The sequence below is a fragment of the Pseudophryne corroboree genome, unplaced genomic scaffold (genome assembly GCF_028390025.1).
Source record: "Pseudophryne corroboree isolate aPseCor3 unplaced genomic scaffold, aPseCor3.hap2 scaffold_532, whole genome shotgun sequence".
NCBI classification, from domain to species: domain Eukaryota; kingdom Metazoa; phylum Chordata; class Amphibia; order Anura; family Myobatrachidae; genus Pseudophryne; species Pseudophryne corroboree.
Genome location: NW_026970133.1, coordinates 272,569 through 338,995, shown reverse-complemented (window position 1 = coordinate 338,995; position 66,427 = coordinate 272,569). Strand labels below are relative to the sequence as shown.

Genomic DNA, 66,427 nt, shown 5'->3' with positions numbered 1-66,427 from the left:
GAGTGCTGAGGGAGAAGCCCCGCCCCCTCGGCGGCGGGCTTCTGTCCCGCTTAAACTGTAAAATTGGTGGGGGCTCATACATATATACAGTGCCCAGCTGTATATATGTTATATTTTTGCCAAAAAGAGGTTTATATTGCTGCCCAGGGCGCCCCCCCTGCGCCCTGCACCCTTACAGTGACCGGAGTATGTGAGGTGTATGGGAGCAATGGCGCACAGCTGCAGTGCTGTGCGCTACCTCAGTGAAGATCATGAACTCTGTGGAGCCCGTCTATCCCCATGGTCCTTACGGAGTCCCCAGCATCCTCTAGGACGTTAGAGAAACTAGGATTTTAATACCTACCGGTAAATCCTTTTCTCTTAGTCTGTTGAGGATGCTGGGCACCCGTCCCAGTGTGTACTGTGTCTGCAGTTATTAAATGGCCCTTAACTCCAGAACATTTATGTGGAGACAACTTTCCTGACTTGACCATCTTCCTTGGACGTTTTCCCCCTGTGTGACTGCTCCCCAGCCTCGGAGGGTTGCATCTGTGGTCCCTAGGATCCAGTCCTGGATCCCGAACCATCGCCCCTCTAGGAGGTGAGAACTGTGCAGCCACCAATGGAGTGAGATTCTGGTCTTGGAAGACAGGATTATCCTCCGGTGCATGTGTAGGTGGGATCCGGACCAATTGTCCAACAGGTCCCACTGGAACACTCTGGCATGGAACCTGCCAAACTGAATGGCCTCGTAGGCCACAACCATCTTCCCCAGCAACTGAATGCATTGATGGATTAACACTCTTGCTGGTTTCAGAATTTGTTTGACCAGACTCTGGATCTCCATAGCCTTTCCACTGGAAGAAAACCTCTTCTGTGTCCAGTATGTGTTATGATTCCAGCACTCTGGTCAGAGAAGATCTTATGGCAAGGACCGGAGCACTGGAACGGAATGCTGGGGAAGGGAGCAGGACAGGAAAATAGCCCCTGGCGCCCTAACTCTGTTGTCTCACCCGTGTTGTCAGAAATCCCCTGCGAGACTATGGTTTCTTGAGCCCTTGGCAGCCGCGTTTGAAGGGCGGATTATGTCTGCCCAACTTCGATGCCCCCCGGTCTTAATGAGAGACAAAGGGAAACCCGAGACAGGGTGATAACAAGAGGCCCTCTAACTAAACAACCAGGCCAGGGGCTAAGCAAACTCAAAACTATAATATGTGCGGAGAAACCGCCAGGAAAAAGGACAACCAAAATATCCACTTGTCCAATTCTCCTACCCGGCACCGCCGAGTACCAGAGAGGACTTGTGGAAGCGGAACCCTCCGCAAATGCTCCAAACGCAAAATATAAAAGGTAAAGCGGCTGAGCCGCAACACACGGCAGAGCCGCAACTCACGAACACCACTGGATATAAAACGGTGATCAGTCAGGACTCCAGGGAACCAAACGACCTCTTGGGATGAGATGACAACTCCCGAATACCGGACTTCTGCGGACTGGAATGACCGGATACAGCAGGACTGGAAACAGACTCTCAGCAAACAAATCTACAAAGAAATATAACTGCATCAATTGTATTCTGACTAAAATGATCTTATTTGGATCTAGATTTAAGAGTTTTTTTGAAATACTTTAAGATTTAGAGATTATTTGGTATTAGGTTGGGTAATTTTACTGTCTATATTCATGGATTTCTACAGATCTGAATGGTCAATCTGGCATTAATATATGGTTAAAAGAGCTTCTTGGTTTTAAGGGTAATAAAAATTCCATGAGCATCATTCTCATAAGAGTAATAAAAATTAGGAGGTTTATGAAAGATTTATAAACATAATGATTGAGAGTATCGTTATTGTTTAATCGTGATTTAAAGTAACTTCTGGCTATGAGACATTGGTTTTTATATTATTGTTTTTTAATAGTTCATTTAAGTGTATTTTAAATAATTCGAGTCCACTCTCCTTTGTTTCTCTGCAAATGTGTTAATATATATATGTATAAGAAATTTTTTGACTGCCACTGCTTGAATAGGAGTCTGCAAGTCATTAATAGATTAAATTAAATGATGGCAGCTGAGCTCCTTCTGATTACAAGGGATTACCAACAGACAGGTGTATTGCCAATTAAGGAAGCAGAGGAGTATAAAGGAGACCAGGGGCTCTAGAGGCGGTACTTCTGAGGAAACAGCCCCAGGATTGAGGCTGAGAAACGCGTCAAGAAATCCGTCTGATTACATTGCCCGACATTCTGCATGGCATCCAGCTAACCATCACGAACAGAGACTGATTTCTGCAGCACGTCCCCGACAGCATCCGCCGCTCAGCGCCTTACCCAGCATCTGTTCGGCATTTGGCTCACCGCACCAAACGGAGATTCAGCTTATGACAACTAGCAGTATGCTCCAGGTGAAGCTTGATGGAAAGTGGTGAGAGAGCATTATAGTCTTTGAATTTTTATGCCGATCTGAATGAGACTGTGAGCATTTTATCTATTATTTCTCACAAGCCCTGCACATTCTATTGCAGTGTCCCAGAGCGGGCAGCCGGCGCCCTACGGACATAACACAATTGTTGCCCATTGCATAAGTTGGGTTAAGTATAATAACAGACTCCAAAATAGCGTCACATGCTTAATCTGTTATTGTGCAATTATAAGCTTCATAAGAAAAGCTGATCAATTCTGGACGGCATTATTGAGAAATAAGAGCTAAATAGGGATTTCACAAATAATGGAGCGGATGACATCAATGTGAATAATCCCTATATACATCACGGATGAACTTTTAAACCCTCTACCAATATATGGTTTCAAGTGTTTCAATCAGCCCACGCGTGGAGCTTACTCTAAGGAATTCCTGTTAATCACAAGAGTTACTATACATTATATAAAGGGTAGATTGATACATTGTTCCAAAGGAGACCTTAGTGAGGAATACAAATTGTTACATGTTTTGATGTGTTGCTGCTAAAAGATTTTTTAAAGTCACAGGATGTTTAGGTTTTCTCATAATTTTTATATATGAATAAGGTCATTTTTAATAAAATATATTAATACTTTAGTGACAGCGCTTCTCTCTGTGGTTCTCAGCAAACAAAGGCAGCATGCAGGAAGCTATTACCGGCATCTGTGAGAAGCCCTGGGAGTGTATTTAACAAGGAGTCCTCCAATCAGCTGCTAAAGGCTGATTAGAATAAATGCCGTGCAGCTGCCTTGCTGCACGGCCAGAGAGCAGGTGAATATCTTAATTTCCTAAAGCCTAGCAACGGGGAACGCGGTCCACCAGTGGCGTCCCCGTTGCTAGGGTCCGTGCGGCTCAGCGCGCCCGGCGTCTAGCGTTGCTAGGGAGCCGGCGGCTGTACGTGCACGGCATCTCTAGTTGCTAGGCGCCGGGCCGCGCAGACCATCAAGCGGACCCCGGCGCCTAACAGTACCCCCCCCTTGAGGAGGGGTCAAGGAACCCCTAAAGCCAGGTTTCTGAGGAAATTCCCGAAAAAATGCCCCCTTGAGCCTCGGGGCATGAAGATCCTTATCCAGGACCCAAGACCTTTCCTCCGGACCATAGCCTTTCCAGTGAACCAGAAAATACAGCCGATCCCGGGACAATTTGGAATCGAGAACCTTCTCTACCAAGAACTCCTGTTGTCCCTGTACATCCACTGGAGATCTACCCTGAGAGATCTTCCGAGGAAATCTACTGGAAGAAACGTATTGTTTCAACAGGGAACAATGAAACGTATTTCCAATCCTGAGAGATCTTGGTAAACGTAACCGAAAGGCAACTGGGTTGACTCTTTTAATAATAAGAAATGGCCCAATAAATTTGGGTCCCAGTCTAGCTGAGGATTGTCGAAGCCTGATGTTGCGAGTCGACAACCACACCCTATCTCCCACCTTAAAAGTGCAAGGACGTCGGAGCCTGTCAGAAAATTTCTTCTCTCGAAAGGCCGCTTTTCTGAGAGCAAGGTGCACCTTTTTCCAAATGGCTCTGAGATGGGAGGTTAAGGTAAGCGAGGAGACTGAGGAATGATGAAAAAAAGAATTAGCTCTGGGGTGAAAACCAAAAACTGAAAAGAATGGAGACTCTTTAGTGGAGGAATGACAAGAATTATTGTAAGCAAATTCAGCCAACGGAAGAAACTCGGACCAATCATTCTGGAGTTTGGCTGAATACAAGCGCAAATATTGTTTCAATGATTGGTTAACTCGTTCGGTTTGCCCGTTGGATTGTGGGTGGTAACCGGATGTTAACGACAATTTCATCTTCAATGAGGCACAAAAACATTTCCAGAATTGTGCGATGAATTGTGGACCCCGATCAGAAACAATATCAGTAGGCAACCCATGAAGCCTGAATACATGGCGGAGAAACAAAACTGCCAACCCTTGGGCAGAAGGCAATCGGGGAAGAGCAATAAAATGAGCCATTTTACTAAAACGGTCCACTACCACCAATATGACTCGGAATCCGGCTGAAAGGGGAAGGTCAACCACAAAATCCATGGAAATATGAGACCACGGCCTGAGAGGAACATTTAAGGGCATAAGTTGCCCGATGGGCAAGGAACGGGGAACCTTATGCTGTGCACAAACCTGACATGAATAAACAAATTCCTTGACGTCTTTAGAAAGACCAGGCCACCATACTGAGCGAGAGACTAACTCCAATGTCTTAGAGACTCCTGGATGCCCTGAAACTTTGTTATCATGGAATTCCGTTAAAACAGTAACTCTCAAAAACTCAGGGACGTAAAGACGACCAGCAGGAGTAATTCTAGGAGCTTGGTGTTGAAGCTGTTTTAACTGGGTAAATAAATCTTGTGTGAGGCCCGCCCAGATGACCGAAGATGGAAGTATGGGGGTAACAGGATTGTTATTGTGAACCGGAAGAAAGCTATGTGACAGGGCATCAGCCTTAGTATTCTTGGAACCAGGCCTGAAAGTGATTATAAATTTGAAACGCGTAAAAAATAATGCCCAACGTGCCTGCCGGGCATTAAGCCGCTTAGCCGATTCAATCTATTGCAGGTTCTTATGGTCAGTCAATACCGAAATAGTATGTTTTGCTCCCTCCAGCCAATGCCTCCACTCCTCGAAAGCCCATTTTACCGCCAGTAACTCCCGATTACCAACGTCATAGTTGGATTCAGCGGAGGAGAATTTCCTGGACATAAAGGCACAAGGATGTAACTCCAGAGACTCCGGATCCTTTTGAGAAAGGATAGCCCCCACTCCAACCTCCGAGGCATCAACCTCCACCACAAAGGGCAATTCCGGATTAGGAAGTCTGAGGACTGGAGCCGAGACAAAGGCTTGTTTCAAGGCCCGGAAGGACAACTCAGCTTCACGCGACCAGTTGGTAGGATCCGCTCCTTTCTTTGTCAGAGCTACAATGGGAGCAACCAGGTCAGAAAAAGAATGAATGAACCTCCTATAATAATTCGCAAACCCTAAAAAACGCTTAATTGCTTTTAAATTGGTGGGTTGCGCCCAACTAAGGATGGCCTGGAGTTTCTTTGGTTCCATGGAAAATCCCTGAGGGGAAATTATGTACCCTAAAAAAGATACTTCCGTGACATGAAACTCACACTTCTCCAGCTTGGCATATAAATGATTCTCACATAACTTTTGAAGAACCAGACGCACCTGGGTAACATGTTGTTCCATTGATTTAGAAAAAATCAGGATGTCGTCTAAGTAAACGACCACGAATTTCCCTAGGAAGTCACGGAGCACATCGTTAATGAGGTCTTGAAAAACTGCCGGAGCATTGGACAGGCCGAACGGCATCACCAGGTATTCGTAGTGACCCGACTGAGTACTGAAGGCCGTTTTCCACTCATCTCCAGATTTAATTCGGATGAGGTTGTACGCTCCTCTAAGGTCAATTTTAGAAAAAATCACAGCAGAACGTAACTGATCAAAGAGTACAGAAATCAACGGCAAAGGATAGGTGTTTTTAACTGAGATCTTATTCAGGGCTCTAAAATCAATGCAAGGTCTAAGCGAGCCATCCTTTTTCTCCACAAAGAAGAAGCCTGCACTTAAAGGAGATTTTGATGGTCTAATAAATCCTTTCTCAAGGCTCTCCTTTACATAATCATTCATAGCCGCAGTTTCTGGCCCGGATAATGCATATAATCTTCCCTTTGGCAATGCGGCACCAGGAATTAACTCAATAGCACAATCATAAGGCCGATGGGGAGGCAGAATGTCCGCATTGCCTTTGGAGAAAACATCAGCAAACTCCTGGTATTCCACCGGAATGAGTTCTGGAATGATAGCTGCTACTCTGACTGGAAACGTGATACATTCCTTATCACAAAAAGTACCCCAATGTGAAATCTCCCCCGACCGCCAATCAATGGTGGGATTATGAAAGGCCAGCCAAGGGTGACCCAGAACAACTGGAACTGCTGGGCAATGTGTAAGAAAGAACTCGATTTTCTCGGAATGTAGAGCTCCTACTGTAAGTAGTACAGGGGGTGTACGGAGAGAAATAATCCCATTAGACAGCGGACTCCCATCTAAGCCATGCATGGTGACACACCTACCCAAAGGTAACTGAGGAATGCCTAAGGCCTTAGCCCAAGTTAAATCCATAAAGTTTCCTGCAGCTCCACTGTCAACAAAAGCCGACACCAAAGAACTGAGGCTGCCAAAGGAAACTTTAACTGGGACTAAAAGGGAGTTATTCGAGGAGATAAGCTGCAGACCTAGGTGAACCCCCTCACAATTCACCTGGTCAAAGCGTTTCCCGACTTGTTCGGACAATTACGAGCAAAATGTCCCTTACCCCCACAGTACAGACAAAGACCAGAATTTTGCCTTCTGGCTCTTTCTTCAGGAGACAGCCGGGAGAGACCCATCTGCATGGTCTCCTCTACGTCTTCAGGAATGGAATATACACACGGACTTGACCTTACAGGTGCTCCTTTTTCAGCCCTCCGCTCTCTGAGACGACGATCAATCTTAATAGAAAGCTCCATGAGTTTATCGAGAGTCTCAGGAGCGGGGTACTGAAGGAGACTGTCTTTTATAGACTCTGATAAGCCGAGGTGAAACTGACTGCGCAGGGCTGGGTCATTCCAGCCACAGTCGTTCGACCAACGGCGAAACTCTGTACAATAAACCTCTGCAGGATTTCTACCCTGTCTGAGAGCGCGCAACTGACTTTCAGCGGACGCCTCTCTATCAGGGTCATCATACAAGAGCCCTAAAGACTCAAAAAAAGCGTCAATTGACAACAATGCCGGATCCTCTGCTCTTAAACCAAATGCCCAGGTCTGAGGATCCCCCTGGAGCAAAGAAATAATAAACCCGACCCGCTGAGATTCAGTACCCGAGGAAGTCGGTCTTAAACGAAAATAAAGTTTACAGGATTCTTTAAAATTAAAAAAACTCTTTTCTATCACCAGAAAAACGGTCAGGCAAATGCATCTTTGGTTCAGGGACTACCCTTGGGGAAGCTCGCAAAAGATCTTCCTGCGACTTCACCCGAAGAGAAAGATCCTGAACCATCTGAGTAAGTTCTTGAATCTGGCTGACTAAGAGCTGACCAGGATTTGGCCCTAAACCTGTTGGATTCATGAGGCCGATAAACTCTCACAAAACTGAATGAGCAAAAATTAAACCCCGTTTAATTTTAAGTTTTGGTATGGCCGGTAATAATGTTATGATTCCAGCACTCTGGTCAGAGAAGATCTTATGGCAAGGACTGGAGCACTGGAACGGAATGCTGGGGAAGGGAGCAGGACAGGAAAATAGCCCCTGGCGCCCTAACTCTGTTGTCTCACCCGTGTTGTCAGAAATCCCCTGCGAGACTATGGTTTCTTGAGCCCTTGGCAGCCGCGTTTGAAGGGCGGATTATGTCTGCCCAACTTCGATGCCCCCCGGTCTTAATGAGAGACAAAGGGAAACCTGAGACAGGGTGATAACAAGAGGCCCTCTAACTAAACAACCAGGCCAGGGGCTAAGCAAACTCAAAACTATAATATGTGCGGAGAAACCGCCAGGAAAAAGGACAACCAAAATATCCACTTGTCCAATTCTCCTACCCGGCACCGCCAAGTACCAGAGAGGACTTGTGGAAGCGGAACCCTCCGCAAATGCTCCAAACACAAAATATAAAAGGTAAAGCGGCTGAGCCGCAACACACGGCAGAGCCGCAACTCACGAACACCACTGGATATAAAACGGTGATCAGTCAGGACTCCAGGGAACCAAACGACCTCTTGGGATGAGATGACAACTCCCGAATACCGGACTTCTGCGGACTGGAATGACCGGATACAGCAGGACTGGAAACAGACTCTCAGCAAACAAAGGCAGCATGCAGGAAGCTATTACCGGCGTCTGTGAGAAGCCCTGGGAGTGTATTTAACAAGGAGTCCTCCAATCAGCTGCTAAAGGCTGATTAGAATAAATGCCGTGCAGCTGCCTTGCTGCACGGCCAGAGAGCAGGTGAATATCTTAATTTCCTAAAGCCTAGCAATGGGGAACGCGGTCCGCCAGTGGCGTCCCCGTTGCTAGGGTCCGTGCGGCTCAGCGCGCCCGGCGTCTAGCGTTGCTAGGGAGCCGGCGGCTGTACGTGCATGGCGTCTCAAGTTGCTAGGCGCCGGGCCGCGCAGACCATCAAGCGGACCCTGGCGCCTAACAGTATGACTCCCAAAAACAACAACCGCGTCATTGGGACCAACTGCGATTTTGGCAAGTTTAGGAGCCAACCATGTTGTTGAAGAACTGTCAGGGAGAGTGCAATGTTTTGCACCAACTGGTCCCTGGATCTCGCCTTTATCAGGAGATCATCCAAGTACGGGATAATTGTGACTCCTTGCTTGCGAAGGAGAACCATAATTTCCGCCATCACCCTGGTGAAAATCCTCGGAGCCGTGGACAGACCAAACGGCAATGTCTGAAATTGGTAATGACAATCCTGAATTGCAAACCTTAGGTAGCTTGAGGCAGTGGCTAAATGGGAACATGTAAGTAGGCATCCTTTATGTCTACCAAAACCATGAAATCTCCGTCCTCCGGACTGGAGATCACTGCCCTGAGAAATTCCATCTTGAAATTGAATTTCTTTAGGAAGAAATTGAGGGATTTCAGATTTAAGATTGGTCTGACTGAGCCGTCCGGCTTCGGGACCACGAAGAGGCTTGAATAAAAACCTTCTCCCTGCTGACTAAGGCCAATTTGAACAATCGGTGAGGGGGAACGTCTTGAAACCCCAGTTTGTACCCTTGGGACACTATTTGTAAAACCCACGAGTCCAGGTCCGAATGAATCCAGAACTGACTGAAGAGTTTTAGACGTGCCCCCACTGGTGTGGGCTCCTGCAAGAAAGCCCCAGTGTCATGCAGTGGATTTGGCAGAAGCAGAGGACAATCTCTGGTCCTGCGATCTTGAAGAGGCTACAGACCTCTTCCTTTTCCTTCCTCTACCTGCAAAGAAAGGGGAATCTAAACTTCTTGCATATCTATTGGGCCAAAATGACTGCGGTAGATAATGATGCGTCTTCATCCGTTGACAGGGAACATAGGGCAAGAAGGTTGACTTACCATTGAAATGAGGATGCATCTTGCTGCCTTTCCAATGAAGCAAGTTTAATTTAGTAATAGGTGAAAAACCATCCTTACAAAGGTGTTAATCAGAGACTTGGCTTTGTGGACACTTTTCAGAGAACAAATTTGTTAGCATAAAAATAAAGCCAGAAAATGAAGAGCTTTTTAATCACTCAATTGGATTTTTCTGCCAGCATATTTTTTTTCTCTGCAACCCACTGCTAAATTGTGCTTCCTAGCTGTTTTTATAAAATCACTGAATCAAATCTAACTCTGATTACATCAGAGAAGGCCAGGTACCCTACACCATAACATGGGGTTTGAAATTTTGACTTGTCTACTTAAAGTTCACCAAAATCTGATAACAAGGTCAATTAGGTCCCTGGGTGGGATTGAACCACCAACCTTATGGTTAATAGCCGTACATACTAACTGATTGCGCCACAGAGACACTTTGCGAAAGTCCATACTGACAAAGGCTAATAAGCATTCATCTAAAACGTTTCCTAGAAAAACTTTAAAAAGTCAATAATCTGGAGAGTTTTTGTAAGATGTTTCTTCCATCAACCAACGAAGAAACACATTGGTACTTTCCCATGATGAGTGAGTGCTTCAGGATCTCTTGCACTTACATGTACAGCAGAGTACTGCAATGGAAGCATGCTGGGCCCATAACCCAGAGGTAGGCAGATTGAAACTATCCTCTGCTATATGCATTTTTTTTTGTTAATTAAAGTAATCCAAAACTGGGATTGATATTTTGTCTCTTTTATTTTTACTTAAAGTACAATACCTTTTACCATTTTAATTTGTTTTAATAGTATATTGACAGTATTGTTTTCTTTCAAAAATCCACTTCATTTTCTTTACCCTATTATTAAAATGGTAATTGACAAAAACAAACTACATTGTCACCAGAAGAGCAATACAAAATGTACAAGTGATATATTAAAATCATCTTTCCAGCTTGAATTTCAATGATGCATTGGGTCAACAATTTTGTGAGAAACATCTTCACCCTTAAATAAAGATTTTCTTAATTCCTTACCTGTGTGCTAATTAGATATCACCTTGTTTTCACATTAAACAGACTTCCACATGAGAAAGCAGCAAGGATGCAGTGGCGTTAATGTTTCCTGGTGTCAACCTGTATTATTTCAGTAGACATTGAAATGAGGATGCATCTTGCTGCCTTTCCAATGAAGCAAGTTTAATTTAGTAATAGGTGAAAAACCATCCCTACAAAGGTGTTAATCAGAGACTTGGCTTTGTGGACACTTTTCAGAGAACAAATTTGTTAGCATAAAAATAAAGCCAGAAAATGAAGAGCTGTTTAATCACGCAATTTGATTTTTTTGCCAGCATATTTCTTTTTCTCTGCAACCCACTGCTAAATTGTGCTTCCTAGATGTTTTTATAAAATCACTGAATCAAATCTAACTCTGATTACATCAGAGAAGGCCAGGTACCCTACACCATAACAGGGGGTATGAAATTTGACTTGTCTACTTAAAGATCACCAAAATCTGATAACAAGGTCAATTAGGTCCCTGGGTGGGATTGAACCACCAACCTTTTGATTAATAGCCGTACATACTAACTGATTGCGCCACAGAGACACTTTGCAAAAGTTCATACTGACAAAGGCTAATAAGCATTCATCTAAAACGTTTCCTAGAAAAAGTTTAAAAAGTCAATAATCTGGAGAGTTTTTGTAAGATGTTTCTTCCATCAACCAACGAAGAAACACATTGGTACTTTCCCATGATGAGTGAGTGCTTCAGGATCTCTTGCACTTACATGTACAGCAGAGTACTGCAATGGAAGCATGCTGGGCCCATAACCCAGAGGTAGGCAGATTGAAACTATCCTCTGCTATATGCATTTTTTTTTGTTAATTAAAGTAATCCAAAACTGGGATTGATATTTTGTCTCTTTTATTTTTACTTAAAGTACAATACCTTTTACCATTTTAATTTGTTTTAATAGTATATTGACAGTATTGTTTTCTTTCAAAAATCCACTTCATTTTCTTTACCCTATTATTAAAATGGTAATTGACAAAAACAAACTACATTGTCACCAGAAGAGCAATACAAAATGTACAAGTGATATATTAAAATCATCTTTCCAGCTTGAATTTCAATGATGCATTGGGTCAACAATTTTGTGAGAAACATCTTCACCCTTAAATAAAGATTTTCTTAATTCCTTACCTGTGTGCTAATTAGATATCACCTTGTTTTCACATTAAACAGACTTCCACATGAGAAAGCAGCAAGGATGCAGTGGCGTTAATGTTTCCTGGTGTCAACCTGTATTATTTCAGTAGACATTGAAATGAGGATGCATCTTGCTGCCTTTCCAATGAAGCAAGTTTAATTTAGTAATAGGTGAAAAACCATCCCTACAAAGGTGTTAATCAGAGACTTGGCTTTGTGGACACTTTTCAGAGAACAAATTTGTTAGCATAAAAATAAAGCCAGAAAATGAAGAGCTGTTTAATCACGCAATTTGATTTTTTTGCCAGCATATTTCTTTTTCTCTGCAACCCACTGCTAAATTGTGCTTCCTAGATGTTTTTATAAAATCACTGAATCAAATCTAACTCTGATTACATCAGAGAAGGCCAGGTACCCTACACCATAACAGGGGGTATGAAATTTGACTTGTCTACTTAAAGATCACCAAAATCTGATAACAAGGTCAATTAGGTCCCTGGGTGGGATTGAACCACCAACCTTTTGGTTAATAGCCGTACATACTAACTGATTGCGCCACAGAGACACTTTGCAAAAGTTCATACTGACAAAGGCTAATAAGCATTCATCTAAAACGTTTCCTAGAAAAACTTTAAAAAGTCAATAATCTGGAGAGTTTTTGTAAGATGTTTCTTCCATCAACCAACGTAGAAACACATTGGTACTTTCCCATGATGAGTGAGTGCTTCAGGATCTCTTGCACTTACATGTGCAGCAGAGTACTGCAATGGAAGCATGCTGGGCCCATAACCCAGAGGTAGGCAGATTGAAACTATCCTCTGCTATATGCATTTTTTTTTGTTAATTAAAGTAATCCAAAACTGGGATTGATATTTTGTCTCTTTTATTTTTACTTAAAGTACAATAACTTTTACCATTTTAATTTGATTTAATAGTATATTGACAGTATTGTTTTCTTTCAAAAATCCACTTCATTTTCTTTACCCTATTATTAAAATGGTAATTGACAAAAACAAACTACATTGTCACCAGAAGAGCAATACAAAATGTACAAGTGATATATTAAAATCATCTTTCCAGCTTGAATTTCAATGATGCATTGGGGCAACGATTTTGTGAGAAACATCTTCACCCTTAAATAAAGATTTTCTTAATTCCTTACCTGTGTGCTAATTAGATATCACCTTGTTTTCATATTAAACAGACTTCCACATGAGAAAGCAGCAAGGATGCACTGGCGTTAATGTTTCCTGGTGTCAACCTGTATTATTTCAGTAGACATTGAAATGAGGATGCATCTTGCTGCCTTTCCAATGAAGCAAGTTTAATTTAGTAATAGGTGAAAAACCATCCTTACAAAGGTGTTAATCAGAGACTTGGCTTTGTGGACACTTTTCAGAGAACAAATTTGTTAGCATAAAAATAAATTCCAGAAAATGAAGAGCTGTTTAATCACTCAATTGGATTTTTCTGCCAGCATATTTTTTTTCTCTGCAACCCACTGCTAAATTGTGCTTCTTAGCTTTTTTTATAAAATCACTGAATCAAATCTAACTCTGATTACATCAGAGAAGGCCAAGTACCCTACACCATAACAGTGGGTTTGAAATTTTGACTTGTCTACTTAAAGATCACCAAAATCTGATAACAAGGTCAATTAGGTCCCTGGGTGGGATTGAACCACCAACCTTTTGGTTAATAGCCGTACATACTAACTGATTGCGCCACAGAGACACTTTGCAAAAGTTCATACTGACAAAGGCTAATAAGCATTCATCTAAAACGTTTCCTAGAAAAACTTTAAAAAGTCAATAATCTGGAGAGTTTTTGTAAGATGTTTCTTCCATCAACCAACAAAGAAACACATTGGTACTTTCCCATGATGAGTGAGTGCTTCAGGATCTCTTGCACTTACATGTGCAGCAGAGTACTGCAATGGAAGCATGCTGGGCCCATAACCCAGAGGTAGGCAGATTGAAACTATCCTCTGCTATATGCATTTTTTTTTTGTTAATTAAAGTAATCCAAAACTGGGATTGATATTTTGGCTCTTTTATTTTTACTTAAAGTACAATAACTTTTACCATTTTAATTTGTTTTAATAGTATATTGACAGTATTGTTTTCTTTCAAAAATCCACTTCATTTTCTTTACCCTATTATTAAAATGGTAATTGACAAAAACAAACTACATTGTCACCAGAAGAGCAATACAAAATGTACAAGTGATATATTAAAATCATCTTTCCAGCTTGAATTTCAATGATGCATTGGGGCAACAATTTTGTGAGAAACATCTTCACCCTTAAATAAAGATTTTCGTAATTCCTTACCTGTGTGCTAATTAGATATCACCTTGTTTTCACATTAAACAGACTTCCACATGAGAAAGCAGCAAGGATGCAGTGGCGTTAATGTTTCCTGGTGTCAACCTGTATTATTTCAGTAGACATTGAAATGAGGATGCATCTTGCTGCCTTTCCAATGAAGCAAGTTTAATTTAGTAATAGGTGAAAAACCATCCCTACAAAGGTGTTAATCAGAGACTTGGCTTTGTGGACACTTTTCAGAGAACAAATTTGTTAGCATAAAAATAAAGCCAGAAAATAAAGAGCTGTTTAATCACTCAATTGGATTTTTCTGCCAGCATATTTTTTTTCTCTGCAACCCACTGCTAAATTGTGCTGCCTAGCTGTTTTTATAAAATCACTGAATCAAATCTAACTCTGATTACATCAGAGAAGGCCAGGTACCCTACACCATAACAGGGGGTTTGAAATTTTGACTTGTCTACTTAAAGATCACCAAAATCTGATAACAAGGTCAATTAGGTCCCTGGGTGGGATTGAACCACCAACCTTTTGGTTAATAGCCGTACATACTAACTGATTGCGCCACAGAGACACTTTGCAAAAGTTCATACTGACAAAGCTAATAAGCATTCATCTAAAACGTTTCCTAGAAAAACTTTAAAAAGTCAATAATCTGGAGAGTTTTTGTAAGATGTTTCTTCCATCAACCAACGTAGAAACACATTGGTACTTTCCCATGATGAGTGAGTGCTTCAGGATCTCTTGCACTTACATGTGCAGCAGAGTACTGCAATGGAAGCATGCTGGGCCCATAACCCAGAGGTAGGTAGATTGAAACTATCCTCTGCTATATGCATTTTTTTTTGTTAATTAAAGTAATCCAAAACTGGGATTGATATTTTGTCTCTTTTATTTTTACTTAAAGTACAATAACTTTTACCATTTTAATTTGTTTTAATAGTATATTGACAGTATTGTTTTCTTTCAAAAATCCACTTCATTTTCTTTACCCTATTATTAAAATGGTAATTGACAAAAACAAACTACATTGTCACCAGAAGAGCAATACAAAATGTACAAGTGATATATTAAAATCATCTTTCCAGCTTGAATTTCAATGATGCATTGGGGCAACGATTTTGTGAGAAACATCTTCACCCTTAAATAAAGATTTTCTTAATTCCTTACCTGTGTGCTAATTAGATATCACCTTGTTTTCATATTAAACAGACTTCCACATGAGAAAGCAGCAAGGATGCAGTGGCGTTAATGTTTCCTGGTGTCAACCTGTATTATTTCAGTAGACATTAAAATGAGGATGCATCTTGCTGCCTTTCCAATGAAGCAAGTTTAATTTAGTAATAGGTGAAAAACCATCCTTACAAAGGTGTTAATCAGAGACTTGGCTTTGTGGACACTTTTCAGAGAACAAATTTGTTAGCATAAAAATAAAGCCAGAAAATAAAGAGCTGTTTAATCACTCAATTGGATTTTTCTGCCAGCATATTTTTTTTCTCTGCAACCCACTGCTAAATTGTGCTTCCTAGCTGTTTTTATAAAATCACTGAATCAAATCTAACTCTGATTACATCAGAGTAGGCCAGGTACCCTACACCATAACAGGGGGTTTGAAATTTTGACTTGTCTACTTAAAGATCACCAAAATCTGATAACAAGGTCAATTAGGTCCCTGGGTGGGATTGAACCACCAACCTTTTGGTTAATAGCCGTACATACTAACTGATTGCGCCACAGAGACACTTTGCAAAAGTCCATACTGACAAAGGCTAATAAGCATTCATCTAAAACGTTTCCTAGCAAAACTTTAAAAAGTCAATAATCTGGAGAGTTTTTGTAAGATGTTTCTTCCATCAACCAACGAAGAAACACATTGGTACTTTCCCATGATGAGTGAGTGCTTCAGGATCTCTTGCACTTACATGTGCAGCAGAGTACTGCAATGGAAGCATGCTGGACCCATAACCCAGAGGTAGGCAGATTGAAACTATCCTCTGCTGTATGCTTTTTTTTTTTTTTGTTAATTAAAGTAATCCAAAACTGGGATTGATATTTTGGCTCTTTTATTTTTACTTAAAGTACAATAACTTTTACCATTTTAATTTGTTTTAATAGTATATTGACAGTATTGTTTTCTTTCAAAAATCCACTTAATTTTCTTTACCCTATTATTAAAATGGTAATTGACAAAAACAAACTACATTGTCACCAGAAGAGCAATACAAAATGTACAAGTGATATATTAAAATCATCTTTCCAGCTTGAATTTCAATGATGCATTGGGGCAACGATTTTGTGAGAAACATCTTCACCCTTAAATAAAGATTTTCTTAATTCCTTACCTGTGTGCTAATTAGATATCACCTTGTTTTCACATTAAACAGACTTCCACATGAGAAAGCAGCAAGGATGCAGTGGCGTTAATGTTTCCTGGTGTCAACCTGTATTATTTCAGTAGACATTGAAATGAGGATGCATCTTGCTGCCTTTCCAATGAAGCAAGTTTAATTTAGTAATAGGTGAAAAACCATCCCTACAAAGGTGTTAATCAGAGACTTGGCTTTGTGGACACTTTTCAGAGAACAAATTTGTTAGCATAAAAATAAAGCCAGAAAATGAAGAGCTGTTTAATCACGCAATTTGATTTTTTTGCCAGCATATTTCTTTTTCTCTGCAACCCACTGCTAAATTGTGCTTCCTAGATGTTTTTATAAAATCACTGAATCAAAGCTAACTCTGATTACATCAGAGAAGGCCAGGTACCCTACACCATAACAGGGGGTATGAAATTTAACTTGTCTACTTAAAGATCACCAAAATCTGATAACAAGGTCAATTAGGTCCCTGGGTGGGATTGAACCACCAACCTTTTGGTTAATAGTCGTACACACTAACTGATTGCGCCACAGAGACACTTTGCGAAAGTTCATACTGACAAAGGCTAATAAGCATTCATCTAAAACGTTTCCTAGAAAAACTTTAAAAAGTCAATAATCTGGAGAGTTTTTGTAAGATGTTTCTTCTATCAACCAACGAAGAAACACATTGGTACTTTCCCATGATGAGTGAGTGCTTCAGGATCTCTTGCACTTACATGTACAGCAGAGTACAGCAATGGAAGCATGCTGGGCCCATAACCCAGAGGTAGGCAGATTGAAACTATCCTCTGCTATATGCATTTTTTTGTTTGTTAATTAAAGTAATCCAAAACTGGGATTGATATTTTGGCTCTTTTATTTTTACTTAAAGTACAATAACTTTTACCATTTTAATTTGTTTTAATAGTATATTGACAGTATTGTTTTCTTTCAAAAATCCACTTCATTTTCTTTACCCTATTATTAAAATGGTAATTGACAAAAACAAACTACATTGTCACCAGAAGAGCAATACAAAATGTACAAGTGATATATTAAAATCATCTTTCCAGCTTGAATTTCAATGATGCATTGGGTCAACAATTTTGTGAGAAACATCTTCACCCTTAAATAAAGATTTTCTTAATTCCTTACCTGTGTGCTAATTAGAATCACCTTGTTTTCACATTAAACAGACTTCCACATGAGAAAGCAGCAAGGATGCAGTGGCGTTAATGTTTCCTGGTGTCAACTTGTATTATTTCAGTAGACATTGAAATGAGGATGCATCTTGCTGCCTTTCCAATGAAGCAAGTTTAATTTAGTAATAGGTGAAAAACCATCCCTACAAAGGTGTTAATCAGAGACTTGGCTTTGTGGACACTTTTCAGAGAACAAATTTGTTAGCATAAAAATAAAGCCAGAAAATGAAGAGCTGTTTAATCACTCAATTGGATTTTTTTTGCCAGCATATTTTTTTTCTCTGCAACCCACTGCTAAATTGTGCTTCCTAGCTGTTTTTTATAAAATCACTGAATCAAATCTAACTCTGATTACATCAGAGAAGGCCATGTACCCTACACCATAAGAGGAGGTTTGAAATTTTGACTTGTCTACATAAATATCACCAAAATCTGATCACAAGGTTAATTACGTCCCTGGGTGGGATTGAACCACCAACCTTTTGGTTAATAGCCAAACACACTAACCGATTGCGCCACAGAGACACTTTGCAAAAAGTACATACTGACAAAGGCTAATAAGCATTCATCTAAAACGTTTCCTAGAAAAACTTTAAAAAGTCAATAATCTGGAGAGTTTTTGTAAGATGTTTCTTCCATCAACCAACGAAGAAACACATTGGTACTTTCCCATGATGAGTGAGTGCTTCAGGATCTCTTGCACTTACATGTGCAGCAGAGTACTGCAATGGAAGCATGCTGGGCCCATAACCCAGAGGTAGGCAGATTGAAACTATCCTTTGCTATATGCATTTTTTTTGTTAATTTAAGTAATCAAAACTGGGATTGATATTTTTGCTCTTTTATTTTTACTTAAAGTACAATAACTTTTACCATTTTAATTTGTTTTAATAGTATATTGACAGTATTGTTTTCTTTCAAAAATCCACTTCATTTTCTTTACCCTATTATTAAAATGGTAATTGACAAAAAAAACTACATTGTCACCAGAAGAGCAATACAAAATGTACAAGTGATATATTAAAATCATCTTTCCAGCTTGAATTTCAATGATGCATTGGGGCAACAATTTTGTGAGAAACATCTTCACCCTTAAATAAAGATTTTCGTAATTTCTTACCTGTGTGCTAATTAGATATCACCTTGTTTTCACATTAAACAGACTTCCACATGAGAAAGCAGCAAGGATGCAGTGGCGTTAATGTTTCCTGGTGTCAACCTGTATTATTTCAGTAGACATTGAAATGAGGATGCATCTTGCTGCCTTTCCAATGAAGCAAGTTTAATTTAGTAATAGGTGAAAAACCATCCCTACAAAGGTGTTAATCAGAGACTTGGCCTTGTGGACACTTTTCAGAGAACAAATTTGTTAGCATAAAAATAAAGCCAGAAAATGAAGAGCTGTTTAATCACGCAATTTGATTTTTTTGCCAGCATATTTCTTTTTCTCTGCAACCCACTGCTAAATTGTGCTTCCTAGATGTTTTTATAAAATTACTGAATCAAATCTAACTCTGATTACATCAGAGAAGGCCAGGTACCCTACACCATAACAGGGGGTTTGAAATTTTGACTTGTCTACTTTAAGATCACCAAAATCTGATAACAAGGTCAATTAGGTCCCTGGGTGGGATTGAACCACCAACCTTTTGGTTAATAGCCGTACATACTAACTGATTGCGCCACAGAGACCCTTTTACTTGCCTTACAGAGCAGCTCTGGAGCTGTTACAGTGCCCAGCTGCTGCAAGAAATCAGCTTGAATGCTTAAGGGGCTGGGGCATAGCCAACATGAGCCCCACACCGAAGGAGGGTGGAGGTGTTTAATGCGAACTAGGGGTCATCCAAGCGCCGCAAAAGGCCGCCATGCCCTGCACGCCCCTTTTCTCTTTTCATATGCAGACGAGGGTTGAAGCCAACTTTGACCCACTGCTTGGATGACATCACCATATGCAAATCCATCTGCTGCAGGCCTTCCCCCAAGAATGCTTGCACTAGTTGTTGCATTTGGTTTGTTGTTTGGGGGTGCTTCAGTATTAGGCAGCCTTCTGCCCTCCCATGTTCATCTGAAAATATGTGTTCTCCCTGCAGTTGTTGTCCCCAGATGAGAGTTCCCTTGTGCTGCCTCAGTTGAATCTCCTTTACTTGACAGAGATGTGCCTGAGCAGCGGCCCTCCCCAGCTCTATCCCAAATCATACTTATTTTGCATAGGAGATACCATGGTCATGAAGATTGTTCTCCCAGGGTGAGGTTCATTCATTGCATTCTGGGTATGCTGACCCCTATGATTTCCCCAAATGTGGGAAACTCGACTGCATTATTTGTGGTAGTGGGGGACTGTGTTTGTGCTTTCCTCTGGTCAGCTCTGGTAAAAGTCAGATTTCTTTGTCTCAGATCTTCCTCTAGCCTTGTTCTTTTTTCTAGAGTTCCCTTGCGCTGCCTCAGTTGGATCTCCTTCACTTGACAGGGGGGTACCCGAGCAGCAACCCTCCCCAGCTCTAGCCCAACTCCTACTTACCTGCCAGGTGAGATACTATGATCATGAAGGTGCTTCTCCCAGGGCAAGGCTCACCCATTGCACTCTGGGTGTGCTGCTCCTGCGATTTCCCCAAATGTGGGAAACTTGACTGCATAATTTGTGTTTCCCCTGGTCGGCTCTCGTATAATTCAGATCTCTTTGTCTCAGGTCTCTCTCCAGCCTAGTTTGCTGTCTGTTTCCACTTCTCTTTTCTTGAGCCGCTCCCTTCTATGCCCTTGCGCACTATCCTGACTTCTCCCGTCTGCTTACTTTGTGCTTTCCATTGCACAATGCAAACTACAGGTAGTACTGCAGGGCCCACACCCTTTTACTTGCCTTACAGAGCAGCTCTGGGGCTGTTACAGTGCCCAGCTGCTGCAAGAAATCAGCTTGAATGCTTCAGGGGCTGGGGCATAGCCAACATGAGCCCCACACCGAAGGAGGGTGGAGGTGTTTAATGCGAACTAGGGGTCATCCAAGCGCCGCAAAAGGCCGCCATGCCCTGCACGCCCCTTTTCTCTTTTCATATGCAGACGAGGGTTGAAGCCAACTTTGACCCACTGCTTGGATGGCATTACCATATGCAAATCAATCTGCTGCAGGCCTTCCCCCAGGAATGCTTGCACTAGTTGTTGCATTTGGTTTGTTGTTTGGGGGTGCTTCAGTATTAGGCAGCCTTCTGCCCTCCCATGTTCATCTGAAAATATGTGTTCTCCCTGCAGTTGTTGTCCCCAGATGAGAGTTCCCTTGTGCTGCCTCAGTTGAATCTCCTTTACTTGACAGAGATGTGCCTGAGCAGCGGCCCTCCCCAGCCCTATCTCAAATCATACTTATTTTGCATAGGAGATACCATGGTCATGAAGATTGTTCTCCCAGGGTGAGGTTCATTCATTGCATTCTGGGTATGCTGACCCCTGTGATTTCCCCAAATGTGGGAAACTCGACTGCATTATTTGTGGTAGTGGGGGACTGTGTTTGTGCTTTCCTCTGGTCAGCTCTGGTAAAAGTCAGATTTCTTTGTCTCAGATCTTCCTCTAGCCTTGTTCTTCTTTCGAGAGTTCCCTTGTGCTGCCTCAGTTGGATCTCCTTCACTTGACAGGGGGGTGCCCGAGCAGCGACCCTCCCCAGCTCTAGCCCAACTCCTACTTACCTGCCAGGTGAGATACTATGATCAGGAAGGTGCTTCTCCCAGGGCAAGGCTCACCCATTGCACTCTGGGTGTGCTGCTCCTGCGATTTCCCCAAATGTGGGACACTTGACTGCATAATTTGTGTTTCCTCTGGTCGGCTCTCGTATAATTCAGATCTCTTTGTCTCAGGTCTCTCTCCAGCCTAGTTTGCTGTCTGTTTCCACTTCTCTTTTCTTGAGCCGCTCCCTTCTATGCCCTTGCGCACTATCCTGACTTCTCCCGTCTGCTTACTTTGTGCCTTCCAACGCACAATGCGAACTACAGGTAGTGCTGCAGGGCCCACACTCTTTTACTTGCCTTACAGAGCAGCTCTGGAGCTGTTACAGTACCCAGCTGCTGCAAGAAATCAGCTTGAATGCTTCAGGGGCTGGGGCATAGCCAACATGAGCCCCACACCGAAGGAGGGTGGAGGTGTTTAATGCGAACTAGGGGTCATCCAAGCGCCGCAAAAGGCCGCCATTCCCTGCACGCCCCTTTTCTCTTTTCATATGCAGACGAGGGTTGAAGCCAACTTTGACCCACTGCTTGGATGACATCACCATATGCAAATCCATCTGCTGCAGGCCTTCCCCCAGGAATGCTTGCACTAGTTGTTGCATTTGGTTTGTTGTTTGGGGGTGCTTCAGTATTAGGCAGCCTTCTGCCCTCCCATGTTCATCTGAAAATATGTGTTCTCCCTGCAGTTGTTGTCCCCAGATGAGAGTTCCCTTGTGCTGCCTCAGTTGAATCTCCTTTACTTGACAGAGATGTGCCTGAGCAGCGGCCCTCCCCAGCCCTATCCCAAATCATACTTATTTTGCATAGGAGATACCATGGTCATGAAGATTGTTCTCCCAGGGTGAGGTTCATTCATTGCATTCTGGGTATGCTGACCCCTGTGATTTCCCCAAATGTGGGAAACTCGACTGCATTATTTGTGGTAGTGGGGGACTGTGTTTGTGCTTTCCTCTGGTCAGCTCTGGTAAAAGTCAGATTTCTTTGTCACAGATCTTCCTCTAGCCTTGTTCTTCTTTCGAGAGTTCCCTTGTGCTGCCTCAGTTGGATCTCCTTCACTTGACAGGGGGGTGCCCGAGCAGCGACCCTCCCCAGCTCTAGCCCAACTCCTACTTACCTGCCAGGTGAGATACTATGATCATGAAGGTGCTTCTCCCAGGGCAAGGCTCATCCATTGCACTCTGGGTGTGCTGCCCCTGTGATTTCCCCAAATGTGGGAAACTTGACTGCATAATTTGTGTTTCCACTGGTCGGCTTTCATATAATTCAGATCTCTTTGTCTAAGGTCTCTCTCCAGCCTAGTTTGCTGTCTGTTTCCACTTCTTTTTTTTTGAGCCCCTCCCTTCTATACCCTTGTGCACTATCCTGACTTCTACTCCTGTCTGCTTACTTTGTGCCTTCCAATGCACAATGCAAACTACAGGTAGTGCTGCAGGGCCCACAACCTTTTACTTGCCTTACAGAGCAGCTCTGGAGCTGTTACAGTGCCAAGCTGCTGCAAGAAATCAGCTTGAATGCTGGGGCATTGCCAATATGAGCCCCACACCGAAGGAGGGTGGGGGTGTTTAATGCGAACTAAGGGTCATCCAAGCACCGCAAAAGGCCGCCATGCCCTGCATACCCCTTTTCTCTTTTCATATGCAGATGAGGGTTCCAGCCAACTTTGGCCCACTGCTTGGATGACATCACTGTATGCAAATCCGTCTTCTGCAGACCTTCCCCCAGGAATGCTTGTACTAGTTGTTGCATTTGGTTTGTTGTTTGGGGGTGCTTCAGTATTAGGCAGCCTTCTGCCCTCCCATGTTCATTTGAAAATATGTGTTCTCCCTGCAGTTGTTGTCCCCAGATGAGAGTTCCCTTGTGCTGCCTCAGTTGAATCTCCTTTACTTGACAGAGATATGCCTGAGCAGCGGCCCTCCCCAGCCCTATCCCAAATCATACTTATTTTGCATAGGAGATACCATGGTCATGAAGATTGTTCTCCCAGGGAGAGGTTCATTCATTGCATTCTGGGTATGCTGACCCCTGTGATTTCCCCAAATGTGGGAAACTCGACTGCATTATTTGTGGTAGTGGGGGACTGTGTTTGTGCTTTCCTCTGGTCAGCTCTGGTAAAAGTCAGATTTCTTTGTCTCAGATCTTCCTCTAGCCTTGTTCTTCTTTCGAGAGTTCCCTTGTGCTGCCTCAGTTGGATCTCCTTCACTTGACAGGGGGGTGCCCGAGCAGCGACCCTCCCCAGCTCTAGCCCAACTCCTACTTACCTGCCAGGTGAGATACTATGATCAGGAAGGTGCTTCTCCCAGGGCAAGGCTCACCCATTGCACTCTGGGTGTGCTGCTCCTGCGATTTCCCCAAATGTGGGACACTTGATTGCATAATTTGTGTTTCCTCTGGTCGGCTCTCGTATAATTCAGATCTCTTTGTCTCAGGTCTCTCTCCAGCCTAGTTTGCTGTCTGTTTCCACTTCTCTTTTCTTGAGCTGCTCCCTTCTATGCCCTTGCGCACTATCCTGACTTCTCCCGTCTGCTTACTTTGTGCCTTCCAACGCACAATGCGAACTACAGGTAGTGCTGCAGGGCCCACACCCTTTTAGTTGCCTTACAGAGCAGCTCTGGAGCTGTTACAGTGCCCAGCTGCTGCAAGAAATCAGCTGGAATGCTTCAGGGGCTGGGGCATTGCCAACATGAGCCCCACACCGAAGGAGGGTGGGGGTGTTTAATGCGAACTAAGGGTCATCCAAGCGCCGCAAAAGGCCGCCATGCCCTGCATACCCCTTTTCTCTTTTCATATGCAGATGAGGGTTCCAGCCAACTTTGGCCCACTGCTTGGATGACATCACTGTATGCAAATCCGTCTTCTGCAGACCTTCCCCCAGGAATGCTTGTACTAGTTGTTGCATTTGGTTTGTTGTTTGGGGGTGCTTCAGTATTAGGCAGCCTTCTGCCCTCCCATGTTCATTTGAAAATATGTGATCTCCCTGCAGTTGTTGTCCCCAGATGAGAGTTCCCTTGTGCTGCCTCAGTTGAATCTCCTTTACTTGACAGATATATGCCTGAGCAGCGGCCCTCCCCAGCCCTATCCCAAATCATACTTATTTTGCATAGGAGATACCATGGTCATGAAGATTGTTCTCCCAGGGTGAGGTTCATTCATTGCATTCTGGGTATGCTGACCCCTGTGATTTCCCCAAATGTGGGAAACTCGACTGCATTATTTGTGGTAGTGGGGGACTGTGTTTGTGCTTTCCTCTGCTCAGCTCTGGTAAAAGTCAGATTTCTTTGTCTCAGATCTTCCTCTAGCCTTGTTCTTCTTTCGAGAGTTCCCTTGTGCTGCCTCAGTTGGATCTCCTTCACTTGACAGGGGGGTGCCCGAGCAGCGACCCTCCCCAGCTCTAGCCCAACTCCTACTTACCTGCCAGGTGAGATACTATGATCAGGAAGGTGCTTCTCCCAGGGCAAGGCTCACCCATTGCACTCTGGGTGTGCTGCTCCTGCGATTTCCCCAAATGTGGGACACTTGACTGCATAATTTGTGTTTTCTCTGGTCGGCTCTCGTATAATTCAGATCTCTTTGTCTCAGGTCTCTCTCCAGCCTAGTTTGCTGTCTGTTTCCACTTCTCTTTTCTTGAGCCGCTCCCTTCTATGCCCTTGCGCACTATCCTGACTTCTCCCGTCTGCTTACTTTGTGCCTTCCAACGCACAATGCGAACTACAGGTAGTGCTGCAGGGCCCACACCCTTTTACTTGCCTTACAGAGCAGCTCTGGAGCTGTTACAGTGCCCAGCTGCTGCAAGAAATCAGCTTGAATGCTTCAGGTGCTGGGGCATAGCCAACATGAGCCCCACACTGAAGGAGGGTGGAGGTGTTTAATGCGAATTAGAAGTCATCCAAGCGCCGCAAAAGGCCGCCATGCCCTGCACATCCCTTTTTTCTTTTCATATGCAGACGAGGGTTGAAGCCAACTTTGACCCACTGCTTGGATGACATCACCATATGCAAATCCATCTGCTGCAGGCCTTCCCCCAGGAATGCTTGCACTAGTTGTTGCATTTGGTTTGTTGTTTGGGGGTGCCTCAGTATTAGGCAGCCTTCTGCCCTCCCATGTTTATCTGAAAATATGTGTTCTCCCTGCAGTTGTTGTCCCCAGATGAGAGTTCCCTTGTGCTGCCTCAGTTGAATCGCCTTTACTTGACAGAGATGTGCCTGAGCAGCGGCCCTCCCCAGCCCTATCCCAAATCATACTTATTTTGCATAGGAGATATCATGGTCATGAAGATTGTTCTCCCAGGGTGAGGTTCATTCATTGCATTCTGGGTATGATGACCCCTGTGATTTCCCCAAATGTGGGAAACTCGACTGCATTATTTGTGGTAGTGGGGGACTGTGTTTGTGCTTTCCTCTGGTCAACTCTGGTAAAAGTCAGATTTCTTTGTCTCAGATCTTCCTCTAGCCTTGTTCTTCTTTCGAGAGTTCCCTTGTGCTGCCTCAGTTGGATCTCCTTCACTTGACAGGGGGGTGCCCGAGCAGCGACCCTCCCCAGCTCTAGCCCAACTCTTACTTACCTGCCAGGTGAGATACTATGATCATGTAGGTGCTTCTCCCAGGGCAAGGCTCACCCATTGCACTCTGGGTGTGCTGCTTCTTTGATTTCCCCAAATGTGGGAAACTTAACTGCATAATTTGTGTTTCCCCTGGTCGGCTCTCATATAATTCAGATCTCTTTGTCTCAGGTCTCTCTTCAGCCTAGTTTGCTGTCTGTTTCCCTTCTCTTTTCTTGCGCCGCTCCCTTCTATGCCCTTGCGCACTATCCTGACTTCTCCCATCTGCTTACTTTGTGCCTTCCAACGCACAATGCGAACTACAGGTAGTGCTGCAGGGCCCACACCCTTTTACTTGCCTTACAGAGCAGCTCTGGAGCTGTTACAGTGCCCAGCTGCTGCAAGAAATCAGCTTGAATGCTTCAGGGGCTGGGGCATAGCCAACATGAGCCCCACACCGAAGGAGGGTGGAGGTGTTTAATGCGAACTAGGGGTCATCCAAGCGCCGCAAAAGGCCGCCATGCCCTGCACGCCCCTTTTCTCTTTTCATATGCAGATGAGGGTTGAAGCCAACTTTGACCCACTGCTTGGATGACATCACCATATGCAAATCCATCTGCTGCAGGCCTTCCCCCAGGAATGCTTGTACTAGTAGTTGCATTTGGTTTGTTGTTTGGGGGTGCTTCAGTATTAGGCAGCCTTCTGCCCTCCCATGTTCATCTGAAAATATGTGTTCTCCCTGCAGTTGTTGTCCCCAGATGAGAGTTCCCTTGTGCTGCCTCAGTTGAATCTCCTTTACTTGACAGAGATGTGCCTGAGCAGCGGCCCTCCCCAGCCCTATCCCAAATCATACCTATTTTGCATAGGAGATACCATGGTCATGAAGATTGTTCTCCCAGGGTGAGGTTCATTCATTGCATTCTGGGTATGCTGACCCCTGTGATTTCCCCAAATGTGGGAAACTCGACTGCATTATTTGTGGTAGAGGGGGACTGTGTTTGTGCTTTCCTCTGGTCAGCTCTGGTAAAAGTCAGATTTCTTTGTCTCAGATCTTCCTCTAGCCTTGTTCCTCTTTCGAGAGTTCCCTTGTGCTGCCTCAGTTGGATCTCCTTCACTTGACAGGGGGGTGCCCGAGCAGCGACCCTCCCCAGCTCTAGCCCAACTCCTATTTACCTGCCAGGTGAGATACTATGATCATGAAGGTGCTTCTCCCAGGGCAAGGCTCACCCATTGCACTCTGGGTGTGCTGCTCCTGCAATTTCCCCAAATGTGGGACACTTGACTGCATAATTTGTGTTTCCCCTTGTCGGCTCTCGTATAATTCAGATCTCTTTGTCTCAGGTCTCTCTCCAGCCTAGTTTGCTGTCTGTTTCCACTTCTCTTTTCTTGAGCCGCTCCCTTCTATGCCCTTGCGCACTATCCTGACTTCTCCCGTCTGCTTACTTTGTGCCTTACAATGCACAATGCAAACTACAGGTAGTGCTGCAGGGCCCACACCCTTTTACTTGCCTTACAGAGCAGCTCTGGAGCTGTTACAGTGCCCAGCTGCTGCAAGAAATCAGCTTGAATGCTTCAGGGGCTGGGGCATAGCCAACATGAGCCCCACACCGAAGGAGGGTGGAGGTGTTTAATGCGAACTAAGGGTCATCCACGCGCCGCAAAAGGCCGCCATGCCCTGCACGCCCCTTTTCTCTTTTCATATGCAGACGAGGGTTGAAGCCAACTTTGACCCACTGCTTGGATGGCATTACCATATGCAAATCAATCTGCTGCAGGCCTTCCCCCAGGAATGCTTGCACTAGTTGTTGCATTTGGTTTGTTGTTTGGGGGTGCTTCAGTATTAGGCAGCCTTCTGCCCTCCCATGTTCATCTGAAAATATGTGTTCTCCCTGCAGTTGTTGTCCCCAGATGAGAGTTCCCTTGTGCTGCCTCAGTTGAATCTCCTTTACTTGACAGAGATGTGCCTGAGCAGCGGCCCTCCCCAGCCCTATCCCAAATCATACTTATTTTGCATAGGAGATACCATGGTCATGAAGATTGTTCTCCCAGGGTGAGGTTCATTCATTGCATTCTGGGTATGCTGACCCCTGTGATTTCCCCAAATGTGGGAAACTCGACTGCATTATTTGTGGTAGTGGGGGACTGTGTTTGTGCTTTCCTCTGGTCAGCTCTGGTAAAAGTCAGATTTCTTTGTCTCAGATCTTCCTCTAGCCTTGTTCTTCTTTCGAGAGTTCCCTTGTGCTGCCTCAGTTGGATCTCCTTCACTTGACAGGGGGGTGCACGAGCAGCGACCCTCCCCAGCTCTAGCCCAACTCCTATTTACCTGCCAGGTGAGATACTATGATCAGGAAGGTGCTTCTCCCAGGGCAAGGCTCACCCATTGCACTCTGGGTGTGCTGCTCCTGCGATTTCCCCAAATGTGGGACACTTGACTGCATAATTTGTGTTTCCTCTGGTCGGCTCTCATATAATTCAGATCTCTTTGTCTCAGGTCTTTCTCCAGCCTAGTTTGCTGTCTGTTTCCACTTCTCTTTTCTTAAGCCGCTCCCTTCTATGCAGTTGCGCACTATCCTGACCTCTCCCGTCTGCTTACTTTGTGCCTTCCAACGCACAATGCATACTACAGGTAGTGCTGCAGGGCCCACACCCTTTTACATGCTTTACAGAGCAACTCTGGAGCTGTTACAGTGCCCAGCTGCTGCAAGAAATCATCTTGAATGCTTCAGGGGCTGGGGCATAGCCAACATGAGCCCCACACCGAAGGAGGGGTCATCCAAGCGCCACAAAAGGACACCATGCCCTGCACATCCCTTTTTTCTTTTCATATGCAGACGAGGGTTGAAGCCAACTTTGACCCACTGCTTGGATGACATCACCATATGCAAATCCATCTGCTGCAGGCCTTCCCCCAGGAATGCTTGCACTAGTTGTTGCATTTGGTTTGTTGTTTGGGGGTGCTTCAGTATTAGGCAGCCTTCTGCCCACCCATGTTCATCTGAAAATATGTGTTCTCCCTGCAGTTGTTGTCCCCTAGATGAGAGTTCCCTTGTGCTGCCTCAGTTGAATCTTCTTTACTTGACAGAGATGTGCCTGAGCAGCGGCCCTCCCCAGCCCTATCCCAAATCATACTTATTTTGCATAGGAGATACCATGGTCATGAAGATTGTTCTCCCAGGGTGAGGTTCATTCATTGCATTCTGGGTATGCTGACCCCTATGATTTCCCCAAATGTGGGAAACTCGACAGCATTATTTGTGGTAGTGGGGGACTGTGTTTGTGCTTTCTTCTGGTCAACTCTGGTAAAAATCAGATTTCTTTGTCTCAGATCTTCCTCTAGCCTTGTTCCTCTTTCGAGAGTTCCCTTGTGCTGCCTCAGTTGGATCTCCTTCACTTGACAGGGGGGTACCCGAGCAGCGACCCTCCCCAGCTCTAGCCCAACTCCTACTTACCTGCCAGGTGAGATACTATGATCATGTAGGTGCTTCTCCCAGGGCAAGGCTCACCCATTGCACTCTGGGTGTGCTGCCCCTGTGATTTCCCCAAATGTGGGAAACTTGACTGCATAATTTGTGTTTACCCTGGTCGTCTCTCGTATAATTCAGATCTCTTTGTCTCAGGTCTCCCTCCAGCCTAGTTTGCTGTCTGTTTCCACTTCTCTTTTCTTGAGCCGCTCCCTTCTATGCCCTTGCGCACTATCCTGACTTCTCCCGTCTGCTTACTTTGTGCCTTCCAACACACAATGCAAACTACAGGTAGTGCTGCAGGGCCCACACCCTTTTACTTGCCTCACAGAGCAGCTCTGGAGCTGTTACAGTACCCAGCTGCTGCAAGAAATCAGCTTGAATGCTTCAGGGGCTGGGGCATTGCCAACATGAGCCCCACACCGAAGGAGGGTGGAGGTGTTTAATGCGAACTAAGGGTCACCCAAGCGCCGCAAAAGGCCGCCATGCCCTGCACGCCCATTTTCTCTTTTCATATGCAGACGAGGGTTGAAGCCAACTTTGACCCACTGCTTGGATGGCATTACCATATGCAAATCAATCTGCTGCAGGCCTTCCCCCAGGAATGCTTGCACTAGTTGTTGCATTTGGTTTGTTGTTTGGGGGTGCTTCGGTATTAGGCAGCCTTCTGCCCTCCCATGTTCATCTGAAAATATGTGTTCTCCCTGCAGTTGTTGTCCCCAGATGAGAGTTCCCTTGTGCTGCCTCAGTTGAATCTCCTTTACTTGACAGAGATGTGCCTGAGCAGCGGCCCTCCCCAGCCCTATCCCAAATCATACTTATTTTGCATAGGAGATACCATGGTCATGAAGATTGTTCTCCCAGGGTGAGGTTCATTCATTGCATTCTGGGTATGCTGACCCCTGTGATTTCCCCAAATGTGGGAAACTCGACTGCATTATTTGTGGCAGTGGGGGACTGTGTTTGTGCTTTCCTCTGCTCAGCTCTGGTAAAAGTCAGATTTCTTTGTCTCAGATCTTCCTCAAGCCTTGTTCTTCTTTCGAGAGTTCCCTTGTGCTGCCTCAGTTGGATCTCCTTCACTTGACAGGGGGGTGCCCGAGCAGCGACCCTCCCCAGCTCTAGCCCAACTCCTACTTACCTGCCAGGTGAGATACTATGATCAGGAAGGTGCTTCTCCCAGGGCAAGGCTCACCCATTGCACTCTGGGTGTGCTGCTAGTGCGATTTCCCCAAATGTGGGAAACTTGACTGCATAATTTGTGTTTCCTCTGGTCGGCTCTCGTATAATTCAGATCTCTTTGTCTCAGGTCTTTCTCCAGCCTAGTTTGCTGTCTGTTTCCACTTCTCTTTTCTTGAGCCGCTCCCTTCTATGCCCTTGCGCACTATCCTGACCTCTCCCGTCTGCTTACTTTGTGCCTTCCAACGCACAATGCATACTACAGGTAGTGCTGCAGGGCCCACACCCTTTTACATGCTTTACAGAACAGCTCTGGAGCTGTTACAGTGCCCAGCTGCTGCAAGAAATCATCTTGAATGCTTCAGGGGCTGGGGCATAGCCAACATGAGCCCCACACCGAAGGAGGGTGGAGATGTTTAATGCGAATTAAGGGTCATCCAAGCGCCACAAAAGGACGCCATGCCCTGCACATCCCTTTTTTCTTTTCATATGCAGACGAGGGTTGAAGCCAACTTTGACCCACTGCTAGGATGACATCACCATATGCAAATCCATCTGCTGCAGGCCTTCCCCCAGGAATGCTTACACTAGTTGTTGCATTTGGTTTGTTGTTTGGGGGTGCTTCAGTATTAGGCAGCCTTCTGCCCTCCCATGTTCATCTGAAAATATGTGTTCTCCCTGCAGTTGTTGTCCCCAGATGAGAGTTCCCTTGTGCTGCCTCAGTTGAATCGCCTTTACTTGACAGAGATGTGCCTGAGCAGCGGCCCTCCCCAGCCCTATCCCAAATCATACTTATTTTGCATAGGAGATATCATGGTCATGAAGATTGTTCTCCCAGGGTGAGGTTCATTCATTGCATTCTGGGTATGAGGACCCCTGTGATTTCCCCAAATGTGGGAAACTCGACTGCATTATTTGTGGTAGTGGGGGACTGTGTTTGTGCTTTCCTCTGGTCAGCTCTGGTAAAAGTCAGATTTCTTTGTCTCAGATCTTCCTCTAGCCTTGTTCTTCTTTCGAGAGTTCCCTTGTGCTGCCTCAGTTGGATCTCCTTCACTTGACAGGGGGGTGCCCGAGCAGCGACCCTCCCCAGCTCTAGCCCAACTCCTACTTACCTGCCAGGTGAGATACTATGATCAGGAAGGTGCTTCTCCCAGGGCAAGGCTCACCCATTGCACTCTGGGTGTGCTGCTCCTGCGATTTCCCCAAATGTGGGACACTTGACTGCATAATTTGTGTTTTCTCTGGTCGGCTCTCGTATAATTCAGATCTCTTTGTCTCAGGTCTCTCTCCAGCCTAGTTTGCTGTCTGTTTCCACTTCTCTTTTCTTGAGCCGCTCCCTTCTATGCCCTTGCGCACTATCCTGACTTCTCCCGTCTGCTTACTTTGTGCCTTCCAACGCACAATGCGAACTACAGGTAGTGCTGCAGGGCCCACACCCTTTTACTTGCCTTACAGAGCAGCTCTGGAGCTGTTACAGTGCCCAGCTGCTGCAAGAAATCAGCTTGAATGCTTCAGGTGCTGGGGCATAGCCAACATGAGCCCCACACCGAAGGAGGGTGGAGGTGTTTAATGCGAATTAGAAGTCATCCAAGCGCCGCAAAAGGCCGCCATGCCCTGCACATCCCTTTTTTCTTTTCATATGCAGACGAGGGTTGAAGCCAACTTTGACCCACTGCTTGGATGACATCACCATATGCAAATCCATCTGCTGCAGGCCTTCCCCCAGGAATGCTTGCACTAGTTGTTGCATTTGGTTTGTTGTTTGGGGGTGCCTCAGTATTAGGCAGCCTTCTGCCCTCCCATGTTTATCTGAAAATATGTGTTCTCCCTGCAGTTGTTGTCCCCAGATGAGAGTTCCCTTGTGCTGCCTCAGTTGAATCGCCTTTACTTGACAGAGATGTGCCTGAGCAGCGGCCCTCCCCAGCCCTATCCCAAATCATACTTATTTTGCATAGGAGATATCATGGTCATGAAGATTGTTCTCCCAGGGTGAGGTTCATTCATTGCATTCTGGGTATGATGACCCCTGTGATTTCCCCAAATGTGGGAAACTCGACTGCATTATTTGTGGTAGTGGGGGACTGTGTTTGTGCTTTCCTCTGGTCAGCTCTGGTAAAAGTCAGATTTCTTTGTCTCAGATCTTCCTCTAGCCTTGTTCTTCTTTCGAGAGTTCCCTTGTGCTGCCTCAGTTGGATCTCCTTCACTTGACAGGGGGGTGCCCGAGCAGCGACCCTCCCCAGCTCTAGCCCAACTCTTACTTACCTGCCAGGTGAGATACTATGATCATGTAGGTGCTTCTCCCAGGGCAAGGCTCACCCATTGCACTCTGGGTGTGCTGCTTCTTTGATTTCCCCAAATGTGGGAAACTTAACTGCATAATTTGTGTTTCCCCTGGTCGGCTCTCATATAATTCAGATCTCTTTGTCTCAGGTCTCTCTTCAGCCTAGTTTGCTGTCTGTTTCCCTTCTCTTTTCTTGCGCCGCTCCCTTCTATGCCCTTGCGCACTATCCTGACTTCTCCCATCTGCTTACTTTGTGCCTTCCAACGCACAATGCGAACTACAGGTAGTGCTGCAGGGCCCACACCCTTTTACTTGCCTTACAGAGCAGCTCTGGAGCTGTTACAGTGCCCAGCTGCTGCAAGAAATCAGCTTGAATGCTTCAGGGGCTGGGGCATAGCCAACATGAGCCCCACACCGAAGGAGGGTGGAGGTGTTTAATGCGAACTAGGGGTCATCCAAGCGCCGCAAAAGGCCGCCATGCCCTGCACGCCCCTTTTCTCTTTTCATATGCAGATGAGGGTTGAAGCCAACTTTGACCCACTGCTTGGATGACATCACCATATGCAAATCCATCTGCTGCAGGCCTTCCCCCAGGAATGCTTGTACTAGTAGTTGCATTTGGTTTGTTGTTTGGGGGTGCTTCAGTATTAGGCAGCCTTCTGCCCTCCCATGTTCATCTGAAAATATGTGTTCTCCCTGCAGTTGTTGTCCCCAGATGAGAGTTCCCTTGTGCTGCCTCAGTTGAATCTCCTTTACTTGACAGAGATGTGCCTGAGCAGCGGCCCTCCCCAGCCCTATCCCAAATCATACCTATTTTGCATAGGAGATACCATGGTCATGAAGATTGTTCTCCCAGGGTGAGGTTCATTCATTGCATTCTGGGTATGCTGACCCCTGTGATTTCCCCAAATGTGGGAAACTCGACTGCATTATTTGTGGTAGAGGGGGACTGTGTTTGTGCTTTCCTCTGGTCAGCTCTGGTAAAAGTCAGATTTCTTTGTCTCAGATCTTCCTCTAGCCTTGTTCCTCTTTCGAGAGTTCCCTTGTGCTGCCTCAGTTGGATCTCCTTCACTTGACAGGGGGGTGCCCGAGCAGCGACCCTCCCCAGCTCTAGCCCAACTCCTATTTACCTGCCAGGTGAGATACTATGATCATGAAGGTGCTTCTCCCAGGGCAAGGCTCACCCATTGCACTCTGGGTGTGCTGCTCCTGCAATTTCCCCAAATGTGGGACACTTGACTGCATAATTTGTGTTTCCCCTTGTCGGCTCTCGTATAATTCAGATCTCTTTGTCTCAGGTCTCTCTCCAGCCTAGTTTGCTGTCTGTTTCCACTTCTCTTTTCTTGAGCCGCTCCCTTCTATGCCCTTGCGCACTATCCTGACTTCTCCCGTCTGCTTACTTTGTGCCTTACAATGCACAATGCAAACTACAGGTAGTGCTGCAGGGCCCACACCCTTTTACTTGCCTTACAGAGCAGCTCTGGAGCTGTTACAGTGCACAGCTGCTGCAAGAAATCAGCTTGAATGCTTCAGGGGCTGGGGCATAGCCAACATGAGCCCCACACCGAAGGAGGGTGGAGGTGTTTAATGCGAACTAAGGGTCATCCACGCGCCGCAAAAGGCCGCCATGCCCTGCACGCCCCTTTTCTCTTTTCATATGCAGACGAGGGTTGAAGCCAACTTTGACCCACTGCTTGGATGGCATTACCATATGCAAATCAATCTGCTGCAGGCCTTCCCCCAGGAATGCTTGCACTAGTTGTTGCATTTGGTTTGTTGTTTGGGGGTGCTTCAGTATTAGGCAGCCTTCTGCCCTCCCATGTTCATCTGAAAATATGTGTTCTCCCTGCAGTTGTTGTCCCCAGATGAGAGTTCCCTTGTGCTGCCTCAGTTGAATCTCCTTTACTTGACAGAGATGTGCCTGAGCAGCGGCCCTCCCCAGCCCTATCCCAAATCATACTTATTTTGCATAGGAGATACCATGGTCATGAAGATTGTTCTCCCAGGGTGAGGTTCATTCATTGCATTCTGGGTATGCTGACCCCTGTGATTTCCCCAAATGTGGGAAACTCGACTGCATTATTTGTGGTAGTGGGGGACTGTGTTTGTGCTTTCCTCTGGTCAGCTCTGGTAAAAGTCAGATTTCTTTGTCTCAGATCTTCCTCTAGCCTTGTTCTTCTTTCGAGAGTTCCCTTGTGCTGCCTCAGTTGGATCTCCTTCACTTGACAGGGGGGTGCACGAGCAGCGACCCTCCCCAGCTCTAGCCCAACTCCTATTTACCTGCCAGGTGAGATACTATGATCAGGAAGGTGCTTCTCCCAGGGCAAGGCTCACCCATTGCACTCTGGGTGTGCTGCTCCTGCGATTTCCCCAAATGTGGGACACTTGACTGCATAATTTGTGTTTCCTCTGGTCGGCTCTCATATAATTCAGATCTCTTTGTCTCAGGTCTTTCTCCAGCCTAGTTTGCTGTCTGTTTCCACTTCTCTTTTCTTAAGCCGCTCCCTTCTATGCAGTTGCGCACTATCCTGACCTCTCCCGTCTGCTTACTTTGTGCCTTCCAACGCACAATGCATACTACAGGTAGTGCTGCAGGGCCCACACCCTTTTACATGCTTTACAGAGCAACTCTGGAGCTGTTACAGTGCCCAGCTGCTGCAAGAAATCATCTTGAATGCTTCAGGGGCTGGGGCATAGCCAACATGAGCCCCACACCGAAGGAGGGGTCATCCAAGCGCCACAAAAGGACACCATGCCCTGCACATCCCTTTTTTCTTTTCATATGCAGACGAGGGTTGAAGCCAACTTTGACCCACTGCTTGGATGACATCACCATATGCAAATCCATCTGCTGCAGGCCTTCCCCCAGGAATGCTTGCACTAGTTGTTGCATTTGGTTTGTTGTTTGGGGGTGCTTCAGTATTAGGCAGCCTTCTGCCCACCCATGTTCATCTGAAAATATGTGTTCTCCCTGCAGTTGTTGTCCCCTAGATGAGAGTTCCCTTGTGCTGCCTCAGTTGAATCTTCTTTACTTGACAGAGATGTGCCTGAGCAGCGGCCCTCCCCAGCCCTATCCCAAATCATACTTATTTTGCATAGGAGATACCATGGTCATGAAGATTGTTCTCCCAGGGTGAGGTTCATTCATTGCATTCTGGGTATGCTGACCCCTATGATTTCCCCAAATGTGGGAAACTCGACAGCATTATTTGTGGTAGTGGGGGACTGTGTTTGTGCTTTCTTCTGGTCAACTCTGGTAAAAATCAGATTTCTTTGTCTCAGATCTTCCTCTAGCCTTGTTCCTCTTTCGAGAGTTCCCTTGTGCTGCCTCAGTTGGATCTCCTTCACTTGACAGGGGGGTACCCGAGCAGCGACCCTCCCCAGCTCTAGCCCAACTCCTACTTACCTGCCAGGTGAGATACTATGATCATGTAGGTGCTTCTCCCAGGGCAAGGCTCACCCATTGCACTCTGGGTGTGCTGCCCCTGTGATTTCCCCAAATGTGGGAAACTTGACTGCATAATTTGTGTTTACCCTGGTCGTCTCTCGTATAATTCAGATCTCTTTGTCTCAGGTCTCCCTCCAGCCTAGTTTGCTGTCTGTTTCCACTTCTCTTTTCTTGAGCCGCTCCCTTCTATGCCCTTGCGCACTATCCTGACTTCTCCCGTCTGCTTACTTTGTGCCTTCCAACACACAATGCAAACTACAGGTAGTGCTGCAGGGCCCACACCCTTTTACTTGCCTCACAGAGCAGCTCTGGAGCTGTTACAGTACCCAGCTGCTGCAAGAAATCAGCTTGAATGCTTCAGGGGCTGGGGCATTGCCAACATGAGCCCCACACCGAAGGAGGGTGGAGGTGTTTAATGCGAACTAAGGGTCACCCAAGCGCCGCAAAAGGCCGCCATGCCCTGCACGCCCATTTTCTCTTTTCATATGCAGACGAGGGTTGAAGCCAACTTTGACCCACTGCTTGGATGGCATTACCATATGCAAATCAATCTGCTGCAGGCCTTCCCCCAGGAATGCTTGCACTAGTTGTTGCATTTGGTTTGTTGTTTGGGGGTGCTTCGGTATTAGGCAGCCTTCTGCCCTCCCATGTTCATCTGAAAATATGTGTTCTCCCTGCAGTTGTTGTCCCCAGATGAGAGTTCCCTTGTGCTGCCTCAGTTGAATCTCCTTTACTTGACAGAGATGTGCCTGAGCAGCGGCCCTCCCCAGCCCTATCCCAAATCATACTTATTTTGCATAGGAGATACCATGGTCATGAAGATTGTTCTCCCAGGGTGAGGTTCATTCATTGCATTCTGGGTATGCTGACCCCTGTGATTTCCCCAAATGTGGGAAACTCGACTGCATTATTTGTGGTAGTGGGGGACTGTGTTTGTGCTTTCCTCTGCTCAGCTCTGGTAAAAGTCAGATTTCTTTGTCTCAGATCTTCCTCAAGCCTTGTTCTTCTTTCGAGAGTTCCCTTGTGCTGCCTCAGTTGGATCTCCTTCACTTGACAGGGGGGTGCCCGAGCAGCGACCCTCCCCAGCTCTAGCCCAACTCCTACTTACCTGCCAGGTGAGATACTATGATCAGGAAGGTGCTTCTCCCAGGGCAAGGCTCACCCATTGCACTCTGGGTGTGCTGCTAGTGCGATTTCCCCAAATGTGGGAAACTTGACTGCATAATTTGTGTTTCCTCTGGTCGGCTCTCGTATAATTCAGATCTCTTTGTCTCAGGTCTTTCTCCAGCCTAGTTTGCTGTCTGTTTCCACTTCTCTTTTCTTGAGCCGCTCCCTTCTATGCCCTTGCGCACTATCCTGACCTCTCCCGTCTGCTTACTTTGTGCCTTCCAACGCACAATGCATACTACAGGTAGTGCTGCAGGGCCCACACCCTTTTACATGCTTTACAGAACAGCTCTGGAGCTGTTACAGTGCCCAGCTGCTGCAAGAAATCATCTTGAATGCTTCAGGGGCTGGGGCATAGCCAACATGAGCCCCACACCGAAGGAGGGTGGAGATGTTTAATGCGAATTAAGGGTCATCCAAGCGCCACAAAAGGACGCCATGCCCTGCACATCCCTTTTTTCTTTTCATATGCAGACGAGGGTTGAAGCCAACTTTGACCCACTGCTAGGATGACATCACCATATGCAAATCCATCTGCTGCAGGCCTTCCCCCAGGAATGCTTACACTAGTTGTTGCATTTGGTTTGTTGTTTGGGGGTGCTTCAGTATTAGGCAGCCTTCTGCCCTCCCATGTTCATCTGAAAATATGTGTTCTCCCTGCAGTTGTTGTCCCCAGATGAGAGTTCCCTTGTGCTGCCTCAGTTGAATCGCCTTTACTTGACAGAGATGTGCCTGAGCAGCGGCCCTCCCCAGCCCTATCCCAAATCATACTTATTTTGCATAGGAGATATCATGGTCATGAAGATTGTTCTCCCAGGGTGAGGTTCATTCATTGCATTCTGGGTATGAGGACCCCTGTGATTTCCCCAAATGTGGGAAACTCGACTGCATTATTTGTGGTAGTGGGGGACTGTGTTTGTGCTTTCCTCTGGTCAGCTCTGGTAAAAGTCAGATTTCTTTGTCTCAGATCTTCCTCTAGCCTTGTTCTTCTTTCGAGAGTTCCCTTGTGCTGCCTCAGTTGGATCTCCTTCACTTGACAGGGGGGTGCCCGAGCAGTGACCCTCCCCAGCTCTAGCCCAACTCCTACTTACCTGCCAGGTGAGATACTATGATCATGTAGGTGCTTCTCCCAGGGCAAGGCTCACCCATTGCACTCTGGGTGTGCTGCCCCTTTGATTTCCCCAAATGTGGGAAACTTGACTGCATAATTTGTGTTTCCCCTGGTCGGCTTTCATATAATTCAGATCTCTTTGTCTCAGGTCTCTCTCCAGCCTAGTTTGCTGTCTGTTTCCACTTCTCTTTTCTTGAGCCGCTCCCTTCTATGCCCTTGCGCACTATCCTGACTTCTCCCGTCTGCTTACTTTGTGCCTTCCAACGCACAATGCGAACTACAGGTAGTGCTGCAGGGCCCACACCCTTTTACTTGCCTTACAGAGCAGCTCTGGAGCTGTTACAGTGTCCAGCTGCTGCAAGAAATCAGCTTGAATGCTTCAGGGGCTGGGGCATAGCCAACATGAGCCCCACACCGAATGAGGGTGGAGGTGTTTAATGCGAACTAGGGGTCATCCAAGTGCCGCAAAAGGCCGCCATGCCCTGCACGCCCCTTTTCTCTTTTCATATGCAGATGAGGGTTGAAGCCAACTTTGACCCACTGCTTGGATGACATCACCATATGCAAATCCATCTGCTGCAGGCCTTCCCCCAGGAATGCTTGTACTAGTTGTTGCATTTGGTTTGTTGTTTGGGGGTGCTTCAGTATTAGGCAGCCTTCTGCCCTCCCATGTTCATCTGAAAATATGTGTTCTCCCTGCAGTTGTTGTCCCCAGATGAGAGTTCCCTTGTGCTGCCTCAGTTGAATCTCCTTTACTTGACAGAGATGTGCCTGAGCAGCGGCCCTCCCCAGCCCTATCCCAAATCATACTTATTTTGCATAGGAGATACCATGGTCATGAAGATTGTTCTCCCAGGGTGAGGTTCATTCATTGCATTCTGGGTATGCTGACCCCTGTGATTTCCCCAAATGTGGGAAACTCGACTGCATTATTTGTGGTAGAGGGGGACTGTGTTTGTGCTTTCCTCTGGTCAGCTCTGGTAAAAGTCAGATTTCTTTGTCTCAGATCTTCCTCTAGCCTTGTTCCTCTTTCAAGAGTTCCCTTGTGCTGCCTCAGTTGGATCTCCTTCACTTGACAGGGGGGTGCCCGAGCATCGACCCTCCCCAGCTCTAGCCCAACTCCTACTTACCTGCCAGGTGAGATACTATGATCATGAAGGTGCTTCTCCCAGGGCAAGGCTCACCCATTGCACTCTGGGTGTGCTACACCTGCAATTTCCCCAAATGTGGGACACTTGACTGCATAATTTGTGTTTCCCCTGGTCGGCTCTCGTATAATTCAGATCTCTTTGTCTCAGGTCTCTCTCCAGCCTAGTTTGCTGTCTGTTTCCCCTTCTCTTTTCTTGAGCCGCTCCCTTCTATGCCCTTGTGCACTATCCTGACTTCTCCCGTCTGCTTACTTTGTGCCTTCCAATGCACAATGCAAACTACAGGTAGTGCTGCAGGGCCCACACCCTTTTACTTGCCTTACAGAGCAGCTCTGGAGCTGTTACAGTGCCCAGCTGCTGCAAGAAATCAGCTTGAATGCTTCAGGGGCTGGGGCATAGCCAACATGAGCCCCACACCGAAGGAGGGTGGAGGTGTTTAATGCGAACTAAGGGTCATCCAAGCGCCGCAAAAGGCCGCCATGCCCTGCACGCCCCTTTTCTCTTTTTTGATATGCAGACGAGGGTTGAAGCCAACTTTGACCCACTGCTTGGATGGCATTACCATATGCAAATCAATCTGCTGCAGGCCTTCCCCCAGGAATGCTTGCACTAGTTGTTGCATTTGGTTTGTTGTTTGGGGGTGCTTCAGTATTAGGCAGCCTTCTGCCCTCCCATGTTCATCTGAAAATATGTGTTCTCCCTGCAGTTGTTGTCCCCAGATGAGAGTTCCCTTGTGCTGCCTCAGTTGAATCTCCTTTACTTGACAGAGATGTGCCTGAGCAGCGGCCCTCCCCAGCCCTATCCCAAATCATACTTATTTTGCATAGGAGATACCATGGTCATGAAGATTGTTCTCCCAGGGTGAGGTTCATTAATTGCATTCTGGGTATGCTGACCCCTGTGATTTCCCCAAATGTGGGAAACTCAACTGCATTATTTGAGGTAGTGGGGGACTGTGTTTGTGCTTTCCTGTGGTCAGCTCTGGTAAAAGTCAGATTTCTTTGTCTCAGATCTTCCTCTAGCCTTGTTCTTCTTTCGAGAGTTCCCTTGTGCTGCCTCAGTTGGATCTCCTTCACTTGACAGGGGGGTGCACGAGCAGCGACCCTCCCCAGCTCTAGCCCAACTCCTATTTACCTGCCAGGTGAGATACTATGATCAGGAAGGTGCTTCTCCCAGGGCAAGGCTCACCCATTGCACTTTGGGTGTGCTGCTCCTGCGATTTCCCCAAATGTGGGACACTTGACTGCATAATTTGTGTTTCCTCTGGTCGGCTCTCATATAATTCAGATCTCTTTGTCTCAGGTCTTTCTCCAGCCTAGTTTGCTGTCTGTTTCCACTTCTCTTTTCTTGAGCCGCTCCCTTCTATGCCCTTGCGCACTATCCTGACCTCTCCCGTCTGCTTACTTTGTGCCTTCCAACGCACAATGCATACTACAGGTAGTGCTGCAGGGCCCACACCCTTTTACATGCTTTACAGAGCAGCTCTGGAGCTGTTACAGTGCCCAGCTGCTGCAAGAAATCATCTTGAATGCTTCAGGGGCTGGGGCATAGCCAACATGAGCCCCACACCGAAGGAGGGTGGAGATGTTTAATGCGAATTAGGGGTCATCCAAGCGCCACAAAAGGACGCCATGCCCTGCACATCCCTTTTTTTTTTCCATATGCAGACGAGGGTTGAAGCCAACTTTGACCCACTGCTTGGATGACATCACCATATGCAAATCCATCTGCTGCAGGCCTTCCCCCAGGAATGCTTGCACTAGTTGTTGCATTTGGTTTGTTGTTTGGGGGTGCTTCAGTATTAGGCAGCCTTCTGCCCTCCCATGTTCATCTGAAAATATGTGTTCTCCCTGCAGTTGTTGTCCCCAGATGAGAGTTCCCTTGTGCTGCCTCAGTTGAATCTCCTTTACTTGACAGAGATGTGCCTGAGCAGCGGCCCTCCCCAGCCCTATCCCAAATCATACTTATTTTGCATAGGAGATACCATGGTCATGAAGATTGTTCTCCCAGGGTGAGGTTCATTCATTGCATTCTGGGTATGCTGACCCCTGTGATTTCCCCAAATGTGGGAAACTCAACTGCATTATTTGTGGTAGTGGGGGACTGTGTTTGTGCTTTCTTCTGGTCAACTCTGGTAAAAATCAGATTTCTTTGTCTCAGATCTTCCTCTAGCCTTGTTCCTCTTTCGAGAGTTCCCTTGTGCTGCCTCAGTTGGATCTCCTTCACTTGACAGGGGGGTACCCGAGCAGCGACCCTTCGCAGCTCTAGCCCAACTCCTACTTACCTGCCAGGTGAGATACTATGATCATGAAGGTGCTTCTCCCAGGGCAAGGCTCACCCATTGCACTCTGGGTGTGCTGCCCCTGTGATTTCCCCAAATGTGGGAAACTTGACTGCATAATTTGTGTTTCCCCTGGTCGGCTCTCGTATAATTCAGATCTCTTTGTCTCAGGTCTCTCTCCAGCCTAGTTTGCTGTCTGTTTCCACTTCTCTTTTCTTGAGCCGCTCCCTTCTATGCCCTTGCGCACTATCCTGACTTCTCCCGTCTGCTTACTTTGTGCCTTCCAACACACAATGCAAACTACAGGTAGTGCTGCAGGGCCCACACCCTTTTACTTGCCTCACAGAGCAGCTCTGGAGCTGTTACAGTGCCCAGCTGCTGCAAGAAATCAGCTTGAATGCTTCAGGGGCTGGGGCATTGCCAACATGAGCCCCACACCGAAGGAGGGTGGGGGTGTTTAATGCGAACTAAGGGTCACCCAAGCGCCGCAAAAGGCCGCCATGCCCTGCACACCCCTTTTCTCTTTTCATATGCAGACGAGGGTTGAAGCCAACTTTGACCCACTGCTTGGATGGCATTACCATATGCAAATCAATCTGCTGCAGGCCTTCCCCCAGGAATGCTTGCACTAGTTGTTGCATTTGGTTTGTTGTTTGGGGGTGCTTCAGTATTAGGCAGCCTTCTGCCCTCCCATGTTCATCTGAAAATATGTGTTCTCCCTGCAGTTGTTGTCCCCAGATGAGAGTTCCCTTGTGCTGCCTCAGTTGAATCTCCTTTACTTGACAGAGATGTGCCTGAGCAGCGGCCCTCCCCAGCCCTATCCCAAATCATACTTATTTTGCATAGGAGATACCATGGTCATGAAGATTGTTCTCCCAGGGTGAGGTTCATTAATTGCATTCTGGGTATGCTGACCCCTGTGATTTCCCCAAATGTGGGAAACTCGACTGCATTATTTGTGGTAGTGGGGGACTGTGTTTGTGCTTTCCTCTGCTCAGCTCTGGTAAAAGTCAGATTTCTTTGTCTCAGATCTTCCTCTAGCCTTGTTCTTCTTTCGAGAGTTCCCTTGTGCTGCCTCAGTTGGATCTCCTTCACTTGACAGGGGGGTGCCCGAGCAGCGACCCTCCCCAGCTCTAGCCCAACTCCTACTTACCTGCCAGGTGAGATACTATGATCAGGAAGGTGCTTCTCCCAGGGCAAGGCTCACCCATTGCACTCTGGGTGTGCTGCTCCTGCGATTTCCCCAAATGTGGGAAACTTGACTGCATAATTTGTGTTTCCTCTGGTCGGCTCTCGTATAATTCAGATCTCTTTGTCTCAGGTCTTTCTCCAGCCTAGTTTGCTGTCTGTTTCCACTTCTCTTTTCTTGAGCCGCTCCCTTCTATGCCCTTGCGCACTATCTTGACTTCTCCCATCTGCTTACTTTGTGCCTTCCAACGCACAATGCGAACTACAGGTAGTGCTGCAGGGCCCACACCCTTTTACTTGCCTTACAGAGCAGCTCTGGAGCTATTACAGTGCCCAGCTGCTGCAAGTAATCAGCTTGAATGCTTCAGGGGCTGGGGCATAGCCAACATGAGCCCCACACCGAAGTAGGGTGGAGGTGTTTAATGCGAACTAGGGGTCATCCAAGCGCCGCAAAAGGCCGCCATGCCCTGCACGCCCCTTTTCTCTTTTCATATGCAGACGAGGGTTGAAGCCAACTTTGACCCACTGCTTGGATGACATCACCATATGCAAATCCATCTGCTGCAGGCCTTCCCCCAGGAATGCTTGTACTAGTTGTTGCATTTGGTTTGTTGTTTGGGGGTGCTTCAGTATTAGGCAGCCTTCTGCCCTCCCATGTTCATCTGAAAATATGTGTTCTCCCTGCAGTTGTTGTCCCCAGATGAGAGTTCCCTTGTGCTGCCTCAGTTGAATCTCCTTTACTTGACAGAGATGTGCCTGAGCAGCGGCCCTCCCCAGCCCTATCCCAAATCATACTTATTTTGTATAGGAGATACCATGGTCATGAAGATTGTTCTCCCAGGGTGAGGTTCATTCATTGCATTCTGGGTATGCTGACCCCTGTGATTTCCCCAAATGTGGGAAACTCGACTGCATTATTTGTGGTAGTGGGGGACTGTGTTTGTGCTTTCCTCTGGTCAGCTCTGGTAAAAGCCAGATTTCTGTGTCTCAGATCTTCCTCTAGCCTTGTTCTTCTTTCGAGAGTTCTCTTGTGCTGCCTCAGTTGGATCTCCTTCACTTGACAGGGGGGTGCCCGAGCAGCGACCCTCCTCAGCTCTTGCCCAACTCCTACTTACCTGCCAGGTGAGATACTATGATCAGGAAGGTGCTTCTCCCAGGGCAAGGCTCACCCATTGCACTCTGTGTGCGCTGCTCCAGCGATTTCCCCAAATGTGGGAAACTCGACTGCATAATTTGTGTTTCCCCTGGTCGGCTCTCGTATAATTCAGATCTCTTTGTCTCAGGGCTCTCTCCAGCCTAATTTGCTGTCTGTTTCCACTTCTCTTTTCTTGAGCCGCTCCCTTCTATGCCCTTGCGCACTATCCTGACTTCTCCCGTCTGCTTACTTTGTGCCTTCCAACGCACAATGCGAACTTCAGGTAGTGCTGCAGGGCCCACACCCTTTTAGTTGCCTTACAGAGCAGCTCTGGAGCTGTTACAGTGCCCAGCTGCTGCAAGAAATCAGCTTGAATGTTCTTCGTTGATTGATGGAAGAAACATCTTACAAAAACTCTCCTGATTATTGACTTTTTAAAGTTTTTCTAGGAAACGTTCTAGATGAATGCTTATTAGCGTTTGTCAGAATGTACGTTTGCAAAGTGTCTCTGTGGCGCAATCAGTTAGCGTGTTCGGTTATTATCCAAAAGGTTGGTGGTTCAATCCCACCCAGGGACGTAATTTACCTTGTTATCAGATTTTGGTGATCTTTAAGTAGACAAGTCAAAATTTCAAACCCCCTCTTATTGTGTAGGGTACCTGGCCTTCTCTGATGTAATCAGAGTTAGATTTGATTAAGTGATTTTATAAAAAAAAAACAGCTAGGAAGCACAATTTAGCAGTGGGTTGCAGAGAAAAAGAAATATGCTGGCAAAAAAATCCAATTGAGTGATTAAACAGCTCTTCATTTTCTGGCTTTATTTTTATGCTAACAAATTTGTTCTCTGAAAAGTGTCCACAAAGCCAAGTATCTGATTAACACCTTTGTAGGGATGGGTTTTCACCTATTACTAAATTAAACTTGCTTCATTGGAAAGGCAGCAAGATGCATCGTCATTTCAATATCTACTGAAATAATACAGGTTGACACCAGGAAACATTAACGCCACTGCATCCTTGCTGCTTTCTCATGTGGAAGTCTGTTTAATGTGAAAACAAGGTGATATCTAATTAGCACACAGGTAAGGAATTAAGAAAATCTTTATTTAAGGGTGAAGATGTTTCTCACAAAATCGTTGCCCCAATGCATCATTGAAATTCAAGCTGGAAAGATGATTTTAATATATCACTTGTACATTTTGTATTGCTCTTCTGGTGACAATGTAGTTTGTTTTTGTCAATTACCATTTTAATAATAGGGTAAAGAAAATTAAGTGGATTTTTGAAAGAAAACAATAGTGTCAATATACTATTAAAACAAATTAAAATGGTAAAAGTTATTGTACTTTAAGTAAAAATAAAAGAGCAAAAATATCAATCCCAGTTTTGAATTACTTTAATTAGCAAAAAAAAATGCATATAGCAAAGGATAGTTTCAATCTGCCTACCTCTGGGTTATGAGCCCAGCATGCTTCCATTGCAGTACTCTGCTGCACATGTAAGTGCAAGAGATCCTGGAGCACTCACTCATCATGGGAAAGTACCAATGTGTTTCTTCGTTGGTTGATGGAAGAAACATCTTACAAAAACTCTCCAGATTATTGACTTTTTAAAGTTTTTCTAGGAAACGTTCTAGATGAATGCTTATTAGCCTTTGTCAGTATGTACTTTTGCAAAGTGTCTCTGTGGCGCAATTGGTTAGTGTGTAAGGCTATTAACCAAAATGTTGGTGGTTCAATCCCACCCAGGAACGTAATTGACCTTGTGATCAGATTTTGGTGATATTTAAGTAGACATGTCAAAATTTCAAACCCCATCTTATTGTGTAGGGTACCTGGCCTTCTCTGATGTTATCAGAGTTAGATTTGATTCAGTGATTTTATAAAAAACAGCTAGGAAGCACAATTTAGCAGTGGGTTGCAGAGAAAAAAAATATGCTGGCAAAAAAATCCAATTGAGTGATTAAACAGCTCTTCATTTTCTGGTTTATTTTTATGCTAACAAATTTGTTCTCTGAAAAGTGTCCACAAAGCCAAGTCTCTGATTAACACCTTTGTAGGGATGGTTTTTCACCTATTACTAAATTAAACTTGCTTCATTGTAAAGGCAGCAAGATGCATCCTCATTTCAATGTCTACTGAAATAATACAAGTTGACACCAGGAAACATTAACGCCACTGCATCCTTGCTGCTTTCTCATGTGGAAGTCTGTTTAATGCGAAAACAAGGTGATATCTAATTAGCACACAGGTAAGGAATTAAGAAAATCTTTATTTAAGGGTGAAGATGTTTCTCACAAAATCGTTGCCCCAATGCATCATTGAAATTCAAGCTGGAAAGATGATTTTAATATATCACTTGTACATTTTGTATTGCTCTTCTGGTGACAATGTAGTTTGTTTTTGTCAATTACCATTTTAATAATAGGGTAAAGAAAATGAAGTGGATTTTTGAAAGAAAACAATACTGTCAATATACTATTAAAACAAATTAAAATGGTAAAAGTTATTGTACTTTAAGTAAAAATAAAAGAGCCAAAATATCAATCCCAGTTTTGGATTACTTTAATTAACAAAAAAAATGCATATAGCAAAGGATAGTTTCAATCTGCCTACCTCTGGGTTATGGGCCCAGCATGCTTCCATTGCAGTACTCTGCTGCACATGTAAGTGCAAGAGATCCTGAAGCACTCACTCATCATGGGAAAGTACCAATGTGTTTCTTCATTGGTTGATGGAAGAAACATCTTACAAAAACTCTCCAGATTATTGACTTTTTAAAGTTTTTCTAGGAAACGTTCTTGATGAATGCTTATTAGCCTTTGTCAGTATTTACTTTTTGCAAAGTGTCTCTGTGGTGCAATTGGTTAGTGTGTAAGGCTATTAACCAAAAGGTTTGTGGTTCAATCCCACCCAGGAACGTAATTGACCTTGTGATCAGATTTTGGTGATATTTAAGTAGACAAGTCAAAATTTCAAACCCCATCTTATTGTGTAGGGTACCTGGCCTTCTCTGATGTAATCAGAGTTAGATTTGATTCAGTGATTTTATAAAAAACATCTAGGAAGCACAATTTAGCAGTGGGTTGCAGAGAAAAAAAATATGCTGGCAAAAAAAATCCAATTGAGTGATTAAACAGCTCTTCATTTTCTGGCTTTATTTTTATGCTAACAAATTTGTTCTCTGAAAAGTGTCCACAAAGCCAAGTCTCTGATTAACACCTTTGTAGGGATGGTTTTTCACCTATTACTAAATTAAACTTGCTTCATTGGAAAGGCAGCAAGATGCATCCTCATTTCAATGTCTACTGAAATAATACAAGTTGACACCAGGAAACATTAACGCCACTGCATCCTTGCTGCTTTCTCATGTGGAAGTCTGTTTAATGCGAAAACAAGGTGATATCTAATTAGCACACAGGTAAGGAATTAAGAAAATCTTTATTTAAGGGTGAAGATGTTTCTCACAAAATCGTTGCCCCAATGCATCATTGAAATCCAAGCTGGAAAGATGATTTTAATATATCACTTGTACATTTTGTATTGCTCTTCTGGTGACAATGTAGTTTGTTTTTGTCAATTACCATTTTAATAATAGGGTAAAGAAAATTAAGTGGATTTTTGAAAGAAAACAATACTGTCAATATACTATTAAACAAATTAAAATGGTAAAAGTTATTGTACTTTAAGTAAAAATAAAAGAGCCAAAATATCAATCCCAGTTTTGGATTACTTTAATTAAAAAAAAAAAGCATACAGCAGAGGATAGTTTCAATCTGCCTACCTCTGGGTTATGAGCCCAGCATGCTTCCATTGCTGTACTCTGCTGCACATGTAAGTGCAAGAGATCCTGAAGCACTCACTCATCATGGGAAAGTACCAATGTGTTTCTTCGTTGGTTGATAGAAGAAACATCTTACAAAAACTCTCCAGATTATTGACTTTTTAAAGTTTTTCTAGGAAACGTTTTAGATGAATGTTTATTAGCCTTTGTCAGTATGCGTTTTCGCAAAGTTTCTCTGTGGCGCAATCAGTTAGTGTGTACGGCTATTAACTAAAAGGTTGGTGGTTCAATTCCACCCAGGGATGTAATTGATCTTGTTATCAGATTTTGGTGATCTTTAAGTAGACAAGTCAAAATTTCAAACCCCCTCTTATGGTGTAGGGTACCTGGCCTTCTCTGATGTAATCAGAGTTAGATTTGATTCAGTGATTTTATAAAAAACAGCTAGGAAGCACAATTTAGCAGTTGGTTGCAGAGAAAAAAAATATGCTGGCAAAAAAAATCCAATTGAGTGATTAAACAGCTCTTCATTTTCTGGCTTTATTTTTATGCTAACAAATTTGTTCTCTGAAAAGTGTCCACAAAGCCAAGTCTCTGATTAACACCTTTGTAGGGATGGTTTTTCACCTATTACTAAATTAAACTTGCTTCATTGGAAAGGCAGCAAGATGCATCCTCATTTCAATGTCTACTGAAATAATACAAGTTGACACCAGGAAACATTAACGCCACTGCATCCTTGCTGCTTTCTCATGTGGAAGTCTGTTTAATGCGAAAACAAGGTGATATCTAATTAGCACACAGGTAAGGAATTAAGAAAATCTTTATTTAAGGGTGAAGATGTTTCTCACAAAATCGTTGCCCCAATGCATCATTGAAATTCAAGCTGGAAAGATGATTTTAATATATCACTTGTACATTTTGTATTGCTCTTCTGGTGACAATGTAGTTTGTTTTTGTCAATTACCATTTTAATAATAGGGTAAAGAAAATGAAGTGGATTTTTGAAAGAAAACAATACTGTCAATATACTATTAAAACAAATTAAAATGGTAAAAGTTATTGTACTTTAAGTAAAAATAAAAGAGCCAAAATATCAATCCCAGTTTTGGATTACTTTAATTAACAAAAAAAAATGCATATAGCAGAGGATAGTTTCAATCTGCCTACCTCTGGGTTATGGGCCCAGCATGCTTCCATTGCTGTACTCTGCTGCACATGTAAGTGCAAGAGATCCTGAAGCACTCACTCATCATGGGAAAGTACCAATGTGTTTCTTCGTTGGTTGATAGAAGAAACATCTTACAAAAACTCTCCAGATTATTGACTTTTTTAAGTTTTTCTAGGAAACGTTTTAGATGAATGCTTATTAGCATTTGTCAGTATGTACTTTTGCAAAGTGTCTCTGTGGCGCAATCAGTTAGTGTGTACGGCTATTAACCAAAAGGTTGGTGGTTCAATCCCACCCAGGGACGTAATTGACCTTGTTATCAGATTTTGGTGATCTTTAAGTAGACAAGTCAAATTTCATACCCCCTGTTATTGTGTAGGGTACCTGGCCTTCTCAGATGTAATCAGAGTTATATTTGATTCAGTGATTTTATAAAAACATCTAGGAAGCACAATTTAGCAGTGGGTTGCAGAGAAAAAGAAATATGCTGGCAAAAAAATCAAATTGCGTGATTAAACAGCTCTTCATTTTCTGGCTTTATTTTTATGCTAACAAATTTGTTCTCTGAAAAGTGTCCACAAAGCCAAGTCTCTGATTAACACCTTTGTAGGGATGTTTTTTCACCTATTACTAAATTAAACTTGCTTCATTGGAAAGGCAGCAAGATGCATCCTCATTTCAATGTCTACTGAAATAATACAGGTTGAAACCAGGAAACATTAACGCCACTGCATCCTTGCTGCTTTCTCATGTGGAAGTCTGTTTAATGTGAAAACAAGGTGATATCTAATTAGCACACAGGTAAGGAATTACGAAAATCTTTATTTAAGGGTGAAGATGTTTCTCACAAAATTGTTGCCCCAATGCATCATTGAAATTCAAGCTGGAAAGATGATTTTAATATATCACTTGTACATTTTGTATTGCTCTTCTGGTGACAATGTAGTTTTTTTTGTCAATTACCATTTTAATAATAGGGTAAAGAAAATTAAGTGGATTTTTGAAAGAAAACTATACTGTCAATATACTATTAAAACAAATTAAAATGGTAAAAGTTATTGTACTTTAAGTAAAAATAAAAGAGCAAAAATATCAATCCCAGTTTTGATTACTTAAATTAACAAAAAAAATGCATATAGCAAAGGATAGTTTCAATCTGCCTACCTCTGGGTTATGGGTCCAGCATGCTTCCATTGCAGTACTCTGCTGCACATGTAAGTGCAAGAGATCCTGAAGCACTCACTCATCATGGGAAAGTACCAATGTGTTTATTCGTTGGTTGATAGAAGAAACATCTTACAAAAACTCTCCAGATTATTGATTTTTAATGTTTTTCTAGGAAACGTTCTAGATGTATGCTTATTAGCCTTTGTCAGTATGTACTTTTTGCAAAGTGTCTCTGTGGCGCAATCGGTTAGTGTGTTCGGCTATTAACCAAAAGGTTGGTGGTTCAATCCCACCCAGGGACGTAATTGACCTTGTGATCAGATTTTGGTGATATTTAAGTAGACAAGTCAAAATTTCAAACCCCCTCTTATTGTGTAGGGTACCTGGCCTTCTCTGATGTAATCAGAGTTAGATTTGATTCAGTGATTTTATAAAAAACTGCTAGGAAGCACAATTTAGCAGTGGGTTGCAGAGAAAAAAAATATGCTGGCAGAAAAATCCAATTGAGTGATTAAACAGCTCTTCATTTTCTGGCTTTATTTTTATGCTAACAAATTTGTTCTCTGAAAAGTGTCCACAAAGCCAAGTCTCTGATTAACACCTTTGTAGGGATGGTTTTTCACCTATTACTAAATTAAACTTGCTTCATTGGAAAGGCAGCAAGATGCATCCTCATTTCAATGTCTACTGAAATAATACAGGTTGACACCAGGAAACATTAACGCCACTGCATCCTTGCTGCTTTCTCATGTGGAAGTCTGTTTAATGTGAAAACAAGGTGATATCTAATTAGCACACAGGTAAGGAATTAAGAAAATCTTTATTTAAGGGTGAAGATGTTTCTCACAAAATCGTTGCCCCAATGCATCATTGAAATTCAAGCTGGAAAGATGATTTTAATATATCACTTGTACATTTTGTATTGCTCTTCTGGTGACAATGTAGTTTGTTTTTGTCAATTACAATTTTAATAATAGGGTAAAGAAAATTAAGTGGATTTTTGAAAGAAAACAATACTGTCAATATACTATCAAAACAAATTAAAATGGTAAAAGTTATTGTACTTTAAGTAAAAATAAAAGAGCCAAAATATCAATCCCAGTTTTGGATTACTTTAATTAACAAAAAAAATGCATATAGCAAAGGATAGTTTCAATCTGCCTACCTCTGGGTTATGGGCCCAGCATGCTTCCATTGCAGTACTCTGCTGCACATGTAAGTGCAAGAGATCCTGAAGCACTCACTCATCATGGGAAAGTACCAATGTGTTTCTTCGTTGGTTGATGGAAGAAACATCTTACAAAAACTCTCCAGATTATTGACTTTTTAAAGTTTTTCTAGGAAACGTTTTAGATGAATGCTTATTAGCCTTTGTCAGTATGCACTTTCGCAAAGTGTCTCTGTGGCGCAATCAGTTAGTGTGTACGGCTATTAACTAAAAGGTTGGTGGTTCAATCCCACCCAGGAATGTAATTGATCTTGTTATCAGATTTTGGTGATCTTTAAGTAGACAAGTCAAAATTTCAAACCCCCTCTTATGGTGTAGGGTACCTGGCCTTCTCTGATGTAATCAGAGTTAGATTTGATTCATTGATTTTATAAAAACAGCGAGGAAGCACAATTTAGCAGTGGTTTGCAGAGAAAAAAAATATGCTGGCAGAAAAATCCAATTGAGTGATTAAACAGCTCTTCATTTTCTGGCTTTATTTTTATGCTAACAAATTTGTTCTCTGAAAAGTGTCCACAAAGCCAAGTCTCTGATTAACACCTTTGTAAGGATGGTTTTTCACCTATTACTAAATTAAACTTGCTTCATTGGAAAGGCAGCAAGATGCATCCTCATTTCAATGTCTACTGAAATAATACAAGTTGACACCAGGAAACATTAACGCCACTGCATCCTTGCTGCTTTCTCATGTGGAAGTCTGTTTAATGCAAAAACAAGGTGATATCTAATTATCACACAGGTAAGGAATTAAGAAAATCTTTATTTAAGGGTGAAGATGTTTCTCACAAAATCGTTGCCCCCAATGCATCATTGAAATTCAAGCTGGAAAGATGATTTTAATATATCACTTGTACATTTTGTATTGCTCTTCTGGTGACAATGTAGTTTGTTTTTGTCAATTACAATTTTAATAATAGGGTAAAGAAAATTAAGTGGATTTTTGAAAGAAAACAATACTGTCAATATACTATCAAAACAAATTAAAATGGTAAAAGTTATTGTACTTTAAGTAAAAATAAAAGAGCCAAAATATCAATCCCAGTTTTGGATTACTTTAATTAACAAAAAAAATGCATATAGCAAAGGATAGTTTCAATCTGCCTACCTCTGGGTTATGGGCCCAGCATGCTTCCATTGCAGTACTCTGCTGCACATGTAAGTGCAAGAGATCCTGAAGCACTCACTCATCATGGGAAAGTACCAATGTGTTTCTTCGTTGGTTGATGGAAGAAACATCTTACAAAAACTCTCCAGATTATTGACTTTTTAAAGTTTTTTCTAGGAAACGTTTTAGATGAATGCTTATTAGCCCTTGTCAGTATATACTTTTGCAATGTGTCTCTGTGGCGCAATCAGTTAGTGTGTACGGCTATTAACCAAAAGGTTGGTGGTTCAATCCCACCCAGGTACGTAATTGACCTTGTTATCAGATTTTGGTGATCTTTAAGTAGACAAGTCAAAATTTCAAACCCCCTGTTATGGTGTAGGGTACCTGGCCTTCTCTGATGTAATCAGAGTTAGATTTGATTCAGTGATTTATAAAAACAGCTAGGAAGCACAATTTAGCAGTGGGTTGTAGAGAAAAAGAAATATGCTGGCAGAAAAATCCAATTGAGTGATTAAACAGCTCTTCATTTTCTGGCTTTATTTTTATGCTAACAAATTTGTTCTCTGAAAAGTGTCCACAAAGCAAAGTCTCTGATTACACCTTTGTAGGGATGGTTTTTCACCTATTACTAAATTAAACTTGCTTCATTGGAAAGGCAGCAAGATGCATCCTCATTTCAATGTCTACTGAAATAATACAGGTTGACACCAGGAAACATTAACGCCACTGCATCCTTGCTGCTTTCTCATGTGGAAGTCTGTTTAATGTGAAAACAAGGTGATATCTAATTAGCACACAGGTAAGGAATTAAGAAAATCTTTATTTAAGGGTGAAGATGTTTCTCACAAAATCGTTGCCCCAATGCATCATTGAAATTCAAGCTGGAAAGATGATTTTAATATATCACTTGTACATTTTGTATTGCTCTTCTGGTGACAATGTAGTTTGTTTTTGTCAATTACCATTTTAATAATAGGGTAAAGAAAATGAAGTGGATTTTTGAAAGAAAACAATACTGTCAATATACTATTAAAACAAATTAAAATGGTAAAAGTTATTGTACTTTAAGTAAAAATAAAAGAGCCAAAATATCAATCCCAGTTTTGGATTACTTTAATTAACAAAAAAAAATGCATATAGCAGAGGATAGTTTCAATCTGCCTACCTCTGGGTTATGGGCCCAGCATGCTTCCATTGCTGTACTCTGCTGCACATGTAAGTGCAAGAGATCCTGAAGCACTCACTCATCATGGGAAAGTACCAATGTGTTTCTTCGTTGGTTGATAGAAGAAACATCTTACAAAAACTCTCCAGATTATTGACTTTTTTAATTTTTTCTAGGAAACGTTTTAGATGAATGCTTATTAGCATTTGTCAGTATGTACTTTTGCAAAGTGTCTCTGTGGCGCAATCAGTTAGTGTGTACGGCTATTAACCAAAAGGTTGGTGGTTCAATCCCACCCAGGGACGTAATTGACCTTGTTATCAGATTTTGGTGATCTTTAAGTAGACAAGTCAAATTTCATACCCCCTGTTATTGTGTAGGGTACCTGGCCTTCTCAGATGTAATCAGAGTTAGATTTGATTCAGTGATTTTATAAAAAACTGCTAGGAAGCACAATTTAGCAGTGGGTTGCAGAGAAAAAAAATATGCTGGCAGAAAAATCCAATTGAGTGATTAAACAGCTCTTCATTTTCTGACTTTATTTTTATGCTAACAAATTTGTTCTCTGAAAAGTGTCCACAAAGCCAAGTATCTGATTAACACCTTTGTAGGGATGGTTTTTCACCTATTACTAAATTAAACTTGCTTCATTGGAAAGGCAGCAAGATGCATCGTCATTTCAATATCTACTGAAATAATACAGGTTGACACCAGGAAACATTAACGCCACTGCATCCTTGCTGCTTTCTCATGTGGAAGTCTGTTTAATGTGAAAACAAGGTGATATCTAATTAGCACACAGGTAAGGAATTAAGAAAATCTTTATTTAAGGGTGAAGATGTTTCTCACAAAATCGTTGCCCCAATGCATCATTGAAATTCAAGCTGGAAAGATGATTTTAATATATCACTTGTACATTTTGTATTGCTCTTCTGGTGACAATGTAGTTTGTTTTTGTCAATTACCATTTTAATAATAGGGTAAAGAAAATTAAGTGGATTTTTGAAAGAAAACAATAGTGTCAATATACTATTAAAACAAATTAAAATGGTAAAAGTTATTGTACTTTAAGTAAAAATAAAAGAGCAAAAATATCAATCCCAGTTTTGAATTACTTTAATTAGCAAAAAAAAATGCATATAGCAAAGGATAGTTTCAATCTGCCTACCTCTGGGTTATGAGCCCAGCATGCTTCCATTGCAGTACTCTGCTGCACATGTAAGTGCAAGAGATCCTGGAGCACTCACTCATCATGGGAAAGTACCAATGTGTTTCTTCGTTGGTTGATGGAAGAAACATCTTACAAAAACTCTCCAGATTATTGACTTTTTAAAGTTTTTCTAGGAAACGTTCTAGATGAATGCTTATTAGCCTTTGTCAGTATGTACTTTTGCAAAGTGTCTCTGTGGCGCAATTGGTTAGTGTGTAAGGCTATTAACCAAAATGTTGGTGGTTCAATCCCACCCAGGAACGTAATTGACCTTGTGATCAGATTTTGGTGATATTTAAGTAGACATGTCAAAATTTCAAACCCCATCTTATTGTGTAGGGTACCTGGCCTTCTCTGATGTTATCAGAGTTAGATTTGATTCAGTGATTTTATAAAAAACAGCTAGGAAGCACAATTTAGCAGTGGGTTGCAGAGAAAAAAAATATGCTGGCAAAAAAATCCAATTGAGTGATTAAACAGCTCTTCATTTTCTGGTTTATTTTTATGCTAACAAATTTGTTCTCTGAAAAGTGTCCACAAAGCCAAGTCTCTGATTAACACCTTTGTAGGGATGGTTTTTCACCTATTACTAAATTAAACTTGCTTCATTGTAAAGGCAGCAAGATGCATCCTCATTTCAATGTCTACTGAAATAATACAAGTTGACACCAGGAAACATTAACGCCACTGCATCCTTGCTGCTTTCTCATGTGGAAGTCTGTTTAATGCGAAAACAAGGTGATATCTAATTAGCACACAGGTAAGGAATTAAGAAAATCTTTATTTAAGGGTGAAGATGTTTCTCACAAAATCGTTGCCCCAATGCATCATTGAAATTCAAGCTGGAAAGATGATTTTAATATATCACTTGTACATTTTGTATTGCTCTTCTGGTGACAATGTAGTTTGTTTTTGTCAATTACCATTTTAATAATAGGGTAAAGAAAATGAAGTGGATTTTTGAAAGAAAACAATACTGTCAATATACTATTAAAACAAATTAAAATGGTAAAAGTTATTGTACTTTAAGTAAAAATAAAAGAGCCAAAATATCAATCCCAGTTTTGGATTACTTTAATTAACAAAAAAAATGCATATAGCAAAGGATAGTTTCAATCTGCCTACCTCTGGGTTATGGGCCCAGCATGCTTCCATTGCAGTACTCTGCTGCACATGTAAGTGCAAGAGATCCTGAAGCACTCACTCATCATGGGAAAGTACCAATGTGTTTCTTCATTGGTTGATGGAAGAAACATCTTACAAAAACTCTCCAGATTATTGACTTTTTAAAGTTTTTCTAGGAAACGTTCTTGATGAATGCTTATTAGCCTTTGTCAGTATTTACTTTTTGCAAAGTGTCTCTGTGGTGCAATTGGTTAGTGTGTAAGGCTATTAACCAAAAGGTTTGTGGTTCAATCCCACCCAGGAACGTAATTGACCTTGTGATCAGATTTTGGTGATATTTAAGTAGACAAGTCAAAATTTCAAACCCCATCTTATTGTGTAGGGTACCTGGCCTTCTCTGATGTAATCAGAGTTAGATTTGATTCAGTGATTTTATAAAAAACATCTAGGAAGCACAATTTAGCAGTGGGTTGCAGAGAAAAAAAATATGCTGGCAAAAAAAATCCAATTGAGTGATTAAACAGCTCTTCATTTTCTGGCTTTATTTTTATGCTAACAAATTTGTTCTCTGAAAAGTGTCCACAAAGCCAAGTCTCTGATTAACACCTTTGTAGGGATGGTTTTTCACCTATTACTAAATTAAACTTGCTTCATTGGAAAGGCAGCAAGATGCATCCTCATTTCAATGTCTACTGAAATAATACAAGTTGACACCAGGAAACATTAACGCCACTGCATCCTTGCTGCTTTCTCATGTGGAAGTCTGTTTAATGCGAAAACAAGGTGATATCTAATTAGCACACAGGTAAGGAATTAAGAAAATCTTTATTTAAGGGTGAAGATGTTTCTCACAAAATCGTTGCCCCAATGCATCATTGAAATCCAAGCTGGAAAGATGATTTTAATATATCACTTGTACATTTTGTATTGCTCTTCTGGTGACAATGTAGTTTGTTTTTGTCAATTACCATTTTAATAATAGGGTAAAGAAAATTAAGTGGATTTTTGAAAGAAAACAATACTGTCAATATACTATTAAACAAATTAAAATGGTAAAAGTTATTGTACTTTAAGTAAAAATAAAAGAGCCAAAATATCAATCCCAGTTTTGGATTACTTTAATTAAAAAAAAAAAGCATACAGCAGAGGATAGTTTCAATCTGCCTACCTCTGGGTTATGAGCCCAGCATGCTTCCATTGCTGTACTCTGCTGCACATGTAAGTGCAAGAGATCCTGAAGCACTCACTCATCATGGGAAAGTACCAATGTGTTTCTTCGTTGGTTGATAGAAGAAACATCTTACAAAAACTCTCCAGATTATTGACTTTTTAAAGTTTTTCTAGGAAACGTTTTAGATGAATGTTTATTAGCCTTTGTCAGTATGCATTTTCGCAAAGTGTCTCTGTGGCGCAATCAGTTAGTGTGTACGGCTATTAACTAAAAGGTTGGTGGTTCAATTCCACCCAGGGATGTAATTGATCTTGTTATCAGATTTTAGTGATCTTTAAGTAGACAAGTCAAAATTTCAAACCCCCTCTTATGGTGTAGGGTACCTGGCCTTCTCTGATGTAATCAGAGTTAGATTTGATTCAGTGATTTTATAAAAAACAGCTAGGAAGCACAATTTAGCAGTTGGTTGCAGAGAAAAAAAATATGCTGGCAAAAAAAATCCAATTGAGTGATTAAACAGCTCTTCATTTTCTGGCTTTATTTTTATGCTAACAAATTTGTTCTCTGAAAAGTGTCCACAAAGCCAAGTCTCTGATTAACACCTTTGTAGGGATGGTTTTTCACCTATTACTAAATTAAACTTGCTTCATTGGAAAGGCAGCAAGATGCATCCTCATTTCAATGTCTACTGAAATAATACAAGTTGACACCAGGAAACATTAACGCCACTGCATCCTTGCTGCTTTCTCATGTGGAAGTCTGTTTAATGCGAAAACAAGGTGATATCTAATTAGCACACAGGTAAGGAATTAAGAAAATCTTTATTTAAGGGTGAAGATGTTTCTCACAAAATCGTTGCCCCAATGCATCATTGAAATTCAAGCTGGAAAGATGATTTTAATATATCACTTGTACATTTTGTATTGCTCTTCTGGTGACAATGTAGTTTGTTTTTGTCAATTACCATTTTAATAATAGGGTAAAGAAAATGAAGTGGATTTTTGAAAGAAAACAATACTGTCAATATACTATTAAAACAAATTAAAATGGTAAAAGTTATTGTACTTTAAGTAAAAATAAAAGAGCCAAAATATCAATCCCAGTTTTGGATTACTTTAATTAACAAAAAAAAATGCATATAGCAGAGGATAGTTTCAATCTGCCTACCTCTGGGTTATGGGCCCAGCATGCTTCCATTGCTGTACTCTGCTGCACATGTAAGTGCAAGAGATCCTGAAGCACTCACTCATCATGGGAAAGTACCAATGTGTTTCTTCGTTGGTTGATAGAAGAAACATCTTACAAAAACTCTCCAGATTATTGACTTTTTTAAGTTTTTCTAGGAAACGTTTTAGATGAATGCTTATTAGCATTTGTCAGTATGTACTTTTGCAAAGTGTCTCTGTGGCGCAATCAGTTAGTGTGTACGGCTATTAACCAAAAGGTTGGTGGTTCAATCCCACCCAGGGATGTAATTGACCTTGTTATCAGATTTTGGTGATCTTTAAGTAGACAAGTCAAATTTCATACCCCCTGTTATTGTGTAGGGTACCTGGCCTTCTCAGATGTAATCAGAGTTATATTTGATTCAGTGATTTTATAAAAACATCTAGGAAGCACAATTTAGCAGTGGGTTGCAGAGAAAAAGAAATATGCTGGCAAAAAAATCAAATTGCGTGATTAAACAGCTCTTCATTTTCTGGCTTTATTTTTATGCTAACAAATTTGTTCTCTGAAAAGTGTCCACAAAGCCAAGTCTCTGATTAACACCTTTGTAGGGATGTTTTTTCACCTATTACTAAATTAAACTTGCTTCATTGGAAAGGCAGCAAGATGCATCCTCATTTCAATGTCTACTGAAATAATACAGGTTGAAACCAGGAAACATTAACGCCACTGCATCCTTGCTGCTTTCTCATGTGGAAGTCTGTTTAATGTGAAAACAAGGTGATATCTAATTAGCACACAGGTAAGGAATTACGAAAATCTTTATTTAAGGGTGAAGATGTTTCTCACAAAATTGTTGCCCCAATGCATCATTGAAATTCAAGCTGGAAAGATGATTTTAATATATCACTTGTACATTTTGTATTGCTCTTCTGGTGACAATGTAGTTTTTTTTGTCAATTACCATTTTAATAATAGGGTAAAGAAAATTAAGTGGATTTTTGAAAGAAAACTATACTGTCAATATACTATTAAAACAAATTAAAATGGTAAAAGTTATTGTACTTTAAGTAAAAATAAAAGAGCAAAAATATCAATCCCAGTTTTGATTACTTAAATTAACAAAAAAAATGCATATAGCAAAGGATAGTTTCAATCTGCCTACCTCTGGGTTATGGGTCCAGCATGCTTCCATTGCAGTACTCTGCTGCACATGTAAGTGCAAGAGATCCTGAAGCACTCACTCATCATGGGAAAGTACCAATGTGTTTATTCGTTGGTTGATAGAAGAAACATCTTACAAAAACTCTCCAGATTATTGATTTTTAATGTTTTTCTAGGAAACGTTCTAGATGTATGCTTATTAGCCTTTGTCAGTATGTACTTTTTGCAAAGTGTCTCTGTGGCGCAATCGGTTAGTGTGTTCGGCTATTAACCAAAAGGTTGGTGGTTCAATCCCACCCAGGGACGTAATTGACCTTGTGATCAGATTTTGGTGATATTTAAGTAGACAAGTCAAAATTTCAAACCCCCTCTTATTGTGTAGGGTACCTGGCCTTCTCTGATGTAATCAGAGTTAGATTTGATTCAGTGATTTTATAAAAAACTGCTAGGAAGCACAATTTAGCAGTGGGTTGCAGAGAAAAAAAATATGCTGGCAGAAAAATCCAATTGAGTGATTAAACAGCTCTTCATTTTCTCGCTTTATTTTTATGCTAACAAATTTGTTCTCTGAAAAGTGTCCACAAAGCCAAGTCTCTGATTAACACCTTTGTAGGGATGGTTTTTCACCTATTACTAAATTAAACTTGCTTCATTGGAAAGGCAGCAAGATGCATCCTCATTTCAATGTCTACTGAAATAATACAGGTTGACACCAGGAAACATTAACGCCACTGCATCCTTGCTGCTTTCTCATGTGGAAGTCTGTTTAATGTGAAAACAAGGTGATATCTAATTAGCACACAGGTAAGGAATTAAGAAAATCTTTATTTAAGGGTGAAGATGTTTCTCACAAAATCGTTGCCCCAATGCATCATTGAAATTCAAGCTGGAAAGATGATTTTAATATATCACTTGTACATTTTGTATTGCTCTTCTGGTGACAATGTAGTTTGTTTTTGTCAATTACAATTTTAATAATAGGGTAAAGAAAATTAAGTGGATTTTTGAAAGAAAACAATACTGTCAATATACTATCAAAACAAATTAAAATGGTAAAAGTTATTGTACTTTAAGTAAAAATAAAAGAGCCAAAATATCAATCCCAGTTTTGGATTACTTTAATTAACAAAAAAAATGCATATAGCAAAGGATAGTTTCAATCTGCCTACCTCTGGGTTATGGGCCCAGCATGCTTCCATTGCAGTACTCTGCTGCACATGTAAGTGCAAGAGATCCTGAAGCACTCACTCATCATGGGAAAGTACCAATGTGTTTCTTCGTTGGTTGATGGAAGAAACATCTTACAAAAACTCTCCAGATTATTGACTTTTTAAAGTTTTTCTAGGAAACGTTTTAGATGAATGCTTATTAGCCCTTGTCAGTATATACTTTTGCAATGTGTCTCTGTGGCGCAATCAGTTAGTGTGTACGGCTATTAACCAAAAGGTTGGTGGTTCAATCCCACCCAGGTACGTAATTGACCTTGTTATCAGATTTTGGTGATCTTTAAGTAGACAAGTCAAAATTTCAAACCCCCTGTTATGGTGTAGGGTACCTGGCCTTCTCTGATGTAATCAGAGTTAGATTTGATTCAGTGATTTATAAAAACAGCTAGGAAGCACAATTTAGCAGTGGGTTGTAGAGAAAAAGAAATATGCTGGCAGAAAAATCCAATTGAGTGATTAAACAGCTCTTCATTTTCTGGCTTTATTTTTATGCTAACAAATTTGTTCTCTGAAAAGTGTCCACAAAGCAAAGTCTCTGATTACACCTTTGTAGGGATGGTTTTTCACCTATTACTAAATTAAACTTGCTTCATTGGAAAGGCAGCAAGATGCATCCTCATTTCAATGTCTACTGAAATAATACAGGTTGACACCAGGAAACATTAACGCCACTGCATCCTTGCTGCTTTCTCATGTGGAAGTCTGTTTAATGTGAAAACAAGGTGATATCTAATTAGCACACAGGTAAGGAATTAAGAAAATCTTTATTTAAGGGTGAAGATGTTTCTCACAAAATCGTTGCCCCAATGCATCATTGAAATTCAAGCTGGAAAGATGATTTTAATATATCACTTGTACATTTTGTATTGCTCTTCTGGTGACAATGTAGTTTGTTTTTGTCAATTACCATTTTAATAATAGGGTAAAGAAAATGAAGTGGATTTTTGAAAGAAAACAATACTGTCAATATACTATTAAAACAAATTAAAATGGTAAAAGTTATTGTACTTTAAGTAAAAATAAAAGAGCCAAAATATCAATCCCAGTTTTGGATTACTTTAATTAACAAAAAAAAATGCATATAGCAGAGGATAGTTTCAATCTGCCTACCTCTGGGTTATGGGCCCAGCATGCTTCCATTGCTGTACTCTGCTGCACATGTAAGTGCAAGAGATCCTGAAGCACTCACTCATCATGGGAAAGTACCAATGTGTTTCTTCGTTGGTTGATAGAAGAAACATCTTACAAAAACTCTCCAGATTATTGACTTTTTTAATTTTTTCTAGGAAACGTTTTAGATGAATGCTTATTAGCATTTGTCAGTATGTACTTTTGCAAAGTGTCTCTGTGGCGCAATCAGTTAGTGTGTACGGCTATTAACCAAAAGGTTGGTGGTTCAATCCCACCCAGGGACGTAATTGACCTTGTTATCAGATTTTGGTGATCTTTAAGTAGACAAGTCAAATTTCATACCCCCTGTTATTGTGTAGGGTACCTGGCCTTCTCAGATGTAATCAGAGTTAGATTTGATTCAGTGATTTTATAAAAAACTGCTAGGAAGCACAATTTAGCAGTGGGTTGCAGAGAAAAAAAATATGCTGGCAGAAAAATCCAATTGAGTGATTAAACAGCTCTTCATTTTCTGACTTTATTTTTATGCTAACAAATTTGTTCTCTGAAAAGTGTCCACAAAGCCAAGTCTCTGATTAACACCTTTGTAGGGATGGTTTTTCACCTATTACTAAATTAAACTTGCTTCATTGGAAAGGCAGCAAGATGCATCCTCATTTCAATGTCTACTGAAATAATACAGGTTGACACCAGGAAACATTAACGCCACTGCATCCTTGCTGCTTTCTCATGTGGAAGTCTGTTTAATGTGAAAACAAGGTGATATCTAATTAGCACACAGGTAAGGAATTAAGAAAATCTTTATTTAAGGGTGAAGATGTTTCTCACAAAATCGTTGCCCCAATGCATCATTGAAATTAAAGCTGGAAAGATGATTTTAATATATCACTTGTACATTTTGTATTGCTCTTCTGGTGACAATGTAGTTTGTTTTTGTCAATTACAATTTTAATAATAGGGTAAAGAAAATTAAGTGGATTTTTGAAAGAAAACAATACTGTCAATATACTATCAAAACAAATTAAAATGGTAAAAGTTATTGTACTTTAAGTAAAAATAAAAGAGCCAAAATATCAATCCCAGTTTTGGATTACTTTAATTAACAAAAAAAATGCATATAGCAAAGGATAGTTTCAATCTGCCTACCTCTGGGTTATGGGCCCAGCATGCTTCCATTGCAGTACTCTGCTGCACATGTAAGTGCAAGAGATCCTGAAGCACTCACTCATCATGGGAAAGTACCAATGTGTTTCTTCGTTGGTTGATGGAAGAAACATCTTACAAATTCTCTCCAGATTATTGACTTTTTAAAGTTTTTCTAGGAAACGTTTTAGATGAATGCTTATTAGCCTTTGTCAGTATGCACTTTCGCAAAGTGTCTCTGTGGCGCAATCAGTTAGTGTGTATGGCTATTAACTAAAAGGTTGGTAGTTCAATCCCACCCAGGGATGTAATTGATCTTGTTATCAGATTTTGGTGATCTTTAAGTAGACAAGTCAAAATTTCAAACCCCCTCTTATGGTGTAGGGTACCTGGCCTTCTCTGATGTAATCAGAGTTAGATTTGATTCATTGATTTTATAAAAACAGCGAGGAAGCACAATTTAGCAGTGGTTTGCAGAGAAAAAAAATATGCTGGCAGAAAAATCCAATTGAGTGATTAAACAGCTCTTCATTTTCTGGCTTTATTTTTATGCTAACAAATTTGTTCTCTGAAAAGTGTCCACAAAGCCAAGTCTCTGATTAACACCTTTGTAAGGATGGTTTTTCACCTATTACTAAATTAAACTTGCTTCATTGGAAAGGCAGCAAGATGCATCCTCATTTCAATGTCTACTGAAATAATACAAGTTGACACCAGGAAACATTAACGCCACTGCATCCTTGCTGCTTTCTCATGTGGAAGTCTGTTTAATGCAAAAACAAGGTGATATCTAATTATCACACAGGTAAGGAATTAAGAAAATCTTTATTTAAGGGTGAAGATGTTTCTCACAAAATCGTTGCCCCCAATGCATCATTGAAATTCAAGCTGGAAAGATGATTTTAATATATCACTTGTACATTTTGTATTGCTCTTCTGGTGACAATGTAGTTTGTTTTTGTCAATTACCATTTTAATAATAGGGTAAAGAAAATTAAGTGGATTTTTGAAAGAAAACAATACTGTCAATATACTATTAAAACAAATTAAAATGGTAAAAGTTATTGTACTTTAAGTAAAAATAAAAGAGCCAAAATATCAATCCCAGTTTTGGATTACTTTAATTAACAAAAAAAAAGCATATAGCAGAGGATAGTTTCAATCTGCCTACCTCTGGGTTATGGGCCCAGCATGCTTCCATTGCTGTACTCTGCTGCACATGTAAGTGCAAGAGATCCTGAAGCACTCACTCATCATGGGAAAGTACCAATGTGTTTCTTCGTTGGTTGATAGAAGAAACATCTTACAAAAACTCTCCAGATTATTGACTTTTTTAAGTTTTTCTAGGAATCGTTTTAGATGAATGCTTATTAGCATTTGTCAGTATGTACTTTTGCAAAGTGTCTCTGTGGCGCAATCAGTTAGTGTGTACGGCTATTAACCAAAAGGTTAGTGGTTCAATCCCACCCAGGGACGTAATTGACCTTGTTATCAGATTTTGGTGATCTTTAAGTAGACAAGTCAAATTTCATACCCCCTGTTATTGTGTAGGGTACCTGGCCTTCTCTGATGTAATCAGAGTTAGATTTGATTCAGTGATTTTATAAAAAAAGCTAGGAAGCACAATTTAGCAGTGGGTTGCAGAGAAAAAAAATATGCTGGCAGAAAAATCCAATTGAGTGATTAAACAGCTCTTTATTTTCTGGCTTTATTTTTATGCTAACAAATTTGTTCTCTGAAAAGTGTCCACAAAGCCAAGTCTCTGATTAACACCTTTGTAAGGATGGTTTTTCACCTATTACTAAATTAAACTTGCTTCATTGGAAAGGCAGCAAGATGCATCCTCATTTCAATGTCTACTGAAATAATACAGGTTGACACCAGGAAACATTAACGCCACTGCATCCTTGCTGCTTTCTCATGTGGAAGTCTGTTTAATGTGAAAACAAGGTGATATCTAATTAGCACACAGGTAAGGAATTAAGAATATCTTTATTTAAGGGTGAAGATGTTTCTCACAAAATCGTTGCCCCAATGCATCATTGAAATTCAAGCTGGAAAGATGATTTTAATATATCACTTGTACATTTTGTATTGCTCTTCTGGTGACAATGTAGTTTGTTTTTGTCAATTACCATTTTAATAATAGGGTAAAGAAAATGAAGTGGATTTTTGAAAGAAAACAATACTGTCAATATACTATTAAAACAAATTAAAATGGTAAAAGTTATTGTACTTTAAGTAAAAATAAAAGAGCCAAAATATCAATCCCAGTTTTGGAATACTTTAATTAACAAACAAAAAAATGCATATAGCAGAGGATAGTTTCAATCTGCCTACCTCTGGGTTATGGGCCCAGCATGCTTCCATTGCTGTACTCTGCTGCACATGTAAGTGCAAGAGATCCTGAAGCACTCACTCATCATGGGAAAGTACCAATGTGTTTCTTCGTTGGTTGATAGAAGAAACATCTTACAAAAACTCTCCAGATTATTGACTTTATTAAGTTTTTCTAGGAAACGTTTTAGATGAATGCTTATTAGCCTTTGTCAGTATGTACTTTTGCAAAGTGTCTCTGTGGCGCAATCAGTTAGTGTGTACGGCTATTAACCAAAAGGTTGGTGGTTCAATCCCACCCAGGGACGTAATTGACCTTGTTATCAGTTTTTGGTGATATTTAAGTAGACAAGTCAAAATTTCAAACCCCCTCTTATTGTGTAGGGTACCTGGCCTTCTCTGATGTAATCAGAGTTAGATTTGATTCAGTGATTTTATAAAAACATCTAGGAAGCACAATTTAGCAGTGGGTTGCAGAGAAAAAGAAATATGCTTGCAAAAAAATCAAATTGCTTGATTTAACAGCTCTTAATTTTCTTGCTTTGTTTTTATGCTAACAAATTTGTTCTCTGAAAAGTGTCCACAAAGCCAAGTCTCTGATTAACACCTTTGTAGGGATGGTTTTTCACCTATTACTAAATTAAACTTGCTTCATTGGAAAGGCAGCAAGATGCATCCTCATTTCAATGTCTACTGAAATAATACAGGTTGACACCAGGAAACATTAACGCCACTGCATCCTTGCTGCTTTCTCATGTGGAAGTCTGTTTAATGTGAAAACAAGGTGATATCTAATTAGCACACAGGTAAGGAATTACGAAAATCTTTATTTAAGGGTGAAGATGTTTCTCA

At 42.4% G+C, this 66,427-nt stretch overlaps 41 non-coding genes and 4 pseudogenes across 41 annotated transcripts; 44 read left to right on the top strand and 1 right to left on the bottom strand.

The window, feature by feature from the left end:
• Window positions 1-18,097: 18,097 nt before the first annotated feature.
• TRNAN-AUU (transfer RNA asparagine (anticodon AUU)) lies at window positions 18,098-18,171 on the bottom strand. Its single transcript has one exon. It is a non-coding gene; the product is annotated as a tRNA-Asn (tRNA).
• A 1,669-nt stretch (window positions 18,172-19,840) lies between these two features.
• Window positions 19,841-20,004, top strand: LOC135031784 (U1 spliceosomal RNA). The gene has a single exon (XR_010227415.1). It is a non-coding gene; the product is annotated as a U1 spliceosomal RNA (small nuclear RNA).
• Window positions 20,005-20,156: 152 nt separating this feature from the next.
• On the top strand, window positions 20,157-20,319 carry LOC135031800 (U1 spliceosomal RNA). Its single transcript, XR_010227430.1, has one exon. It is a non-coding gene; the product is annotated as a U1 spliceosomal RNA (small nuclear RNA).
• A 671-nt stretch (window positions 20,320-20,990) lies between these two features.
• Window positions 20,991-21,154, top strand: LOC135031778 (U1 spliceosomal RNA). The gene has a single exon (XR_010227410.1). It is a non-coding gene; the product is annotated as a U1 spliceosomal RNA (small nuclear RNA).
• A 152-nt stretch (window positions 21,155-21,306) lies between these two features.
• On the top strand, window positions 21,307-21,469 carry LOC135031801 (U1 spliceosomal RNA). The gene has a single exon (XR_010227431.1). It is a non-coding gene; the product is annotated as a U1 spliceosomal RNA (small nuclear RNA).
• A 671-nt stretch (window positions 21,470-22,140) lies between these two features.
• On the top strand, window positions 22,141-22,304 carry LOC135031777 (U1 spliceosomal RNA). Its single transcript, XR_010227409.1, has one exon. It is a non-coding gene; the product is annotated as a U1 spliceosomal RNA (small nuclear RNA).
• Window positions 22,305-22,456: 152 nt separating this feature from the next.
• Window positions 22,457-22,619, top strand: LOC135031804 (U1 spliceosomal RNA). Its single transcript, XR_010227434.1, has one exon. It is a non-coding gene; the product is annotated as a U1 spliceosomal RNA (small nuclear RNA).
• Window positions 22,620-23,284: 665 nt separating this feature from the next.
• LOC135031781 (U1 spliceosomal RNA) lies at window positions 23,285-23,448 on the top strand. Its single transcript, XR_010227412.1, has one exon. It is a non-coding gene; the product is annotated as a U1 spliceosomal RNA (small nuclear RNA).
• A 152-nt stretch (window positions 23,449-23,600) lies between these two features.
• LOC135031803 (U1 spliceosomal RNA) lies at window positions 23,601-23,763 on the top strand. Its single transcript, XR_010227433.1, has one exon. It is a non-coding gene; the product is annotated as a U1 spliceosomal RNA (small nuclear RNA).
• Window positions 23,764-24,434: 671 nt separating this feature from the next.
• Window positions 24,435-24,598, top strand: LOC135031776 (U1 spliceosomal RNA). The gene has a single exon (XR_010227408.1). It is a non-coding gene; the product is annotated as a U1 spliceosomal RNA (small nuclear RNA).
• A 152-nt stretch (window positions 24,599-24,750) lies between these two features.
• On the top strand, window positions 24,751-24,913 carry LOC135031799 (U1 spliceosomal RNA). Its single transcript, XR_010227429.1, has one exon. It is a non-coding gene; the product is annotated as a U1 spliceosomal RNA (small nuclear RNA).
• A 671-nt stretch (window positions 24,914-25,584) lies between these two features.
• On the top strand, window positions 25,585-25,748 carry LOC135031790 (U1 spliceosomal RNA). The gene has a single exon (XR_010227420.1). It is a non-coding gene; the product is annotated as a U1 spliceosomal RNA (small nuclear RNA).
• Window positions 25,749-25,900: 152 nt separating this feature from the next.
• LOC135031808 (U1 spliceosomal RNA) lies at window positions 25,901-26,042 on the top strand (annotated as a pseudogene).
• A 691-nt stretch (window positions 26,043-26,733) lies between these two features.
• Window positions 26,734-26,897, top strand: LOC135031788 (U1 spliceosomal RNA). The gene has a single exon (XR_010227418.1). It is a non-coding gene; the product is annotated as a U1 spliceosomal RNA (small nuclear RNA).
• A 152-nt stretch (window positions 26,898-27,049) lies between these two features.
• On the top strand, window positions 27,050-27,185 carry LOC135031812 (U1 spliceosomal RNA; annotated as a pseudogene).
• Window positions 27,186-27,883: 698 nt separating this feature from the next.
• Window positions 27,884-28,047, top strand: LOC135031775 (U1 spliceosomal RNA). The gene has a single exon (XR_010227407.1). It is a non-coding gene; the product is annotated as a U1 spliceosomal RNA (small nuclear RNA).
• Window positions 28,048-28,199: 152 nt separating this feature from the next.
• LOC135031810 (U1 spliceosomal RNA) lies at window positions 28,200-28,362 on the top strand. Its single transcript, XR_010227438.1, has one exon. It is a non-coding gene; the product is annotated as a U1 spliceosomal RNA (small nuclear RNA).
• Window positions 28,363-29,009: 647 nt separating this feature from the next.
• On the top strand, window positions 29,010-29,173 carry LOC135031793 (U1 spliceosomal RNA). The gene has a single exon (XR_010227423.1). It is a non-coding gene; the product is annotated as a U1 spliceosomal RNA (small nuclear RNA).
• Window positions 29,174-29,325: 152 nt separating this feature from the next.
• On the top strand, window positions 29,326-29,488 carry LOC135031814 (U1 spliceosomal RNA). The gene has a single exon (XR_010227440.1). It is a non-coding gene; the product is annotated as a U1 spliceosomal RNA (small nuclear RNA).
• Window positions 29,489-30,159: 671 nt separating this feature from the next.
• On the top strand, window positions 30,160-30,323 carry LOC135031782 (U1 spliceosomal RNA). Its single transcript, XR_010227413.1, has one exon. It is a non-coding gene; the product is annotated as a U1 spliceosomal RNA (small nuclear RNA).
• Window positions 30,324-30,475: 152 nt separating this feature from the next.
• LOC135031772 (U1 spliceosomal RNA) lies at window positions 30,476-30,638 on the top strand. The gene has a single exon (XR_010227404.1). It is a non-coding gene; the product is annotated as a U1 spliceosomal RNA (small nuclear RNA).
• A 671-nt stretch (window positions 30,639-31,309) lies between these two features.
• On the top strand, window positions 31,310-31,473 carry LOC135031795 (U1 spliceosomal RNA). The gene has a single exon (XR_010227425.1). It is a non-coding gene; the product is annotated as a U1 spliceosomal RNA (small nuclear RNA).
• Window positions 31,474-31,625: 152 nt separating this feature from the next.
• Window positions 31,626-31,788, top strand: LOC135031798 (U1 spliceosomal RNA). Its single transcript, XR_010227428.1, has one exon. It is a non-coding gene; the product is annotated as a U1 spliceosomal RNA (small nuclear RNA).
• Window positions 31,789-32,459: 671 nt separating this feature from the next.
• Window positions 32,460-32,623, top strand: LOC135031789 (U1 spliceosomal RNA). Its single transcript, XR_010227419.1, has one exon. It is a non-coding gene; the product is annotated as a U1 spliceosomal RNA (small nuclear RNA).
• A 152-nt stretch (window positions 32,624-32,775) lies between these two features.
• On the top strand, window positions 32,776-32,917 carry LOC135031807 (U1 spliceosomal RNA; annotated as a pseudogene).
• Window positions 32,918-33,608: 691 nt separating this feature from the next.
• Window positions 33,609-33,772, top strand: LOC135031787 (U1 spliceosomal RNA). Its single transcript, XR_010227417.1, has one exon. It is a non-coding gene; the product is annotated as a U1 spliceosomal RNA (small nuclear RNA).
• A 152-nt stretch (window positions 33,773-33,924) lies between these two features.
• Window positions 33,925-34,060, top strand: LOC135031811 (U1 spliceosomal RNA; annotated as a pseudogene).
• Window positions 34,061-34,758: 698 nt separating this feature from the next.
• Window positions 34,759-34,922, top strand: LOC135031774 (U1 spliceosomal RNA). The gene has a single exon (XR_010227406.1). It is a non-coding gene; the product is annotated as a U1 spliceosomal RNA (small nuclear RNA).
• Window positions 34,923-35,074: 152 nt separating this feature from the next.
• LOC135031809 (U1 spliceosomal RNA) lies at window positions 35,075-35,237 on the top strand. Its single transcript, XR_010227437.1, has one exon. It is a non-coding gene; the product is annotated as a U1 spliceosomal RNA (small nuclear RNA).
• Window positions 35,238-35,884: 647 nt separating this feature from the next.
• LOC135031792 (U1 spliceosomal RNA) lies at window positions 35,885-36,048 on the top strand. Its single transcript, XR_010227422.1, has one exon. It is a non-coding gene; the product is annotated as a U1 spliceosomal RNA (small nuclear RNA).
• Window positions 36,049-36,200: 152 nt separating this feature from the next.
• LOC135031813 (U1 spliceosomal RNA) lies at window positions 36,201-36,363 on the top strand. The gene has a single exon (XR_010227439.1). It is a non-coding gene; the product is annotated as a U1 spliceosomal RNA (small nuclear RNA).
• A 671-nt stretch (window positions 36,364-37,034) lies between these two features.
• Window positions 37,035-37,198, top strand: LOC135031773 (U1 spliceosomal RNA). The gene has a single exon (XR_010227405.1). It is a non-coding gene; the product is annotated as a U1 spliceosomal RNA (small nuclear RNA).
• Window positions 37,199-37,350: 152 nt separating this feature from the next.
• Window positions 37,351-37,513, top strand: LOC135031771 (U1 spliceosomal RNA). Its single transcript, XR_010227403.1, has one exon. It is a non-coding gene; the product is annotated as a U1 spliceosomal RNA (small nuclear RNA).
• Window positions 37,514-38,184: 671 nt separating this feature from the next.
• On the top strand, window positions 38,185-38,348 carry LOC135031794 (U1 spliceosomal RNA). Its single transcript, XR_010227424.1, has one exon. It is a non-coding gene; the product is annotated as a U1 spliceosomal RNA (small nuclear RNA).
• A 152-nt stretch (window positions 38,349-38,500) lies between these two features.
• On the top strand, window positions 38,501-38,663 carry LOC135031815 (U1 spliceosomal RNA). Its single transcript, XR_010227441.1, has one exon. It is a non-coding gene; the product is annotated as a U1 spliceosomal RNA (small nuclear RNA).
• A 671-nt stretch (window positions 38,664-39,334) lies between these two features.
• Window positions 39,335-39,498, top strand: LOC135031780 (U1 spliceosomal RNA). The gene has a single exon (XR_010227411.1). It is a non-coding gene; the product is annotated as a U1 spliceosomal RNA (small nuclear RNA).
• Window positions 39,499-39,650: 152 nt separating this feature from the next.
• LOC135031805 (U1 spliceosomal RNA) lies at window positions 39,651-39,813 on the top strand. The gene has a single exon (XR_010227435.1). It is a non-coding gene; the product is annotated as a U1 spliceosomal RNA (small nuclear RNA).
• Window positions 39,814-40,486: 673 nt separating this feature from the next.
• On the top strand, window positions 40,487-40,650 carry LOC135031796 (U1 spliceosomal RNA). Its single transcript, XR_010227426.1, has one exon. It is a non-coding gene; the product is annotated as a U1 spliceosomal RNA (small nuclear RNA).
• A 152-nt stretch (window positions 40,651-40,802) lies between these two features.
• Window positions 40,803-40,965, top strand: LOC135031806 (U1 spliceosomal RNA). Its single transcript, XR_010227436.1, has one exon. It is a non-coding gene; the product is annotated as a U1 spliceosomal RNA (small nuclear RNA).
• Window positions 40,966-41,636: 671 nt separating this feature from the next.
• LOC135031783 (U1 spliceosomal RNA) lies at window positions 41,637-41,800 on the top strand. The gene has a single exon (XR_010227414.1). It is a non-coding gene; the product is annotated as a U1 spliceosomal RNA (small nuclear RNA).
• Window positions 41,801-41,952: 152 nt separating this feature from the next.
• Window positions 41,953-42,115, top strand: LOC135031802 (U1 spliceosomal RNA). Its single transcript, XR_010227432.1, has one exon. It is a non-coding gene; the product is annotated as a U1 spliceosomal RNA (small nuclear RNA).
• Window positions 42,116-42,786: 671 nt separating this feature from the next.
• On the top strand, window positions 42,787-42,950 carry LOC135031791 (U1 spliceosomal RNA). Its single transcript, XR_010227421.1, has one exon. It is a non-coding gene; the product is annotated as a U1 spliceosomal RNA (small nuclear RNA).
• A 152-nt stretch (window positions 42,951-43,102) lies between these two features.
• On the top strand, window positions 43,103-43,265 carry LOC135031797 (U1 spliceosomal RNA). The gene has a single exon (XR_010227427.1). It is a non-coding gene; the product is annotated as a U1 spliceosomal RNA (small nuclear RNA).
• Window positions 43,266-43,936: 671 nt separating this feature from the next.
• Window positions 43,937-44,100, top strand: LOC135031786 (U1 spliceosomal RNA). Its single transcript, XR_010227416.1, has one exon. It is a non-coding gene; the product is annotated as a U1 spliceosomal RNA (small nuclear RNA).
• A 152-nt stretch (window positions 44,101-44,252) lies between these two features.
• Window positions 44,253-44,415, top strand: LOC135031770 (U1 spliceosomal RNA). Its single transcript, XR_010227402.1, has one exon. It is a non-coding gene; the product is annotated as a U1 spliceosomal RNA (small nuclear RNA).
• The last annotated feature ends 22,012 nt before the right edge of the window (window positions 44,416-66,427 follow it).